The sequence below is a fragment of the Mya arenaria genome, chromosome 8 (assembly GCF_026914265.1).
Source record: "Mya arenaria isolate MELC-2E11 chromosome 8, ASM2691426v1".
Taxonomy (NCBI): domain Eukaryota; kingdom Metazoa; phylum Mollusca; class Bivalvia; order Myida; family Myidae; genus Mya; species Mya arenaria.
Window position 1 is genome coordinate 58,653,715 of NC_069129.1, and position 71,551 is coordinate 58,725,265.

The 71,551-nt window shown below is 35.9% G+C and overlaps 2 protein-coding genes across 2 annotated transcripts; both read right to left on the reverse strand.

The window, feature by feature from the left end:
- Positions 1 to 5,763: 5,763 nt before the first annotated feature.
- Positions 5,764 to 28,361, reverse strand: LOC128243665 (uncharacterized). The gene is made up of 16 exons (XM_052961555.1): positions 28,222 to 28,361; positions 27,724 to 27,905; positions 27,189 to 27,408; positions 26,527 to 26,649; positions 25,643 to 25,762; positions 24,465 to 24,653; positions 24,129 to 24,287; positions 18,511 to 18,711; positions 18,107 to 18,285; positions 13,669 to 13,828; positions 13,052 to 13,294; positions 12,521 to 12,644; positions 10,603 to 10,836; positions 9,935 to 10,113; positions 9,059 to 9,382; positions 5,764 to 8,825 (listed from the first exon to the last, which is right to left on the reverse strand). The coding sequence occupies exons 2-16, from the start codon at positions 27,795 to 27,797 to the stop codon at positions 8,817 to 8,819; spliced, it is 2,538 nt and encodes an 845-aa protein (XP_052817515.1). The 5' UTR covers positions 27,798 to 27,905; positions 28,222 to 28,361; the 3' UTR covers positions 5,764 to 8,816.
- Positions 28,362 to 31,517: 3,156 nt separating this feature from the next.
- On the reverse strand, positions 31,518 to 47,720 carry LOC128243666 (uncharacterized). Its single transcript, XM_052961556.1, has 4 exons — positions 47,522 to 47,720; positions 34,455 to 34,758; positions 34,170 to 34,250; positions 31,518 to 31,636 (listed from the first exon to the last, which is right to left on the reverse strand). The coding sequence occupies exons 2-4, from the start codon at positions 34,685 to 34,687 to the stop codon at positions 31,615 to 31,617; spliced, it is 336 nt and encodes a 111-aa protein (XP_052817516.1). The 5' UTR covers positions 34,688 to 34,758; positions 47,522 to 47,720; the 3' UTR covers positions 31,518 to 31,614.
- Between the last annotated feature and the right edge of the window lie 23,831 nt (positions 47,721 to 71,551).

A 71,551-nucleotide genomic window follows, 5' to 3' on the forward strand; every position in this document is an offset into this window, starting at 1 on the left:
AACCCTTTGCAGACTAATTGCGCAAAAAGTAAAATAGCAAGTTGACATATCTCGCCAATGTCTATTTGAATATGCAGGATTTTCCCAATTCAAAACCAGAACATATCTAGTACGAACTTCACAACTCCTCCACTATGATAAGATCTTAGTTTGAACGTTTGGCAATAAATATGTGCTAAATGTATTTAATAGTTCTGTTTTCTAATTTTGAAAAAGCTTTGGGGCAATGTCATTATTATTTCTTAACTTATAAGCATTCAAAATCCAAACCAAGATCATGCTAACCAGTTGTAAACATGTACCTAACAGTCGTTGGTGGCAACTGGGAAGCTGTTGTTTTGATCGCTCGAATCGAGGGGTACGAATATGATAAGTTGTTTATCTTCTACTCAGAGGTGAAAGTGAAAGGTTATGAATTTGTTGAGTGGTTTATCTTTAACTCAGGGTTGAAAGGTTTTTACAAATCTGGACCTAATACTGAACTATGAAATTACCTAAGGATGTTTATGACAAAAACATGTATGAAGTCATTTTGTGTGTCATTAATAAAAGACTTTACGGTAGGCTGACAACAAAAATAAGATTGAGGAATGTAAAGCTGGTTTCGTGGTTACTATTCGACAGTCGATAATGTTTACGTCTTCAAGACTTGGCACAGGAATATATTTCAAGATAGAGATCGTTTTTACTGTTTTATTGTATAAATATAATTCCATAAGGCTTTTGACTCTACTCTTTCACTCACTTCAAAAGATAGGCTTACAAGGCATCAATAAGAGTCCTAGAATAAACGTAGCTAAACAAATTCATCTAGTACGTGAACAACTTAAAGCTGAAAACCTGTTTAATATAATATTTAGTCTAAGAGCCTACAAACTAAACTTGTACACAATTTGATGACACGACTTTTGATTGGAAATTAATGGGTAATAAGAGCAATGCGATCTTCAAGTTCGAACTAGAACAGATGCATGTCGTTGTTTTGAGAATGTTTTTGCTGGTACTTCTTTGTCTAAGCTGCCGTAAGTTGCTTATTTGTTTTTTAATATGTGTTCTCAAACGAACAAATACAGTTCTGTGTTTATAGTATCATGCCTAAAAAAGCACGGCTTCTGTTTTTGAGTAAGAGGGGAAGCAGACACTTATTCAAGCTGCTTTAGGAACACGGAATCATTTTTTGTGTAAGGTGCAAACAGGCTCCCATTTAAACTGCTCTATGATGATGGATTCAGTATTTGTATAAGTGTAAGCAGGCTACTATTTAAGCTGCTCTAGAAACTCGAATTCAGTATTTGTGTAAGGGGGAAGCAATCTCTTATTCAAGCTGCTCCTGGAACAAGGATTCAATATTCGTTTAATCGGGAAACATATTCCTGTTTAAGCTGTTGTAGGACGGGTACAGTATTTGTGTAAGGGGGGGAAGCAGGCTCCTATTTAAGTTACTTCCGGGACACGGATTCAGTTTATGTCTAAGGGGGGAAGCAGGCTTAGTGTAAGGAGGCTCCTATTTAAGCTGCTCTGGAAACACAAATTTAGTATTTGTATAATGGGTAAGCAGTCTCTTATTCAAGCTTTCCAGGAACAAGTATTCAATATCCGTATAATGAAACATATACCTGTTTAAGCTGTTCTAGGACGGGTACAGTATTTGTACGGGGAAAGGAAGCGATCTATTAAAGCTGCTCTAGGAATGTGGAGGATTTAGTATTTGTGTAAGAGGGGGGGGGGGTAGGCTCCTATTTTAACTGTTCCTGATCTCATTTAATCTCCTATTCAAGCTGCTCCGGGGACACGAATTTAGTATTTGTGTAATGGGAAACATACTCTCATTTAAGGAACTCCAGGAACACAGATACCGTAGTGTAATGATTGAAGCAGCCCTCTAAACTGCTGTCTGCGAAAAATGTACAAATAAAACCACAGTAATTTTGAAATAATTTTAGCAGTACTTTGAGAACATGATCATGAATAAAAACTATGCACTTAGATCATCACAACTGTATGGGAGTGGCTGAGCAAGAAAAACGTATCGTCTGTTTAAGAACGACACGGTTCAATGAAATGAATATAGCTGGCCATTTGGCTCGAATTTCAGATATTGGGCAAACCCTTATAACCACGTTCAGCAAAAATCTAAGTCTGCTTTCACATTTTAACTATTGGAGAGTCGAAATCGAAGTCTACTATCAGACTTCAATCAGTTGGCTGTGTGCCGTGAAGCCGGGAGGTTGTGTTCGGTGCTGCAATTATAAATCGTTTCTCTTTAGTGTCTTCAGAAACATTTTTGCCTGTCAAACATGTAGTTTCTAGTAGTCGTGTATGGAAAATAGTTTCCTGTCGTAGTGTCAAAAAAGTTATTTTCATTTGTGCTGAAAGGTGTATATCCCCTGTGATACCTAAACAACGTTTTTTGTACTTGTGCTATAAAGAATATAGTGTAATATCGTAGTGTCATAAATGTTTTATTTAGTTTTGTATTGTATTATTAATGTTATTAGTTATAACGTTTTACTGTTAACAACTGAATTGTAAGGGGTAATTTTAAAACCTCATTTAGATCACCGTGTTGGCATTGCAGTGGCCAGGAAACATTTCAGTCTGTATTTAAATGCCATGAATTGCATAAGTTTGTATTTTTCGTTCAGAAACATTTTAAAGCGATCTCCCCGTCAACGGTTTACCATATACAACGTAAGTATTATAAGAAAGACGTCATGATTGTCGTTGGATCTGCCTGTTTACAGATAAGTTGATGCTTCACGAACTAAAGTAAATGTACGGTATATCTAAGAGATTCTTTTTCAAATACTAACAGACATGTTCCATATAAAATAATACCGTTAAATATAACGTTGGTTCAAATAAGTATTAAAAAGTGATTTAGCTGATCAGTAAGTCTTACTTGAGGTAGAACTTTAAAATTAAATTTAAAACTTTTTGAGAAAATTGCAATAGAAATAAGGATGAGTAATTCTACAAACGATCGGCGAATTGAAACATTAATTGTAATAACTTTGTTCGTCGTTATGCTGAATGAATAACTTTGAAAATGTTTTCCTTAATTTATGACATCTCTATCCTTGTATTAGCTGTTAAGCTGTCAGTAATTTAAAACAGAATCACAATCACACACGTTCGGAAATAGTCTAGCGAATAAAATAGGGTCGAATACGACATTCCGGATCACAACGCAGTACTAATAACCCTTTTATTATATACATTACTGGTTAGATCACTTAAAAGCCAAATGTTTTCATAATAAATGCCATTTTAACGACGCACTATTTCGTTTTATGAGGTCATTTCAACATCGCATTACAATACTTGTTATGACGTGACGTAACAAGAGTGGAATACAGCCGTAAGTTAAAATCATCCCGCTTGTCCTGCTATTTCCCATCTGTAATTTCAAGATGAAGATCTAATAACGAAGCATCTTGATCAGATGTGTTTAATATATGTAATTTTATTTAATAGAGGTATATTTCGTTTGAAAATATTCAAGAGCGAGATCATCAGATTTATTGATATTGAGAAATTACAATATAAAAAAGGTCGGCAAGTAAATGTGTATACTAGTAGTTAGCACAAATAGGTATTCCTACATGACGAAGACATGCGTTTTTATTATTTTTGCTAAGAATCAAATCTTTACTCGCCCAAGTGTATTTTATTTTCAATATGAAGTATTCATTTGATAAGAAAATGTTGAGGCAAGAGATATAAATTGTTGGAAGGTCATAAGTTTTTATTAATGGGGCGACAAACCTTTTACTTTCAATACTACAAGCAACGTCTAAATTATTATTGATGGGCCAGAATAGGTTTATTCCAGTGTTCTCTAAGTATCGGTTACCATAGTTTTAACTCGCTATTAAATCGCAGTGAAAAAAACACAAAAACATAACTTGTTTAATTGAGTAAGAGATTGAATTATCTTCAAACCGCGATTTGTATGGCACATTGTGATTTTGACGGATCCAGGGTATTATTGGGATTTTTTTATGATTTTTATTCAACGGTTCTTGGAATTGAGCATTGGATTCAGTATGGTGTTTAATTACACTAGTTGTCTAGGAATTCAACACTTCTTGGAATTAAGCACTGGATTCAGTATGATGTTTAATTACACTAGTTGGCTAAGAATTCAACACTACTTGGAATTGAGCATTGGATTCAGTATGTTGTCTAATTACACTAGTTGGCCTAGAATTCAACACTACATGTAATTGAGCATTGGATTCAGTATGGTGTTTAATTACACTAGTTGGCTAGGAATTCAAAACTTCTTAGAATTGAGCACTGGATTCATTATGTTGTTTAATTACACTAGTTGGCTAGGAATTCATCACAACTTGGAATTGAGCATTAGATTCAGTAGGCGTTTAATTAAACTAGTTGGCTAGGAATTCAACACTACATTGAATTGAGCATTGGATTCAGTATGGTGTTTAATTACACTAGTTGGCTAGGAATTCACCACTTCTTGGAATTGAGCATTGGATTCAGTATGGTGTCTAATTACTCTAGTTGGCTAAGAATTCAACACTACATGGAATTTAGCATTGGATTCAGTATGGTGCTTAATTACACTAGTTGGCTAGGAATTCAACACTTCTTGGAATTGAGCATTGGATTCAGTATGGTGTCTAATTACACTAGTTGGCTCAGAATTCAACACTACATGGAATTGAGCATTGGATTCAGTATGGTGTTTAATTACACTACTTGGCTAGGAATTCAACACTTCTTGGAATTGAGCATTGGATTCAGTATGGTGTTTAGTTACACTAGTTGGCTCAGAATTCAACACTACATGGAATTGAGCATTGGATTCAGTATGGTGTTTAATTACACTACTTGGCTAGGAATTCAACACAACTTGGAATTGAGCACTGGATTCAGTATAGTGTCTAATTACACTAGTTGGCTCAGAATTCAACACTACATTGAATTGAGCATTGGATTCAGTATGGTGTTTAATTACACTACTTGGCTAGGAATTCAACACTTCTTGAAATTGAGCATTGGATTCAGTATGGTGTTTAATTACACTTGTTGGCTCAGAATTCAACACTACATGGAATTGAGCATTGGATTCAGTATGGTGTCTAATAACACTACTTGGCTAGGAATTCAACACTACATTGAATTGAGCATTGGATTCAGTATGGTGTTTAACTAAACTACTTGGCTAGGAATTCAACACTTCTTGGAATTGAGCATTGGATTCAGTATGGTGTTTAGTTACACTAGTTGGCTCAGAATTCAACACTACATGGAATTGAGCATTGGATTCAGTATGGTGTCTAATTACACTACTTGGCTAGGAATTCAACACTATTTGAAATTGTGCACTGGGTTCAGCATGGTGTTCAATTACACTAGTTGGCTCAGAATTCAACAGTACTTGGAATTGAGCATTTGATTTAGTATTGTGTTTAATTACATTAGTTGGCTAGGATTTCAACACTACTAGGAATAGAGCATTGGATTCAGTATGGTGTTTAATTACACTAGTTGGCTAGGAATTCAGCATTACTTGGAATTGAGCATAGGATTCAGTATGGTGTTTAATTATATTAGTTGGCTGGGAATGTAAATACGAGTACATTGTTAGTCATGAATGGGAGCCTTAACAAAGTATGCTTGAGAGACAATAACAATACTATAAGCAGCGTTGTGTGCTGAAACAAAAACAAACTTCCTGTGTAAATATTTCGTATCTGTAATTAATTAAGGGGTAATTGTGATATAAGTAGGTAAGTTAGTATATATTTATTGACTTGCCATGCGCTATATACAATCATGATCATACACATACATATATACAAATATAACATCACAAAGTATGAATAGTGCTATGAATAAGGCTTCCATAGGCTCTTCCGCCAATGCGTTTGCCTTGTTTGTAAAATCGTCTTTAGATTGAAAGATGACCCAGATATTTGTAAGTGTCAACAACTTCTTTCAGTTTATTACCAATTCGTCTGATGTCGCGGATGTCCGCCCATTTCGGAGGTGGATTCTCTTGGTTTTGTCTGTATTGATCAATACACGCCACTTCCATTAAATATGTTGGAAGAATGATACGTATTTAAAACTCTATATTCTAAGAATGAAGTATCAAAATTGATATCAGATATTTTGTACATACTTAAAATCTCCATAAGTTATATGACCAAGTTTATTGTAGCAGTATTAATCGCTGATTAAGTCGCAGGAGGTCGATGTACTCACATATATGTCGTTCTGTTTAACGACTTTATAATTAAACATTAAACTGCGAATGGGCGTTTTTATATATTTTTGAAATACTGCGGAATGCATTTCCAAACAGTTTTATTAATAAAGATACTATTAATAATATTATCTATTTAATTTTCAACAGATTGATTAGAATTAATAAATTTATACTCAAATTGCCTTACTTTACTAACATGGAACTTGTTATGTTAAGCTACTTGTACAAAATGGAACGCCTTTCGATTTATAGAACAAACAATTTAAAGTGAATAATAATTAATAAGGAGTCTTTCGAAGCGTTCTTGTATTTGGCAGGTACAAGGTTAATGTGCAACACAAAAGTACACAATTATATATGACAAAGCAGCAACAATATATACCAAATTAATACCACATACTAAGTAACGATTAAAGAGCAAAATAAACAACAATTCAATCTTGAAAAGTAACCGAACTTTGGTAAACTACAACTAAAAAAATATTTTCAACAGTTAAAATCACTACTTCTGAAGAATAATAGAACCGATTTTAACTGGAAAAAAAATCACGTGATTTCATTTAATGCTAAAGTTTAAATGGTAAAAACTAAAACTAATCAACATCCTATTAGAAGTATAATAACGATTGTAATAAAACATACTAGTTGAAAAATAACTGCAAAACATCAGTTCACCTGTTTGGCTATAGTATTGTATATAAAATCAATGGAACCATAAAACTAATATAAGAAAGGCATGTCTGCTTTCCAAGTTTTCACATTCATTCAATTGTAAGAAGTGGGTTAAATCACATGTACATTCAATATTGTTTTTTTCAAAGAAAATATAAAAAAGCTTCATTAAAAAACAAAAAATTGTAGTGATACAAATAAAGCACATTTAACATAAAATGTTGCAGAAGCGATATACACAAAAAAAACATCATTTCTTTCTTTTATATACATCATAACATTGTCAGCAAAAATGATAAGATCACTAAAGATATATCAACAATTACTGCAACAAGCAGTTTGTGAAATCAACAGCAAGTAATATTTTCAAGAACTACTTCTGCTGGTCAAGCTTTCAATTGTAATGAATTGTCCAACCACGTGGCGCTTGCAACAGATTTACAAGAACAAGACCACCTTAAGCTCGTACACACAGTGTGAATATACCACGTGATTTGTGACGTCACATTTTGTTATTGCAGGAAGCAAAATACCTCTCGATTCAGATTGTATTATCGCTCTAGGTTCGTTGTTTTCTTATCAATTTTTACAAAACATAGCACAAGCTTATGGAAAGAATGTACACTATACTCGGATACTAAGCAATATCTTGAACAATTTATATATTTTTCAAAAATCGTGGTCAAATGCTCAGAATGTATTAAATATGTTTTGTTAGAGCGAAAAGCATACTACGTGTCTGGTCCAAAAATACATTTTTTCAAATGTTTGCATAGACAGAAGATATAAACATCGGTTATGTTTTACAGCAGTTTAAAGGCATATATATATATGCTCCAACATATATTTAAGGAATGAATTGCGGGATTGGTGTCATTATCGGGGTATGAACGCAATTGGGCCGGTCAAAGTGTGTGGAGTCCGAAGGACTCCACGCGTAGTTAAACCAGCCAAATTGCGTTCATATCCCCGATAATGACATCAAGCCCGAAATTCATTACTTGTATTTACACCGACAGTTCATTATTTCATTCAATAATTGTTGAAAAAATACTTTTAATTTCATTTAAGAAAACCTTTCAGTAACTCTTTCCTACCCATTCTGTAAATAGAACGACCCGACTGTAACCGGAAGCATTTTTTCAAATGACGTCACAATAACGCGGGAAAAGATCAACCACTTGAAATAACTTTTAAACGTAAAATTCAAACACTTAAGGCAAGTATTCATTTAAAAATTAAAAAATAATACTTTCTAAAATGTTGATTTATATTTTACGGGACCTGCTAACACAATAAAAACAATAACAGTATCAATTCTTTTCATGTATATTGTTATGCAATGAATTGCGATCCGAACTTATCCGAAGATGTTGCGTTCATCGATTGATAAACGCAATTGCCGAAAGGCAGTTCATTTAAGGAATGGAAGTTGAGGTGTAAATATGTTACGATAAGAGCCCTTTTAGATGATTTTTTTAAATTGTTGATTTTTACATTTTTGGTCATTTTCAGGGTTTCTTGGTCACACAAAATTACACTGAATTAAAGGAAGCTAAATTTTGTTTTGTTATTTTAAGATATTTATAAAAATCTGATCTCTTAGCTTTCAGCAGGTTACAAACCAAATATAAATTGCTCAACGTATCGTTTAGTAACCGAGTATCGTGAACATTGTTTTCCCTTAGCCTGCACTATACTTTGTAAACAATGATAAGAAAATAACGACCTTACAGCGATAATACTATCCGAATCGAGGGGTATTTTGTTTCCTGCAATAGCCAAATGTGGCATATCACACACAAACTTCAGTAGTTTCAATACATTTAATGACACTTCACGATTCGTATTTCTGTTCTGTGTCATAGTTCTTTTTCTTTTTCCTCATATGTGAAATCTCTCATTCCAACTGAAAGAATGCAAAAGAAAGATTGTAGCGTTTTGGTTTTTTGTTTTCCTTTTCCAAGTTTTAGTATGCAGTTTTAAAAAAAAAAAAATTGCATAAGAAGTGTTTTATTTTGACCTTACTATCACGCATGTCCACCAAAAAACTATGATTTAACATGAATAACTTGTTAAAGATCTGTGAACGTTCAATTATTCAATCTCATATTTATAGCATTATTCACTTACGACACTTACTTGCTCTTTGGGCCTTGCGGAGTATCCCGTGACTGGTGGTTCTGTTTTCACAGTGACAGTTGGTGTAGTTTGTATGGACCTGTCTTGTGGTTCTGTTACCACAGTGGTAGTTGGTGTGGTTTGTATGGGCGTACTCGTCTGGGTGAGTAACAGGCTGCTCATCTTTCCTTTCCCCTTCCCCGGCTCCTTGCCTTTCCCTCCACTTGGGGCAGATCGGCTACAGTTCATCTTTGTAGACATGATTGTCCTGGTCGAACAAGGGCTTGATAGGGCAATGCGACTAGCCTGGTTGTATGTGCTCTGATTTTCCTCCTGTTTTGACTTCTGTAATGAAGGATTGGTACCTTTGTTAAAGTGAACAACGTTGACAACATCATCTTTGTTAATTTTCAAATCTTTACTGTTCTGGAATTAAAACGGATATGGGAGTGATCTATTGTATTTCTAACAAGATGCAAGACAACTGTTTCAGCTGTACTTGTTTTATTTAAATATATAAGCATATAATCAAATATTTTACTTTTAATAATAAACAATGATGTCGTTAATTACGCTATTCAATTTATCACTTTGACACAGGGCAAAATGATCTGTTGTCCATTATGAACCTTGCATTAGAAAGCATACTTCTGTTTACCAGGATTACTACTTTTCTGTTGCTGTATGCTATTACCACCAGACTTAAATTCATTTACAACAGGAATGCTAGACATAGCACCTGGTGCTTTTCCATACACCTGAGTTATTCTATTCACTACGGAGCCTGCATTAATGCCAGGCCCACTTACAATTCTGATTCAATACAGTGGTCTGGTATACATGAAATATGTCCCCTATGTGTACTGGATAACATGACTAAGTAATTATAGGTATTACCTTTGCTTGTGGTTCGGAAAACGTAGGTGTTTCATCGGGTTCTATCTTAGGTAATAGTGACACGAACGCTGGGCTAGATTTAACAATCTCCAAGGGGCTGTCTTCCATAGGATCTTCATAAAAGTCATTCAGAGTATGTTGTCCAAATGCCATAAGGGATGCCTCAGTGCTTGCTATGTCTGGAAAGAAAGATAAAATGCAATATTTATTAGATCTAAAAAATGTTCTAGCGAAACAAAGTGTAAACTGTATAATATCAAAACGAAACAATGCAAACCATTTAAACACTGACAATCCATAACGTTTTAAGTACTCAATGTAGGTAAGTCATACTCCTGAGATAACCATTTTAACTGGCCAATGATATGTGATTAGCAAATGTAATATATTGCTTTGATGACTAATCACCTGTTCTGTGATTTTCCTGTTCAATGTGGAGTGTTATGGACACGGGCGTGGGGTAAAATGGTATTTGAAGTATTAATTATGCCATATGTTCACAGCATCACAATAAAGTCAATGCAGATTGCGGACTTCTCCACTCGGGCCAATATCAACATCAATTTACAAACCTGTTTTAAGTACACCATGATAACAAATGAAAATATGTTTTCCTCAAAATCAACACAAATATCCCATATCTGTTTTTCTTCGATTAATCATTTTACCATACGAAGTGTCTTCCTTCTTGTGAATTGTATCCGTGTATGTCGGCCACTCTGATTGTCTGGCAACTGTGGAAATCCCCTGTACCCTAGCAACAGTGGTAACACTGCCGGACCCCTGGGCAGCACCACCAAGGTGGCCCTGTGTGGGGGCAGCGTTTTTGTTCCCATCTTCTGTGTTCGCAATACCAGCTTCTCGGTAAATGTCTCGCATTTTGACTGTGATCTCATCGAGAACTGAAATAGAACGTTTCAAAACCTAGCTATTTATTTAAAACTAAAATTTCAAGAAAACTATGCAGTGTATACATGTATATGTCATACATCTATTTTGCACTGAATGCACACTTCTTAACTAAAAGTTCAACTAACAAGTAAGGAAGTAAGTAAGTAAAACAAATCCCGTGAAATGTGTTATATACATCAGTTAATGGATTTATAAAGACAAAAGGAGATCACCTATATGTCACCGTTATGCAATGTTAGCTATAAATGTACAATTATGATCACAATCATTATACATAATACAGTTCATACGTTAATATGGCATTGCAATACAGTGAGCATATCAGAAAGGTTGTGTGATTCATTCTTATTTTAAACATGTCCTCATATTCCGCGTCTCTTAATAGCAAACGCTTATACTAAAAATGTTGCGTTTTTTCTAGATTCGAAGCTGTAGTGATTGGAAAACTGAAGGTCAATTATGTTCGATTTTACCGCACTGCACCAATTGTTCGTGTGCGGGTTATCATATTTAGTTCCAAACACCACTTTTATAATTCTACTACTGTCCATAGGTATGAGCCTTTTCCAAAAACGGAACATATTTATCTTTCTACGCGACTGTACAGGGAGCCATCCGATGTCACCGAAAATGGAAGCCGTAGGAGCGAAACGATGTACTCAAGAAGTTACGTATTGCTCTGTGTTCAACATTATCACTGGCTTGGTAATTTTTAAATCCCCCAAATACTTGAGAAGTAACTGTAAAATAACTTTTCATATGATTTAAGGCCGAAGTCTTTAAGGCTATGTATTTTGCATATAAGGCTACCTAGGGATCTTCCTGTTCTGCGGCTAAGCGCTTCAGCGTGAGATACAAAGTTACCTTTGTTTGTCAAGATTTCTCCAACATTTCTTTATTCAGAAACAGTTTCGAGCATGTTCTCACCGATCTGGAAACGAAAGTCTGTTTTATCTCGAACGTGGACGCCGGAAATGCATGCATTTTGTTTTAATGAGGACTCGCCATTCTTGCACCAAACGTTAAGAGTATTGAGCAAGGTCTGTAAGTTTCTGTCTGAGTTGGCAATTAGCACTGTATCATCATTATAGAGTAATATGGTCACAGGATGATCACCAACTTGCACACCAATGCCGAGGTTATTGATTTCATTGACAAGGTTTTAAACAAATGCGGCAATAATTGTCGGCAACAAATTATTTCCTTGAGGTACTCCAGACTTGCAGTCAAACAATTATGTCAACTTGTTGTTAATTTTAATGGTGGACGCCATACGCTTATAAATTGACTTATTGCTGTTATATTTGTTACCGTTGATACCCAGAAGTAATATTATGTAGAGCATCAAGTCCCTGTTCACAAAATCAAAGGCCTTCTTCGGGTCGATAAAGGCGGTGAGCACATTGGCTTTATTATTGATGATTCTGGTAAGGTTGAAAATGTGGTCTGCACACGACCGGTCTTTCCTATATCCATTTTGTTCGTCGGCCAGTATATTGTTTTCTTCAAAGCAACGGGTAAGTCTTTTATAGACCAGTGCGCTGTATACATTGCTAATGCAAGAGATAGGGCTGATCGCGCGGTAATTTCACGGCGTCCGTTTGTCCGAACTAATATTCTATCTCTGCATAACAGTTTTTGTCTGTTCATTTCTAAAATTGAGAATGTTCTCACCTTTTGCAAATTCCTGTCGCGCAACCAATGACGTAGATGGGGCCTCCCACAGAGGTTCGAAGCCCCGCCTCATGTCTGTGATTAGGATGTCTTTCACACCCTTCACATGCTGAAATAGTTCCGCCTGGAACAAAAAAACGCAAAAAACATATTAATGCATTAACACCAAGGCTATTAAAATATTTCGACATTTTTTTTCTTTGCAAAACTGATGAGCTAAATATCATCATCATTGGCCCATACCGCCACCTATGTCAGAGTCAGGAGCCTTGGTGATCATATAACTGTACGAATAGTTAAAGAGTAAACAAATGCCGTTCGAAAGAAAACTTCATTACTCAATATTCATTACAATTAAGTGTTAAAATGCAGTGACTTGTTTATGCTTGTACGTCTTTGCTTTTATGCATGCAAGCTTTTCGTTTATTTGCCGTTTCCCATTCAAGGAATTGATAACCTTTCAAGAGCTTCAATTATTCCACTATTAATTACTTTTCAGACAATTACGAAAGACGGTACTACAAGGTTTACCCGCAGTTTCATCAGTTCGTCCATGATCATCCGTTTTGCCCCGTCAAACATGGAGCTCCGCTTGTTTTCGATACCCTCGGCCATGTACTTCTTCATGCGGCCAAACAGCCCATTGCCGGAGTCAGCTGCACACTGCTTATACTCGTCAAGCATCGTTGTCTGGATGTGTGGCGTCACAATTCGGGAAATGCCCCGCTGTCGAGGCGTGACCACGTCCTTAAGGTGTCTTACCATCTCCGTCAGCTTAAAATACAAGGAAAGTACACGATAAGGTGAAAAATCAGAGCTGCTTGGAACACTTTAAGCTTCTGAACAAGTTCTAAAAAACAAGTAGTGAGTAAACTTCCGAGTTTCAATTACTTCGTCAAAGCTTTAATTGTTAATTTATTCTCTGTTACTTGATTCTTAGTCTGATAACTATTGCTATTCTTTGGTTATTGGGACATGGTAACAAGCAACATAGTTCTTAGGTATGGTACCGTTCTTTCTGGCATTATCACAGTCTCATCACTCACACAAAAATACTGACTGAGATGCCAGACATAAGGCTTTTTAAATATAAACAAATTCTCCTTATCTTAAATAACCTTTGGGAGACAGAAAAAATGCCAGCCTACCTTGTTGTTTGCAGAGCAAATGACCTGCTTAGCGAGGCGGTCAATACGGATGACTGAAATCCCAAGTGACTCGAGCTGCTTCTGTAGTTTGCAAGTGGAGTCCTTTATCCAGGTCCGGATGTCATTCTGCAGAACCTCAAACACCCGCCACAGCGTCTCACTTGAAAATGGCATTAATAAATATGTTACAAAATGTATAACAGGTTATAACCTAGGGTCTGATCTTATCAATATAACGAACATGCAATAATTACAGTTTTTTATTTCATGTTGACATTGTTAACATTTTTCATAAATTCTTTAATACTGAGTTGTAAGAACAAAAACGCTATTGTAAGCAGTTAACTGTTTATTCTGACAAGAGTGCTCCGGACAAAACGCCATTTTTCCCTTAAATAACTCGACAATTATAAAATTCAGTATGATTGCGTGTATATGTGTGTATTGTCTCTTGCAAAACGTCTACCAACACGTGTCGGCTATTACTCAAAAATATTTCAATGAACCTTGATATACATATCGCCTCTCTTGTTTCTTCTCTTATGAATTTTACAGTGTGATGGTATTGGCATTAAAATTCATAACAAAATTTAACATCATTCGACCATGGCGCATATGAGCTTTGTCGGACAAGTAGGCTTTCACCGGGTTCTCCGTTTTTTCCAACAACACAAGACAACACTCTCGCGCAACTTCGTTTCAACGAGAATGACTTACTGGAGTAAAAAATAGGGATGGCAACGAGTACCCGGGTACTCGATCAATCAACCGAGTACCCGAGGACCAAATCACTACTCGAGTACTTTTTTTTATAAAATTCACCAAAACACATGATTTACAGACGTAAGTATCAGATCTCGCGCGTTTCCAAGACGACAATGTACGGTCCCTCTAATCCCCATTGTGTACACAATGGACCCTAATAAATTAATTGACAGTTGTTATGAAAGTTGCAAACTGTCAACAAAGGGCCCTAATTTGCAAATAGCACTGGTGTCAATTAGCGAAGATTTGATAGAGGTACATCGCCTACACAATTGTATTGTTTACCTATTAGAGAATTTTCACCATACGATATATATATATATATATATATATATATATATATATATATATATATATATATATATATATATATATATATGTTTATTGCATGAAAACATTATACAACCTTTTTAGCAAAAACAAACAGTGAATGGAGAAAAGTACATGTACATGTACATTGAAAATTTTCAAGAGTATAAACAAACAGGAAAGATATAACATCCTGCGACAATTGAATAAATGTTAGTAACATTAACAGTAAACATTTGTAGGCATTATCATAAATATAAAAAGACGTTTAATTTAATAAAGAGTGTCTACGCTGAGTAGCAAAGAAAATAAATTTTGACAAATTGTATATTGTTGTTCTATGATTACTATTCATAATATTTTCAAATTTGTTAATAAAAGGCCAGTGACAGTAGTATGGTTTAAAAAAATTAACTCTTAGGTTTCTATATTTTGGGCAGACAAGTAGAAAATGATATTCTGATTCTATCTGATTCATGTTGCATAGTGTACATACTCGGTCATTTAATGGCGTGTTGGTATACCTGCCAATCTCAATACCCAATCTGTGAGAGGAAATTCTAAATCTTGCTAAAGCATGTCGGAATTTGTATTCATGAATTACATCTAAATATTTTTCTCGTATAAAAGTGTGCTTAAAAATAGCATACGTTCTTAGTCTAGGCGAATTATTTATCTCAGAATACCAGCTTTGGCAATACGTATCCATTATTCTCCTCTTAATTACTTCTAGTGTGTAAATATCTATAGACTCATTTATCCAAATATCGGAGAAGCCGTACTCGTTCAAAATAGTTTTAACTTGAGAAGCCCAAGTTTTATTTTTGTATGTCTTATTGTCGAAATCGTCCCTTCGTAGTAGCTTATATGTGCGTTTAACGAGACTGTTGTCCTTAAGTGAAATAACCTTATTCCAATATTTAATTAAATTAACTTTTCTGTAAATAGAAAGAGGAACCCTTCCTAATTCACCGTACAAAGCACTGAGATTCGTCGATTTTTTAGCTCCCAAAATGTAACGCAAAAACCTCACATGAATCATTTCTATATCCGTTGCGGGATTCATTCCCCATATTTCCGAGCAAAAATTCAGAATAGAGCCTACTAAAACATCAAACAATTTTACTTTTTGATGAATAGGTAATTCAACGGTATTAAATATCTGGTATAGCTTAATAAGAGAAAACGATGCGTGCTCTGCAATCATTTTTTGAGACCTGTTGAAATTGTCGTTCTTAAAAAGGTTTATTCCCAAATATTTAAATGAATTAACGACTTCTATAGGTTCATTGTAGATATACAAGTTCACATGCGTGCCCCCCCCCCCCCCCCGTTTTCGAATATCATAGCTTTAGTTTTTGATACATTTCTTTTTAGTCCCCAAGCGTTGCAGTAGGTTTCAACGTCGTGTAACATTTTTCTAAGACTTTCAGGAGATTTAGCAAAGAGCACCATATCGTCGGCATAGAATAGAAGAAAAAGTTTGATATCTTCCAAAGTAATTATTCCGGGTAAATCTGAGTTAATATTGTTAATTAGGTCATTAATGAAAAACATTGCCAAAAGAGGCGAACTGGGATCCCCCTGTTTAACACCAAGTCCGGTCGTTTCAAAGAAGGGAGACAACGACGATTGGTATCTGACGCACGATTTGACACAGTTATACATTGCTTGAAGAGCTTTAACAAAGTGGTCGCTTACATTTTCAGTTAACAACTTCTGCCATAGAAAGGTGTGGTCAATTCGGTCAAAAAATTGCTGATAATCAATAAACATACAATATAATTTTTCCTTCTCACTCAAAGTCTTCATAATGATCGAATGTAGAATAAATATACAGTCTGAGATTGATTTGCCCTTTTGGAAACCAAATTGATTTTCTGTAAGTTTTTCATTTTGTACAGACCACTTGGTTAACCTGTTAAGTAGGATTTGCGAGTAAATCTTAGCTATTATGTTAATAAGGGTGATACCTCTATAGTTTTTAGCCTCGTTTGTATCTCCTTTTTTGAAAACGGGTGCAATTATACCCCTACCCCACGATGCAGGGTATTCATGATTAAGAAATATATGATTATACAATGATTTCATAAATGGAAGAATTATATCTATTGACGCTTTAAAGATTTCGGCTGGTATCTGATCAATGCCTGCATATTTATTATTATTTTGGGACATAATGGCGTTTCTTATTTCCGTTTCATTTATTTCCGTGTCGAGTAATACATCTCGAGCCGTGTTAGAACTGTTAGGGTCTGCGTATCTCGGAGTATTATTTGGATGCGAAACGCCGTCGCCGGCCAAGTTTTTGAAATGAGTATACAGGTCATCCGATGTTAAAGTATTCGCATGTACATTCGTTTTGCGAGATCTCCCTTTTATTTTTTTCCAGAACTGTCTTGGATTTTTTGACGCCAAGTTATTTATCTTTATACCTTCTTCTCTTCGAAATTTCATAAATGCCTTCTTTTTGGTTTTATTATATCTAGAGCTCGCTGCAATAAAGTTTGTTCTATTATCGTCAGTCTTATTTCTATTATATATATTCCTCCGACGCTTAAATTCTCGTTTGTCATCAAAACATTCCTTATTAGACCACTCTTTGTTTGATTGTTTATATGTACTTTTAGATTTTACAATGGAAGTTGACCAGTAAAATAGTAACGACAGTTACGAGCAATGATTCATAAATGGGCGTATTTTTGCAATGCTTATAACAATTGATTGGCGTATATCTTAATTCAGGAATTACTCATATTAATGAGGTGAACAACAATATATCAGTATGAAAAATGGTCAGTTTAGATATTATTTTATCGAGTAAATAACCAAACAAATTTATTAATAATGTTCGTTCATTGTAATTCTGAATATTGTTCACTATTGAGTTATTCCCGATCATTTTAACGCTTAAATATGATCCGAGTTTTACTTTGCATTTATATTGAATGTATAAAATGAATAGAAAAGGACATATTAAAAGCATGAAACAACATTTGTTTTCTTTTTATTTATTTAACTATTAAGGTACATAATGACAGTCTTATTTAAAGATGAAAATGGCAAATATTACGACCAACGCACAAAGTACATAAACTATACATGTATACACAAACTTGTCTTTCCCGAAAACCAATTCAAGTTATCCGAGTAATCGAGTACCCGAGTACTCGATCGAAATATTGTTCGAGTACTCGAGTACCAAATTTACTACTCGATGCCATCCCTAGTAAAAATAAATACAACAATATTCAAAATTGTTGAAAATTAAATACAGTTTAAACTTAGGTAACTGATATAATATTCTTATAAGAGAGTGATGTCGACAAGTAAGATACATTTCAAAGTCTTTGTAAACACCAACCTGAATGCCTCACCCCAGACAATGGCAAAGCTCCAACACATAGGTGCAGCAAGGTCCTCATTGAAATCAACTGGTCCAAATGTGGGTGATTTATACACCCCATCTCGACGGGTGGTGGCTTGGTAGGTTGGACAACTCAGACCTCCTTCACCCCTGTTCCTTGTTTTACCTCGAATATACTGAAAACAAAATTTGTTTGTCACGCTTTTGTTAAAATCAGAAATGTCTTCGTTGTCCAATTTAGTTTAAAATGACCTTTAATGCAGAATGGTTCAATTTAAATATTGTTCATCCATGATCTCATTATTTTCAAAAATTTTCTTTTTATTTCTATCAGAAAGAATCAACTGCTGTTTCAAAAGTTATGAATCTTGAGTATCGCTCGACAAAAAGTTATTACATACTGGCGCACCCCACTTGGCACATGTATTGTTAGCCTCCTCAGAAGCACTGGACGCTCCCTCCTCAATCTTTGGTCTAAGACTGCCTTCAAATATATGGTCTATGTCGGTAGTCAACTTCTGTAACACGGTACCTAGGTTGGTGTCCAGTCTCTCTAGCTCTTTTTTGATGGCAATCCCGGCAGCTTCCACGCCTCTTGCAATCTGGTAAAAGGTATTGTTCAACCAAAAAAAAATACTTTTTAAGTTTTGTCTTTGACAGTGGCAGATATTCAACATTTCAAACTGGATTTTCAATGATATCTTAGTGTTAGACAGACTAAAGCGAAATACAAAACTCTAAGATTTATAGTTATATTTGTTAGATAGTGGTAAAATTGAGACTGTCATTTATCATCGGAACCATTATATGAGCTATTTAATAAAATAACTGAAATTTGCAGTTGAGTGACGTATTTTAAACTTTGAACTCAAGACAATAATAACAGAACCCTGCCTTAACGTATTTCACCTTACTAAGGATTGATGTTCATGTCGGTCATGAGCCCGCCTTGCCGTTTTTACCCTCAAACTTGTAAATGTCATGTCGAACATAAGCCTTACAATTTTAACCGTCGAACGTGAAGACAAACCTGCCGAACAAGAGCCAGCCTTACCGTATTATACCTACGGTAGATGTGAATGTTGAACATGAGCACGTCTTAACGTTTTAACCCTTAAACTTGTTGATGTGCTAATCGAAAATGAGCCTGCCTTGCAGTATTTAATCCTAAGAGATGAAGATGTTTAAGTCGAATATGAGCCCTACTTGCGGTTTGTAAACCTCGGAGATGTAGATGTTCATGTCGCACATAAGCCCGCCTTGCCGTTTACACCCTCGGAGATGAGGCCGCCTTACCGTTACAATCCTCGGATATGTAGATGTGTATGTCGAACATATGCCCGCTTTGCCGTTACAACCCGCAGAGATGTAGATGTGCATGTCGTACATGAGACAATTTACCGTTTTTAACCCTCGGACGTGTAGAAATGTATGTCGAACATTAGCTCGCCTTGCCATATTATCCCGCGCAGGTGTAAATGTGCATGTCGAACATAAGCCCGCCTTACCGTTTTAAACCCTCGGAGATGTAGATTTGCACGTCGAACATAAGCCCGCCTTACCGTTTTTAACCCTCGGAGATGTAGATTTGCATGTCAAACATGAGCAAGCCTAACCGTTTTTCACCGTTCCACGTGTTGGTTTGTATGTCGAACATGAGCCCGCCTTGCCGTTTTAACCCTCGGAAGAGTAGATGTGCCCCTTTCACCCTGCCTTCCCGTTTTTCCCTGCATGATGTGTAAATTAGCTAGCCGAACACGAGGCCGCCTAACCGTGTTTCCATCTCCGATGTGTAGTTGAGCATGCTAAAAACGAGCCCGCCTTACCGTGTTTCCCCATTCGTGATGTAGTTGTGAATGTCAAACACAAGCCCGCTTTACAATGTTCTCCCCTTTGTGGTGTAGTCGTGCATGTTAAACATGTTTTCCCCTTTGTGGTGTAGTTGAGCATATTAATCAAGAGCCCGCCTTACCGTGTTCCCCCTTTGTAGTGAAGTTGTGCATGTCAAAAACAAGCCCGCTTTTCCCTGTTTCCCTTTTGTTGAGCAGATGTGCATGTAAAACACGAGCCCGCCTTACCGTATTTCTTCCTTTGTAGCGTTGTTGTGCATGTTAAACACGAGCACGCCTTACTGAGTTTCCCTCCTCGAAGTGTAAGTGTGCATGTAAAACACGGGCCCGCCTTACAGTGTGTTCCACTTTGTCGTGTAGTTGAGCGTGTTAAACACGAGGCCGCCTTACCGTATTTTCCCGTCGTGGTGCATTTCAAACACAAGTTCGCCTAAGGCCAAAAAAAAAATATGTCTGGTTCAGGAAACGTTGTCCCAAAAAATTAGGAGGGTAGGCATTTTTTCCATTTTTTTTTTTTTTTTTTTTTTTTTTTGGACGTATGTTGTCTATGTGTAGACGATGCACAGAGCAGTCAGATCACTTTGTAACTCCCAGCATGTGGTATTGTAATGTGTGCTTGTTTCAATGCAATGCAGTCATTTAACCACATAATAACAGAGCATTTCAACCCTGTATTATCTGTAAGGACCACAATGGAAATAAGGTTTTATTTTAACTCTTTTTTGTGTTATCCTTGACATAAATGTTATATATGTTTATACATGTTTAAATTTGTATTTGTTATGTTATATGCAATTTTTATGTCGAATAAATCTATCTAATCTATCTAACCATGTATCATCTTTGTTTATTCACATTATTTTCCTTTTCTATGCTTGCTGTTTATGTACCCTATGCCTTTTAGTCACCCTCTGTACAATGCTAACCTGCACAAAGAGTTCACAAAAGAGATTCATGTACAACCTAGTATTTTATAAAAATTCCATTTTTTAAAGATTTCTGTCGACAATTTTGTTTAAAATATCTTGTAAAGATAAGTCACTTTAATACATCTCTTTTGTGAATTCTGTCATTGTAACAAATGCACATTGTGAGTGGTGTTGCACAAAATCATATAAGGCATTAGCTAGTTTAGCAAGAGCAATGTACGTATTTACGGCGATTTGACTTTTGAAGTGATGCAATTTCGGATAAACCAAAATTCGGATATAAAATTTTGTGTCGGACATTCGGACCGGCAGAGTTCATTATTCGTCGGACCAAATCACTTGAAATGGCAATTGTCCGACGGTCATTCGCCATGCCTGCCTTGGTCGGGGTATAATACCCCGATGGAGGATATACCACGATCAGCAAAATTCCCCAGCCTGTAAAATACAGGTATGACAGATCTGACTGGCTGAGTATTTATTTTAAATAAATCTGACCTCCTATGGCTTTATCAACTACCTGAACCTTTCTGGTATTAATTTTAAAAGACATCAAAAATACAAATATTAAATTCGATCTTTTTTTCAAAAGCAAAGGAAGGCACATTTCACCTGCCAAAACGTTCCGCCCGGGCCTAAACTAGTTGCGGCTTCATATTTGGTGGCAAACAGTTTGGGGTTGGTTGGCCCATGGAGCTCCTCGAATACTTCCGAAGCTGTGCAACCATGCTGGACCGCTTTCATGACCTGCCGCTCTGCTCCATGTTCACATTTTTGGAGTTTTATGGCCATCAAAGTGGCTGGTGAACACGCCATGGGCGCCGCCATTGTTGTGCGCTCTATTAACCCAAAGATCGATATAAACGCGCTCTATTAACCCAAAGAGCAATAACTACAGAAAAGAAAATTTTCAATACGCAGTATAGCGGTTTTCGGCCGCGATTTCGAAAAAAAAGTTTAGGGTCGGCGGGTAAAAAATAGGGTCGGTCGGGTTTCCTGAACCAGAAATAATTTTTTTGGCCTAACCGTGTCCCCCTTCGTGGTGTCTGTTAAACACGAGCCCGCCTTACCATGTTCCCCCTTCTTTTTGATGTATGTTAAACAGGAGCCCGCCTTACCGTGTTTCCCCCTTTATAGTGTAATTGTGCATACAGAACACAAGCCCGCCTTACCGTGTTCCCCGTTCGTGATGTAGTTATGCATGCTAAACATATGCCCGCCTCACCATGTTCCCCTTTCATGGTGTAGTTGTGCATGTCAAAATCAAGCGCGGCTTACCATGTTTCCTCCTGCGTGGAAGAGTTGTGCCTTCTAAACATGCTAAATAAGAGCCCGCCTTACCGTATGTCCTCATTCGCGGTGTAGTTGTGCATGTTAAACACTAGCCTACCTTACCTATGTTTCCCTCTTTCTAGGTGTAGTCGTGCATGTAAAACATGAGCCCGCCGTACCGTGTTTATCCCTTCATGGTGTAGTTGTGCATGTAAAACATGAGCTCGCCTGACCGTGTTCCCCCTTCGTGGTGTAGTTGTGCATGTTAAACACGAGCCCGCCTTACCGTGTTCCCCCTTCTTGGTGTAGTTGTGCATGTTGAACACGAGCCCGCCTTACCGTGTACTCACTTCGTGGTGTAGTTCTGCATGCCAAATAAAACGCCGTCTTACGGTGTTTCCCCCCCTGGTGTAGTCGTGAATGCCCAACACAAGCCCCACTTACCGTGTTCTCACTTCGTGGTGTAGTTCTGCATGTCAAATAAAACGACGCTTACCGTTTCCCCCCTTCTTGGTGTAGTCGTGCATGTCAACAAAAAGCCCGCCTTACCTTGTTCTCACTTCGTGGTGTAGTTCTGCATGTCAAATAAAACGCCGCCTTAACGTGTTTCCCCTCTTCGTGGCGTAGTCGTGAATGTCAAACACAAGCCCGCCTTACCGTGTTTCCGCCCTTCTTTGTGTAGTCGTGCATGTGAAACACAAGTCCGCCTAACCGTGCTTCCCCTTCGTTGTGTAGTCATCCATGTCAAAAACAAGCCCGCCTTACTGTTTTTTCCCTCTTTAAGGTGTAGTCGTGAATGTCAAACACGAGCCCGCCTTACCGTCTTTCCCCCCTTCTTAGTGTAGTCGTGCATGTGAAACACAAGTCCGCCTTACCGTGCTCCCCCTTCGTCGTGTAGTCGTGCATGTCAAAAACAAGCCCGCCTAACTGTATTTCCCGCCTTCGTGGTGTAGTCGTGAATGTCAAACACAAGCCCGCCTTCTTACCGTGTTTACCCCTTCGTGTAGTCGTGCATGTTAAATAATTATGAGCCCGCCTTATCGTTTACCTTCCTCCGAGTTGTAGATGTGCATGGCATACACAAGATTGGTTTACCGTATTTCCCCCTTTACAATTTGTATATGTGCATTTCGAACATGAGCCTGTTTTACCCTTATTCTTCTCTCCGAAATAGATATTAAGGTAAAACACGAGCTTGCCTTTCCGTCTTTCCCTCTTACAATGTTTATTTTATTTATGTCAAATACGAGCACGCCTTATCGTATTTCCCTCCTACAAGACGTAGATGATTATGTCAAAGCGAACCTGCCTGACCGTATTTCACCCCTATAAAGTGGAGATATTAATATCAAACATGGGCCCACCTAACCGGATTTCCCTGCTCCAATGTGTAAATATTTATGTAAAACACGACCCTGCTTTACCGTATTTCCCTTTTACGAGATGTATTATTGTTTTCGAACCCAAGCTTGTCTTCACGTTTTTCTCCACTCAGAATTGAAGAAATTAAGGCCAAACATGTGCCTGCTTTACCGTATTTCCCTCCGCCAATGTGTAGATGTTTCTGAAAAAAAACGGGCCTACCTTATCGTATTTCCCTCCTTCACGGTGTAGATCTTTTTGTCTGAAACGGGCCTATCTTACCGTATTTCCTCCCTTTTGGTGTGGAGATTTGCATGTCAAACACGAATCTGCCTCACCGTACCCACCCCTTCCGACGTGTAGATATCCTTGTCAAACAATAGTCTGCTTTACCCCACCACCTCGGAGGCGTAGATGTTCATGTAAAACACGAGCCTACCTAACCGTATTTTTCCATCCGTGGTGTAGATATGCACATCAAACATGAGTCTGCTTTACCGCATTTAACCTTTCCGAGGTGCAGATGTGCAGGTCTAGAATGAGCCTGCCTTACTGTTTTCCCCCGCCGGGGTGTAGACATGCATGTCAAACATTTGTCTTCCTTACCGTGTTCAACCCCTCGGAGATGTAGGTGTGCATGTCAAACACGAGCCTGCCCAGGTTGTGTATGAGCCTCTCCAAGGATTGACGCTGTTGGATGTTCGTCATCTCGTGAACGTAGTCCCGCAGGGCAGGAATCTGGGTGTCCTTCAAGTCACTGAAAACCTGGAATTTAAGATGAAAGTATACAATTCCAATTGGTTGTGTATTTTGGTTCGTTTGCTCCTTCACTACGATTCGCTTAATCAAATTGTCTGCTTACGTTATCTTTATTTCAAAAGAATCCGTACAGCTTTCCCCAAATTTATCAAGAAACATTGCATATTCAGCATGTTTCCCCACCTGCGGAGGTCCATCATCGGCGAGCAGGTTTGTCATCTTCTGATACTCAGTGGAGCTGCAGCAGAATACCCGTAGGTTGTCAGTAGTGCTGCTAATGTCCCGATCATCGTCGGCGCTGTCATCATCATATATGTCATCTCCCTCCTCGGGGTCTTCAGATTTCAAAATCCCCGCAAGACCCTTCATCTCCTGGATAGGGTAGATAGAAGAGTTGATAATGTTAAATAGATTAACTTAAACTTAAACTTTTATCCATTTTGCCACCCACTCTCAAGAGCATCACTCTCTGTGCTTTCTTGCATACAGGACGTGTGTTTCCGGTCATGTGACCAGTGCTGGAAAAACCCATCTTACATACCCCATGTAAGATGAGTCACGCGCAAGAACGCGCCACTTCTTATTTCATTTATTGTATGGTTTATGAAAAATATATTATGCCATTTCAATAAAGCGCAGTCAAATATATATGTCTGCAAGACTTTAAATTAAAATTGAAAAAAATAATCGTAAAAAAACACGCTAATTTTAGTTATAAAAAACAACTGCGCTCTATGACGTCAGTAATCAACGTCGCACGCGCTTTTTGGTGTAATAGTACAAAAGTTCGTTTTTAACGTCATTTTTTTCACAAATTAAGGCTTATCATTTCCCATCTACCTAATAGAAAACACTTTTGATAAAAATGAAAGCTTTCAGGTAAGTATGTCAGGGTTTTCCATGGGAAATCGTCAGCTGTGACCTCATGCGTTATAGATTTAGGTTCCTAAGAATGTCCAAATAACCATGAACAAAACCAATAAATGGTCAAAATGTTGACAACTTTCGATCCAATGCTGACAAGTTATGTCACAATAATAGATATAATTTTTCTAATTTCATGTCACAACATACAAATGTATCACCTTTTTATCATTAGCAGACATTTGTATCAAAATTGTTGTCCACAGGTTACCGTTAAGCTAATTTTGACATTTAAACGATTTGATTGGTAAAAAGAAGATTTTATTATAAACATTGACCAATTTATACGCATTTTGGCATATAGTTCTGAATACTGTAACTATTTTCTTATAAATTGCGTTTGATATCCATTTCTAACATAATGTCACATATTGTTTATTTTTCTAGCCTAATTACGTAACATTAAACAATCAGAAAAACAGCAACATTTAACCTACTCTTAAACCATCCTTGAAGCCTCGTTTGATATGTGAGCTAGAGCTTTTGTTCCTAGCCAGGGTGCAGATGGTGGCTATCTTTTTCCTCTCTTGGGAAATTGTTTTCTCCAGGGACGTTCTCTGGAGATAAAAGGTCCGTAATTATGCAAACAAATATCAACTGTTCTTGTAATTACTATGACATTTATATTGTACTTGTATTTAGTATTGCTTTAGAGATACATTTTCCGGTTGCTTCAATCTGTTTTAATACGAAAAAGCTGACGAAGAACTTACATTTTTTAAAACAATACTGTCTTGCTATATATACTACTCTTATTGTAGGATCAATATGTTCAAACGAGACCCAGTTCATTGATGTTCTTGCATTGTTAAGAGCTATACATAGATAATATTATGTTAGTCGGTTGATCCATGGTGTTGTATCACTATAAACTAGCGTTAGCCCCCAGTAGACCCGTGTGCGAATACACTCGGGTTTCAAAGACCCTTTCAAGGAAGTATTCTCAACATTTATTGGTAAGCTCTTCAGATGCATGTGTAGTATTTGTATTGTGTTTGTGCGCGTGTATGTGGTGTTTGTTCGTTAGTGTATCTCGTTCAATTTCGTTTGGACCCAAAGCGTGTGCCCCTTAACAAAGTTTATGTTTAAATGTTTGGCTTGTCCCTGTTATATTCATTGTACTATTTATATTCAAAAGGTTTTTGCAAAAGAAAAGTTTATCTTTACTCCATTAAACTATTAAGTCGGCAATATTAGGCACAGTCGGGCGCTGACTTTTTTAAAGACCCAACATAATGTTATCCGCCTTAGTTTTGGGCGCTATATACTAGCTATTTGTTTAATGTTTAATGTTTAAATGACACCTCTACATTTATAATACCTTCTCATAGGCTTCCTGATTCTGGCGAAGCAGTTCGTTATTCTGGTCCTCTTTTTCCCTGATCAGGGCATCCTTGGTCTTCAACTCTTCCTTACGCTCCTGAATAAGTTCCAGATCCTCACTCTGAAAAATAAAAGTCAACCATATGTAGCTTGATTATGTATTGATCTTCCAACTGTTCCCTTTGGTCGTTAACGCCCCTTATCCTCCTAAAGGGCCTGCTGTTCTTCTCTCTCTGAATCATAAATGTCACCTACATGCATTTTTAACATGTGTATGTTCCCTTATCAGTGCGTGCCTTCTAAGTCATCAACTCTTCATACTCCTGCTCCGCACTTTGAAAGCAACATATGATGTACATAATAGTTATAATTTTAAATGTTCACTATCAAGAGCCTCTTTGTTCTACCTTTTTCCATATACTTCAGCAGGTACAATTGCGCTAGCCTATTAAAAAATACCTGTAATGTAATTTTCAAAGTACATGCGCACATCTTCCCCATGTAAGAGCAATATTCGTCTCATCCCAAAGGAATTAAACAGAGGAAAGAATCTAAAAATAAACAACTCTTAAAATTCAGAATACAGAATCTTCAAATAGTATGCAACCTGGATCAGCTTAAGTTCATAATAATATACATTTACACATACGTGATACATACCTGTACCTGTTCCGCTTCTGCTGCTTTGAGCGGGGAGTCAATCTTAGCCAGATTGTCCTTCAGTTCCTGGACTTCATCTTTCTGCTCATCTATACTCTTTCTGAGTCCATGCAGAACATTGTTGACGTTAGCGATCTCACTGTCAAGAGCGGCCTTCTTATGTTCCATGTTTTTCACGTTTTCTTCATGTTTTTTGGTTTTCTCTTTAAGATTAAGTGACCTTGAAAAATTGATTAAAGAACAATAAAACCTGCAAATGAAAACTCCCATGCATGCTCAATTTTTGTTTATTCAAACCCTCGTGTATTTTCAGGCAAGTCTTACTTTGATCCCTGTTGATAAAAAATGTTTTTTTTGTTATGATAAAAAATGTTGTTGTTTTGTTATTGATAATACATGAACAATCTACTTAAATGCACATGCAGCCACAAGTTTGTGATTTGAATTATAAAATTCTTAGATGTACAAGGTGCTAGTATACAGTCATGCAACCTGTTATTACAACTGATTGTACTTTTAATTTCGTATGTTCTACCTGATGATTTCTGAGGGCATGAAGTCATCAGTCATGGTGCAGATGAAGGCGATACTGCCGTACAGTCCATCCATGAGCAACTGGCGCCGGAAATTCGCCTCTAGCAAGTCTTTGGCCGTCTTGTCATCGATCGCTCAGTGGATACGGGACACAACCCATACTGCCGTGCAGTTCTTCAGGAACTGTAAGAGACCTCACTTTAGTTTTTGTTTGTAGATCATTCAAACTTACGAAAGGCCTTTCAATTGTTGAATGTCGTGACTGGAAGTGATCATGACACTTAGCAATGAATAAGAAAGAATATAAATACTCAGGAATATGGAAAGTATGATATGCAAGGGTTTAATTTTCGTATGGATTTATATGTCAAAATATATAGTTTAACTTGCATTGTTTTGAAATACTTGCTATCATGTTAGAAGCAAAAGCTCGCATAGCATGTCTTGTGATTAAACATTAACAATATCTTATTATAATTCTGATTATGGATTCCCTTACATTTTTTGCTATCTTATCCCTGGCAGCATTCGAGTCCTTCATCCCCGGCAGATCGACCAGTGTGGTTCCACTACTGCACACATCACAATGGGGCATTCGTAGTATTACGTGCTTCACTATCGGCCAGTATTGACCTCCGGTACCTGAGTCCAGATTCGCAATGTACTTTTCTATTTGGAGGCGGAATTCCTCGGGCTGAAATATGTGATGGCATGTACGAGAATATACAGTGAATGTCGATGAACAAGTTACTAGTTTTAACATATTAAGAGGTTTGATAAGTGCACGCAACTGCACGCAACTGCACGCAACTTCAAATCACTGAAGGTATACTGGACATTTTAGGTTTGCATTTTCATCATCTTCATTATTTTACTCACGTCATTTTCCTGGATGTGAATAGTGCTGCCGAGCATGTTGGTAACGGTGGTTATTTCGGACAGGATATTGAATGAGCCAATCCGACCATACACGGCCTTCACCTTGCAGCTGGAGGCGTACGTATCATTATTCTTGTTTGTGTCGTCGTGTAACTCTTTCAGCAGTAACTTTAGCTCGTCAAACCATTCCTAGAACACATTTTACCGTTAGAATTAGTTCATTTATAAGGAAACAGACAAACACATGTTATGGCATATATCTTCATCAAATAAAGTCGTTCGTGTTTTTTCCCTTAAATCAGGGATGACAATAGATCAAAAATACCAATCGTGAAAATCCTGTAAATTACGTCGATTATGAGGGGCTCAGAGAAGATTATAGTGGCTTTGGCTCTTGTTTCCAACGTCATTTATACCAGCTTCAAGGAATTTCGCACCATTTTAAATGTAAATATCAAGCAAAAAACAACACCATTTACAACCGTATGGTGGTTTGAAGTTGAAAGCTCCTATCCCTGAACGTCATCATTACTTTTTGCTCTTATTGCCCTGCATTAAAAGTTTGAATATACATGCATAACTAAATAAGAAGATAATTGACCAGTTGCCAGTTCTCAATCAAATAATAAGTTGATCAATAATAGGATTATATTTGGTAAATAAATATAAACACATGGTTGCATTAATTTAATAGATTGCATGGTAAACCTCCACCAAATGATTTCGACATATTGCAATTATTACTTTGGTGACAGTCTATTTGAGTTACAAACAATCCAAAATTTATCAAAATAAATACTTTAAATACCTTGCTCTTTAGGAACTCGATATCGGCCTCGAAACTGTTGCTAGTTGTGTTCTGAACAACCTCTACCACGACAGCTGTACACGCCCGCATGCCGGAAGTAGGCAGGACATTGCCATGGTCGAGCACTGCATTCATCAGGCTGGACTTTCCTACTCCTGTGTTCCCTATCACAGCTATCACCGTCTTCGGGAACGTCAGTCCCTTCTCAACGTCAGCTAGCTCTTGCCTGTATACATTTGAGGTGATCACAAGACTAATTTTGAGGCAAAGAATCAAAGACGTCGCAAATGTTTTTGAAACATGACTAAAAAGTAGCAGATGACCTTTGACCAACTTACATAACAATAGTTAAGGTACTGGTCATGTTTTAGTGATCTCTACCAAGTTCAAGGTCTCTAGGCCTGACCGTTTTTCATATATCGATCGAAAACCGATTTTCAGCTGAAGATAATATTAAGGTTTTCACGACATTGACCTTGAAGGTCCATAAGTCGACCATATCTCTTTTCCGGCAGTTGTCCCAGACCATATTGATATGAAAAATTCGATTCGATTTTTTTTTTTGATTATTTTTTGTGGAGGGAGGAGGCGGTGAGCGACCCGCCATTGGATCGCAATAAATATATATGTGTATTTATAACAAGAAACGCCGCAATGCGACGAAACCAGGTTTTCAGTAAATGACAGAAGAACTTAAGCCTGTGTCTGTTTTTGCCTAGATCCTAAGGACCCCAAACACAATCCCATGAAAGGTATCCATAAACTCTTCCGTTAGACCAAGTTGAGTCAAGATATGTCAACCCTAAATAAAGTTATTCAGTTTCAACCAATTTTCAATTGTTAATTACAGTGACCTTGGCCGTGACTCTAGGAACCCAAAACGCAATGCCATGAAAGGTTTCCATAAATTCTTCCTATAGACCAAGTTTGGTCAAAGTATGTGAACCCTGACTAAAGTAATTCAGTTTCAACCATTCTTCTTTTTTAGTAACAGTGACCTCGATCCCAGGAACCCCAAACACAATCTCATCAAAGGTATCCATAAACTCTTCCTTTAGACCAAGTTTGGTCAAGATTTGTGAACCCTGACTAAAGTTATTCAGTTTCAACCTTTTTTTCTATTTTTTATTACAGTGACCTTGACTTTGGGACCCCGAACGCAATCCCATGAAAGTATCCATAAGGCCACAACAAATTGATCATTTGTTCTACGGATTTTGCCAAAAAAAAGTAGGAGCGAGCGAGCGAAAAAAAAACAAAACTTTTTTTAAATTTAAGGCAAATCAGAGGCGAGCGAAGAGCGAAATATTAGAAGAAAAAAAAGTTTATTTCTTACCAAATTTATCGTAAAATTATGTCAAGAAATGCTTTTTAATTACAAACAAAGGTTCTAAGTTATAAATGAAAAGGTTTTGATTGTATCACATGAAAATCTGTCTCAATATTTAACAAATGGCAATGAAATCCAGTGCTTTACTATTAACTTAAATTTAAACGTGGATATATTGTAAAGACAACGTTCCTCATAGTAACGTGCAATTATTCGAGGACCAAAAAGAGAACTATTGTATTCATTCCGTAACTTACTATCACAAAAAAACATTTCAGACTAGTAAGAGTAATTCATCATTTGAGCATTTCCAAATATTGGGTCAGGTCTAAATTTGAACCTCTTGAAGCACATGATAAAATTGTAGTGACATTGACATTGCAGAAGATTGAAAAAGTAATTAACACAGAGAACATTTCTAAAAAAAGAAACACTGTGGATTGAATTGCGGGACAACATACTTGAAGCAGTACCAAACAATTCTGCAAATGTGGCACCGGTTATTATTTTAAAGCAGGTGCTGTTTCCCTTTCAAGACCTCGGCTTGACCACGAACCTATGGTGTAAAGGTCCGTGTCTTAAAAAGGATAACATGATGGCCCCATAGCTTCAATGAACGTAAGAAATAGTCCACTTTAATAACAGGCCACTTTACTACAACTCGGTCAAAGAAAAAATTGGATAAGCACAAAGAATTAAGAGAATTAAAACAGTAATTTTACTTAAAAAAGGTTTTATTTTCTGATTTAACTGATGTTATTTTCAAACTGTATGTGTTATGCACTAGTCAATTGTAACCACCGTCCCCCCTTCCAGGTCTGGGGACTAGCGGGGACTTTCGGTCCAGCCAACCCCGCCAGGTAAATCCACCGCATTCACCCGGCACTGCGGGGCCACCTGGAAGGTTAAAACACGGTTCATTTACCCGGCTATCCTCGGACCTGAGGGGAGGGGGTTGGGGGGGGGGCGTGGTTACAATTGACTGGTTGATAAATACAGAATGTTTCTAAAACATTTACAAGTCCTACTATTTTTATCTTTTTTAAACAATTATGATTATATGAAAACTGAGAAATGCATTTAAGAATTTAAAAGAAAAACTCGCGAAAACAATGGTTGTACCGTAAGTCGTGTCTAAAAGAATTTCAGAAAATAGAGGAAATTTAAAAGTCAACAAAAAATAAAAATATGCGCGGCCAAATAGTATGTGCGGGCGCAAAAAAAAGTTTGTTTTTTTAGTTTTTTTTCGTTTTTCGAATTTGAGGTGCGGCAAATCCGACGAACAAATGATCAATTTGTTGTGGCCTAAACTCTTTCTATAGTCTGGTCAAGATATGTCAACCCTAACTAAAGTTATTCAGTTTCAACCGTTTTTCTCTTATTTAGTAACAGTGACCTTGACCTTGACCCTATGAAAGGTATCAATACACTCTTCCTAAAGACCAAGTTTGGTCAAGATATGTCAGCCATTACTGAAATTATTTGGTTACATAGGTGAGTTTGACGCGGCCCGGGCACCAGCCCACACGCACGCCCGCCCAAACAACGACGTTCGTAATTCTAATAACCAGGTTTCAATTTGTGAAAACCTGGTTAATATAAGGTTAAACTATATTTGTTGTTGATATCCTTACTCCAATGTGAGAAAAAAATCTAAGAATTAAATCATTGATAATGTCATTGACCTTTACTAAACTAAGATTTACACACATGCATGTATACATATCTATTCACATTTTTTTTTTAGTTAATATTACTTCAAATCAATGAGACTAACCTTCAATCTTATCACAAATATACAATATACAATAAGTAAAATTTAAGGTCGGTTATATGATAGCAAGAAAACATTAGCTCAATGAGCTATTTTCCGACATGAATAACAAACATACAATACATATCAATGAGCTTGTGAAGTAAAAGCATATAGTTTAAAGTATAAATATGTACACATATTTGAACCAGTATTCACAAAAGCTGTTCCTTATGACATTCATATATAGAATTGCAAAAATTAAGAAGGATTTGAGCACTGAACATAGTGATTACACCAACTAGTTTTCCAGGCTGAACGGGCAATCCTCACGCGCACTGTTCCGCTAGTTGACATACCACTGCTAAATGGTTTGTTCTTTCAAGAGTGTAAATTACAAGATAATCGTAAACATTTTAATAGCAAAATTGTATGTAGCATCATATACATGGGAAATTACAGCATGGTACATTGATGTGTAGTTGGTAAAAATGTTATTTTAAATCTAGCTTGATAGGAAAAATCTTTGGAATGTTACTAAGAGGAGGTAATTTATTTATTATGTAATTTAAAAACAACTATATTTCGCTGATATAATCAGAAACAGTACTTAGCGTACAAAAGCATGGGTTCTCCCATAATTAGGTCAATCCCTACCCACAGGTAACCACCCAAACCTCTGCCCGGCAACTGTTCTGACAATATCAGCATTTACCACTGTGTAAGAATGTAAAAATGTTGGTATATGTTATACGACCCTTTAACACACTATAGTATGAACCCAAGCCGTACCAACCCCCTATGCATACTCTATTGTATATAATTATGAACATTAAAGTGTTTTCTGGTTTTCTGGAAATTCCACCGACCCCTTTCACCACAAGTTGTTTTGAGTGGGTAATCCCAAACCGGAAGTGTCTTAACTAAATTCCAGCGATTTGATTGGCTGATTAACGTACAATTCATACATGATATTATTGAATGTTAAATATAATAAATGATCATTGACTTTTCAAGTTTACCCATTTATTCAAAATCAGATTATGTTAAATAAGAAAAACATCATCCAAAACGTTTTTTTTTTCTGAGTTTTAATGAATCGGGACCTGAGGTTCCTAAACCAAGATATAAAACATCCGTAGCCTAAGACATTGAGGACAAGTTATTAAATATCAATTATATGTACACAATTGTTGTAATAACAGTATAAGACAACGGTATCTTGATGTTTCTTTTTTCTTTAATAAGTTTATACATTTGGTTGTTTATAAAGGTTATCAAACATATTTCATAGTTTTATGTTACTATAATAATGTTAGCTGGTCCATTTTGATCACGTGATCCTCCATGGTACAACATTTATACCTATCCCAAACGACGTCAATAACAGCAAAACATGTAAGGATGTAAATCTGACATGTATCAGGGTAATATTACCGGTATATTCAAATATTGTTTGATGACGTTAATATGATATATATTGTTTCAACCATCTTGGCATGTGAGGAAAACAATATCATTAATATTTTAAAATCTTTAATATTGTTATTTCCAGTTTTCTGAAGAATGAACACGAAATAACTATTATTGTTGCTTTTAGAGACAATGACAAACATCTCACAAAGGTGAAATTAAGATATGTTTTAAGGATTACAAGGACAAGGTTTCTATACAAACCTCCATGCCGGCGCTATGGGCTGGGACTGAGCTGACTGTCCATCAAGCAGACCCTTCAAATTAGAGATTATCGTTCTGCAACTGAAAAAGGTGTTGGTCTTGTCAATATGCATTAAAAATGAATAAACACTTTTAATTCGTAAAAATACTGTTCACATCAGAATAAATAAAATACAAAAGCTCAAATAACTTAACTGAAGATAAAATTCGTAATCAACAATTCTACACATCTTATGAAATAGTATATAGATATTCAACAAACACAGACAAAAATCAAACCTTTACCTGTTTAAATGTTTCTCAACATAAGCCAGATCCCTCTGAGCTATCGTATTGCGCCCGTTGTATATATTCGTCTCAGTACTCGGTACAGGGTTGGGACTCAAACTCGTGTAGTCAACGTCCCGTCCCTCCTCTTCTGGCTGTTCTTTGGCTTTCAACTTCTCCAGCAAGTCCTTGAACTGCGGTGCCTTAACTTGTGGCTGCTCGGTGAATTTTGTCATCGACGGGTCTTCCATATTTATGGTCTGCGTGCTGTCAAACAGTTCCGTGCATCAACTACTCGGGGAGTTTGACGATACGTGATGGTCTGTGGTGGAAATAATAAAATTAGACTGTGGAGTTTAAAATTCTGGAATTAAGTTTATCTTTTTATTTGAGTACTGTGGTTCTCCATTGAATGTAGATACAGTTTGTTGGGGTTTCATCAGTCTCAAAATCCGAAAATTGACAAGTAAGAACGCTTACAGTATCTTCCAGACAAACTTTCTTCACTAATTTAAGTGGCGTTTTTGAGCTAATTCTATCAATGACTAGAGACGGTGTTTGCTTTGACATTTGGCGCTCTGCGCCCGAACAAAAATAAATATAAATAAATATAAAACATTAATAGCAAAAATGTATTATACTAGAAAAATGCTTAAATTGTTTGTTTTCGCAGCTGTCGAAATACTGAAACACGGGCAAAAATGGTCGGTCTGCAGTTAGTCGGGTTAATTTGGAAAATAATGCTATTCCTATAAAGAAGGAAGTACCGTCTGTTCGTTTTCCAGTTGTTAGACTTAAGGAGCACATATCAATGTGGCGGTTGGCATCCGCGGGCCCATACATAATTAGTATTGTAAAATGGTAATCAATTGCCTTTTATCAGATGAAATTGGTTGTTTGTTGTCAAAAGGAGTTATTAAGCAAGTCAATTAAGTTCCAACAGTGGTTAGTCACACACCGTGGCGTTTGGAGAGAGAAATATTCCAAGATTAGTTTTGGAATGTAGACACATAAACCCACATTGGTGTCTTTTCAAGGGAATCATTGAAGATATAAAGGTTGCAGAATGTTTGTTTAAGCCATGTTTATATATATTTACAGACGATCTTAAAAGTGCATAGCATCATATTGATAGTTGTAATCCCAATATATATGAGCTATTCATGGGTTCTCGAAGTAGTAGTTTGTGTTTGCTTCTCTTCAATTCGAAATCAAAACGCTAGGGCATATGTTACGAAGACACGTCGTGTTGTAGTTAAATATCTCCGTACAGCAGGACATAATTTTGCGATGTTTCAAGATGGCGATATTGGAGGTAATATCAATTAAACTGAAGCTCTAAAATCAAGTCAAGAGGTAAAAAAGAAATAATTAAGTTTTGGATGTATCTTAGAGTCTGAGAGAAAGTACTGTAAAGTACTTGCAAGGTCACAGAACGGCTAGAGTAGGTGTAAACTTATGATAGAAACTGTTTTTTACCTACAGGATTTGCAGACTTGAGAGGGTTCTTGAACGTGCTTTGAGCCAGGAAAGGTTTGATAGATTCAATCTTTTTCCAGTTGGATATTTGAGCTTAGAAGAAAAACAACAGCTCAATCATAAATAAAATGGTAAATCATCGTTCAAATATATCTTTGAATTGTTTGTCGTTGTAAAAGATAATATGAACTACCCAGAATATTCACAACACAATTTACAGATTAACTGATGATTTTGTTACCAACTACTCAAACTTTGTTTACAACCTAGCGTGGACTCATTCATTACCAACGACATCTCTTCAAGCGAATCAGATTGGTCTCTGTTGGATGACTGAATACCCGTGTATCTTGAAACAACTTCTAGAACTAAGAAAAATGATTTTAACCAATGAATATCTACAATTGTTTTGCTGACACGTTCAACCTTTCAATTTTTCATGCAATAAATGGTGGCGTTGTAATCTGGTCATGTTTTCATGCCCTGTTTAAGAGCTTTCGGGAATCAACTGTTATTATTTTGAACATAGATGCATTAATAAAAAATCATTGATTTATGTTCATAGAATAAAACTAAAAAATAATAATAATACTAATAAAAAATACTAAAAAACTAGTGAATACTAAACCATACAAAATATCGGAACATTTTTCTCCACGAGAAATCAGCTATAATTTTGCGTGAGGGGCGTCCCACGGGTTGCGTCGTAGAAAACACTCTTTTCAAAAAGGAAGTATTTAGAAAAAAAGTACAAATTAAACTCCAAAAACAAGAATAAAAGAACCAAGCATTTGTTGATTTCAATATGCCTCCGATTAAACACTTCTCCCCAGTCATTTCTTTGCTAGCTATGCAACTGCACTTGAATCTTTATTCCGCCCCGATGACGACGACGATTCATTCATAAATGCTATGGTACAGTGGTTTATGATAGTACAACAGGGTTATCCTTTACAAACACTTAAAGAACGGTTTCCATACCGACTATTGAAAATTGTTTCTGGTTCTCATGATGTGACGCATTCGCGTACATTCCTAGATACGTATAGAACAATAGACGATTTATTCATATGGGTCTTATAATAATATTCTTCCCATTTATGTATAGAGCTGTGGTAATTACTGTGTCATTGTTTCCATTTCAAAGATATGTGTTCAAATGCTAAAGGATATATGCTACAATACCTAGGTTATTGTTTCCTGGCAATTTGGAGGATTTTGGGTTCGATGCCCTCCACGAGCTTCTTCGATGTTTAGTGTCGTTTTCCCTCACTTGAAAGATTTGAAGTAGTAAAATAAGTCTTTGTTTTAAAGGTGAATACTATCTTTCTTTCAAACAATTCCACGAGGCTGTTACCCCCCCCCCCCCCCGTTTTGGCATTGCATATTTCGGGCCAGTTTGGGAGGTTTTAGGATGCCGAGGTTAGGTACGCTGGACTCCATGGAAAGAGAAAACTGGATTCGGGTTCCATGAGAGAACAGGTAAACATAAATTAGGATCCTAAAATGACTTTCATTTACAAACTATTCGTCAATATGGAAACATTTTTAAAGAATAGATAATATATTTTTAGGGAGAGAGGTCTCAAACCCATGTAGCAAGTTTAATTATACATAATTTGTTTCATGGGAAGAGACATCTACAAGTTTCATAGCCTTAGACACCCAACGTCAAATCTACTTCACGAATATGAGCTCTTATATTATAGAAAAGGCAAATATGGCGAAATAAATATAATAACATATACAAAAACGAAGCAATACTGTCACGTCTTATGCGTAATTTGTGTTGAATGGAATGTGAACACGAGTGGGCGTTTATTGCCCGATCAAATGGCATGCTCGTTGATACATTGAATTTAACTAGCTGACTCAAGGATTATAAATCTACTCCTTGTGCATAAAATTCACAATGGGGACACGATATTTATTTGTTGAATACAGTCATTTAAGATTAAAATGCATCCTAAACATAAAGGCTGGAAAGTACAACGAAGGTGGAATAAAATATAATGATATTTGTGAAGACTTAATATTATGAAATAGGAACTTTCGCTGATTAGTCAGTCATAAAAAGCACATACTGTGATAATGTTATAGTTATATTGATGAAACCATACATTTATGATAAAAAACAACAGAACGAACTCCAACAACAATAATTTAAAAATGATATAAAACCGTTTATGGAAATGCTATCAGAAGGGAGTTGGGGGTTCTATCGACGAAAATTCATTTGCAATAAAATAATAGAAAATGCTGAAATTCTTTGTTTTCGCAGCTGTCGATATACTGGACACATGCAAAAACTGGTCGATCTGCAGTTAGTCAGGTTAGTTTGGAAAATAAGGAGCACATTATCAATGTGGCGGTTGGCATCTGCGGGTCCATACATTAGTTAGTATTGTTAAAATGGTTATCAATTGCATTTTATATGATAAAATTGGTTAGTTGTTGTGAAAAGGAGTTATTAAGCAAGTAAATAAAGTAGCAATAGTAATAAACCCACTCACAGTGGCGTTTGGAAAGGGAAATACTCAAGTTTTGGAATGTAGGCACATAAATCCACATTTGCGTCATTCAAGGGAAATTGGAAAATAAAAAGATTGCAGAATGTTTGTTTAAGCCATGTTCATATGTTTTTACAGACGATTTCAAAATTGCATATCATCATATAGATATTTTTAAACCCAATGTAAATTTTTTTGGGGTATTCATGGGTTCTCGGAAGGCAGAAAAAGTAGTTTGCGTATGATTCACTTCCATTCGAAATCAAAACGACAGGGCATATGTTAGCGTAGACACTTCGGTTTGTAGTTAAAGATCTCCGTACAGACGGACATAATTTTGTGATGTATCAAGATGGCGATATTGGAGGTTATATCAATTGAACTGACGTTCTAAATTCAAGTCAAGAGGTAAGAAAGACATTATTCAGTTTTGAATTTCTCTTAGCGTCTACGAAATGCAAGTGGTACTGGAAGTAAAATGCAAGGTGACAGAACGGCTAGGGTACGTGTAGAAAGATTATTATAGAAACTGTTTTTTACATAAAGGAAAACAGAATTTGCAGACTTGTGAGGGTACTATGCTTTGAGCCAGGAAAGTTTGGATAAATTCAATATATTTCCAGTTGGACATTTGGCGTCAATAGTAAGCCAACGTTTATAGCTGGAGTTTGTGACTGGCAACACAGGTTTTTATTTACGATAAGTTTTATGCCATAATTTCATTTTTCTTATAGCCATATCCGAAACAATGACTTGAGAATTCCAAGTATGAAAACCTGCGTTGCCAGTCACAAACTGCAGCTATTAACGTTGCCTTTCAATATGATAGTTCTAAAATAAACATTTTGACTAAGTAATTAATTATTCGTTGTAAACAGATCCTGGCCTCATATTGACAATTCAATGTCGTTTCATTGGAGCAGGGTTTGATCCATTAGAGACTCAGAGCGAAACAAACAACATGGCGGCATATGAATTAAAATCCCGTGCGGATTTTACGGCAGAAAAGTGCACTGTGAGTTTTTCTGTTTTTCTGTATCTTGAAAAGTGCTAAACTGGCAAATTTGATCGTAGTGTCTTTATATATCACACATTTGTTAAAAGAAGAAAAGTCTTACACTGTTATTTCATCTGCAATATATGCCATAAAGTGGGTGCATTCAAAACACGGATATGATGATCCAACAAAAATTCAGTTTGGAAGCATTTGTCTGATGCTGCGAAAAGACTTGCATACAAGCCCTAAAGAAGATTGGACGTCATTGACCCTAATGATATCTCAAACCTTTATGTGAAATGTTTTCAAAAGATATGCGCATTACTAATGTCAGACTTAGCTATAATTATATTTGCTATGATGGATATTTTGCGTTTTATGACATGAATTATTTACATTGCTCATATATATCTTTTTAAAACGTTCATTTTATTGTTATATATCATCAAGTAAGACTGATGTTTACAGAGATGGTCGATACGTATCGATAGCGAAGGGCAGTACCATCACGGGTCCTTACAATATGTTGAAACGTTATATGGAAACGGCTATAAACGATTCTCATAAGCAGAGTGAGTTCGCGAATGTTTTGTAAAGGGTGTTTTCTGACATAAAGTTGTCCACGTTACATCGTATAGGGAAGAACCTTTGCATCAAGGTTGATATTTAAAAACTGGTTTGGGAAAGTTTTTGTAAAGCAATTGTGATAAAGGCGGGTAACAATAATTAAGTGTTTCGCGCATTATACCGAATACAGGTTTCCTCGTTCATTGAAAAAAGAAAAGAATCGGAAAAGACAAACAGGCATGCATGCAGGCAGGCAGACAGGCAGAAACAGGCATGCAAGCATATATATTCGTGCGGCGAATATTTTGAAAAGGCGTAACGTTTAACGTGACGTCGCGTTATTTTTGCTGTGCAAAGTGCTCCGTGTTGTTTATGGTTATTTGTAATAGGTTGATGCTATTTTATTGTACGTTGTTTCCTGTAAAATTTGCAGCACAACTTCCAAATACATTCGTCTAAAGTACTGTTGTATAATATTGGTTTTAAAGTAAACAATTTCGATATCATGAGCAGAGTCCAGGAACTTTACGACTGACCCTCGTATATATATCTACCAAAAGATGGTGAATAACATGGTTTTGGAAATAATTATATAATTATATTAATTATATTCGCGAGGTGCTATGGGACAGTGATATATGACAGAAGACCGGGGTTACCCTTTTACAAACGCTTAAAGAGCGGGTTCCATACTGGCTATTGAAAATTGTATTTAGTTTCCATGACGTGATGCATTCTCATACTTTCCTTTAAACGTTTATAACAATATACGATTTATTTATATGGGTCTTATAACATAATATACGTCTACACATGCGCAACTTCCGGTGATCATGACGGAGATAACTTTTTTGATTCTTGATAAATAGTTAAATATTAATTAAAATAGGATCTTACATAGGATTTTATTGGGTTTTAGTGATGATAATAAAATGCAGAATATATAAATGTCAGAAACAAGAGAATTAAATGTAAATGAGATTACTAAAGGGTCTTCGTCTAGTGAACAAGATGATCAACATGAGAACAAAAACAAGATGGCGACCAGCACCGATGTAAACAATTCAAAGAGTAACAAAACGAGCAAAAAGGGAAAATGTAACAACAAAACATTTACCCCAGCAGCTGCTTAAAGATTTGCAAGTACACCACAAACTAAGCAAACTAGTGTGGGGTTTAGTGGGTTTGCTCAGACATCGCCATTCGTTTTTTTTTCTGGTAAACACTGTGAATGCACATTTAAATCCATTCCAAATCCCTAGACCAATGGAACACCAGACAGTACAAAGAATTCCAAATAATTTGATGTCTAAAATTGACATTATTCTGAGTAAAATTAGCAAATTAGATGTCATTGAATCCCAGCAGGTAGAAATTGTGAATAGACTAAACACTATTGAATCCAAAATATCCACAAATAAACATTTCATTGATGAAGCTAATTCTAAAATCCTTAGCATTGAGCTGAGCCACAACTTCCTGAGTGATAAATATGACACTGTTTACACTGCTACAAACAAGCACGAGGAAACGTTGAAAAAGCTACAGGGCGAGGTAAAATCTATCTCACAGACTAATAAACAACTAAATGACCAAAATACAAAACGTAAAGATGACGTAACAGATTTTAAATGTCGGTCTATGAGGGACAATTTAGTGTTCTTGAACATTTCTGAGACCTCTGCACTACGCCCAGACCTCCAGGTTAACCCCGTTGACCAACTAGCATCCGCTGACTCCACACCGATGAAAACTGCAAGCGGCGATGCGCAAACGACCCAGGCGGCGAGGTCGGCCCATGGGAGGTCGGGCCCGGTACATGGTTCGTATGCAAGTGCTGTGAGTACCGAAAAATGTAGCCAGAAGATTCTCGATTATTGTAAATCCGTACTGAAAATAGCGGAAGCCCGTAGTGTGGAACATATTGATATGGCTCATAGGGCTCCTGGGCACCCAATTTCCGGGAAAATTTGGCCCATAATTGTTAAATTCAAAGACACTGGTAAAGAGAGCAGCCCGTGCATTTAACCAAGGCAGAAACGTGTTTGATCAACAGCCGAAGGAGGTACTGGATAGAAGGCGTGAGATGATCCCCATCATGGAACAGGCCAAGCGCGAGAACAAACATGCCTATATCGCCCGCGATAAGTTGTACATCAAGTATAAACTTTATACCCCAACCTCGAATAATTAAGACGGGCGAGGAGAGTATGAACTTTCCATCATCGCGTTGAATGTTGAAAACGTGTTTATCTGACAATGAATTTGTAAATTTTGTCTGTAATTTTGTTACTGTATTTTGTTCCGAAACATGGCAAACGAAAGATGATAAATATACACTTGATGGCTATGATTGTATTTTTGTACCAAGAAAAGAAAGTGTTTCAGTTAATAGAAAGTCTAATAGGGGCCATGGTGGGATATATAGTTTTATTCGTTCGATATTTAAAAATGGTATTACTGTTTTAGAATGTGATGAAAATGGATTTATTTGATTAAAGATAGATCAAAAATATTTTCGGTTAGAAAACGATATTTGTATGTGCTTTGCTTATATTGCTTATGGATATTATGAAAAAATAGAAAAAATATACGACTATATGATGGATTTGGTTAAGTTTGTATTATTGGCGATCTAAATGCCCGAACAGCAAATTTTAATGATTATGCTGATTCTGTACAATTACTTGACAAATATCTAAAAACTTTAGATGGTGATGACGAATAAATTAACATTGTTGATAAACATAGTGAAGTATTGTAAATTCAGGTATAAAATTACTTGATATATGTAAAAGTACAGACATAAGAATTGCCAATGGCAGAATTGGTGATGATAAAAATATTGGTCAATATACATTTATGTCAACGGTAAAAGTGTTATTGATTGTGCGGTTATATCTGCTTTGTTGTTTAACATTATTATTAGTTTTATTGTTCATGATCTTTACACTTTTTCTAGCCATGTACCTATACAAATTAATATTCGTTGTGTATATGAAAATACAAAGAATGAAGACTCCACTGCTACTGAAAAATTAGCTTGGAAAAATAGTAGAATCAATATATACAAACAAGCTGTTGCAAGTGAGTTAAATAATCTAAACAATATTGTTAACAATGTATTGTGCTCTAATGATACTATTGATAATGGTATAATTACTTTTGGAAACATCCTGTATAAATGTGCTTATATGGTGTTTGGTGTACATAAACAAATGTAATCATGATAATCGGAGAAAATTTAAAAACCCGTTGTTTAATAATGATTGCGATACAGCACGGCGTGAATTCAATAAAGCTAATAAAATATATAGGTTAAATAGGTCACCTCAGTTGTCAGCTGTTGTTATAGGCGGGTTAAACGAATATCGAAACAGAATTATAATTTAAGAAAAACATCACAATTACATGATTTGTCTATGGAAAATCAAAAGCAGTTTTTGAAGGAAATTAAGAAAATCAAAAAGAAAACTGTTAATAAGTATTCTGTGTCTGCTGAAGGTTTTTGTTTGCATTTTAACCATCTAGTTTCAAGCGATGAAGTGTATAAGGACGATAAGGTCGTATATGACAACGTTGTTAATATGTTGGATTGTGATCAATCTCATTAAAATCATATCGTGACGTTCACTTCATTTCATTACGTTATGTACATAGCGTAACGTCGTGAAGGGTATATTGGGGATCTGATTTTAATGAGATTGGATTGTGATTTAAGTGAAAGTTAGTTATAAAAGCTATAAATAGATTGAAACATCAAAAGAGTCCTGGGGAAGATATGCTAATTCCTGATTTATTTATAGATAGTAAAGATTCTTTAGCTACATTGTTGTGTAAACTGTTTAATTATATTTACACTAAAGGGGTATACCCTATATCCTGGACTAAAGGAAATATTATTCCTGTGCCCAAAAAGGGGGACTTTTATAATGTTGATAACTATAGAGGAATTATGTTGACAAGAATGTTTTCTAAAATATTTTCATTGTTGTTGGACAGTAGTGCTCGGTCATTTGTTGAAAATAATAATTCTTTGTCCGATTTTCAATTTGGGTTTAGGAATAAACGTAGTACTGTAGACTGTTTATTTGTATTAAAAAATATAATTAATAAGATAAAAGGACGTGACAAGGATAAGCTTTATTGTGCATTTGTTGACTTTAAAAAACCTTTTGCTATGGTGAATAGAAATGGTATTTTGTTCAAGTTTTATTTGATATAAAAACAAGATTTTGTTATGAAAAATATCTCGATAGTGTCACTAATGATAACCATCGAGTATCTGCGATGTTCAGCACACAAGTTAGCTTTAGAAGAAGGCAGATGAAGAAATATACCTAGACAAGATAGAAAATGTATATATTACAATATGAATATGATTGAAGATGAATATCATTTTATTCTTGTATGTCCATTTTATAAAGATATTAGACAAATGTGCTTACCACGATATTATTGTCATAGGCCAAGAAAAAACTATGTACTTTGTTAGTTCTGAAAATGCAGCATTGTTAAGGAAACTTGCTAAATTTGTTTATATTGCTACTGAATAGCGCAAAAGTGATTTTATTTAATTTAAGTATTGCCTATTATTATTTGAATAGCTATAGTTATAGTTGTTCTTAAATTTATGCTCTTCTCATACAACATTTATGTCAATACTGTTTTATATTGCCGCCGTGAATGTGTGTATATATATATATATATATATATATATATATATATATATATATATATATATATATATATATATATATATATATGCATTTGTCTACGAACATGTTAATGTTTATGCCTCATAAAAGTTCTGTTCTGTTTTGTTCTGATATATTGAGCTGTGATAATTATTGCGTCTTTGTTACATTTCAAGCGTTTGTTCAAACTGGATTCGGAGTCCGTTAGAAAACAAGTTAATATAAGTAAGAATACTAAATTGACTTCTATTTACAAATAAATCGTCAATATGGCGAAAAAAATATTTTGTTTCTAGGAAGAGAGGTCCAAAACCCATGTAGCAAATTTAGTCATATATTGTTTGGCTCATGGGAAGGGGTATTTTGCAAGTTTTCATACCCTTAGACACCTAACGTCAAAGAAACAAACCGCCGCTATTCACGAATATAAAATCTTATAACATAGAAAAGGCGAATATGACGAAATGTATATACTGGTATGTGAGAATGACAAGCTCGTTGTTATATTGTATTTTACTAGCTGACTCGAGGATTATAAATCTGCTTGAAAATCACAATGGGGCACGGTATTGTTGAATACAGTCATTTACGATTAACGGATAACGGAAAATATACACAAATCAAACAATAACAAAGCACAAAAGAAGTACAAGCAAACAACAAATTGCGAAATGATCTTAACAAAACGGCCACCGACAATTTAGATGGAATACATATTATATTATTAACATCCGTGAAGCAAAGCGGGAGTCAACTGAATGAACTCTGAAAAAGCATGAAAAAACTAGATAGTATTAGATGTGCACAAAAACTACTCACTATTCTGACAGATTGAGAAAATATCAAAATATCCAGACATGATACTAAAAAACAATACTAAAACACCTATATGTAATTCCACTTATTCCAAAAAACAAATCACATGTTAACCCAAACATTCATGTAAAACCATGATATGCATAAACCTACCTTAATGTTTACTCAAAATAATTTACTATTTACAAAGGTTGACAATTGAAGTAAACAAGACATTACTTCCTAGTTTATTCGGATACCTTCAGCTTTTAAGGTTGCATGCCTTATGAGTCATCAGATTGTTCTAGTTTTTGGCCACTTTTAAAAAACGATGTGTTTATAAAAAGCCCGTGAGGAAAAAGCGATAGATTACTGATTCAACTGGATGGTATCACTGTGAAGATACATACTTGAATTTTTAGGAATTCGATCATACATTGGTGTTCTCTTTCGATTTGGACTAGCTAAAGAACTTCAGCCAACACGTTATATATTTCCTTTTGGGACGTGTTCGCTGAAAAAGAACGCGGTATCCAAACGCAACCAGATTTCGTGACATTTTTATGTCACGCTGTTATTTCACTTGTATGCATTGTGCAAACAAAATAACTATATTATCAGATAAATGAAGTAAAATGTAGTTCACCAACACATTTTCAAAACCAAAAACGTTTTATAGATGTGTGTTTGCCTTTATAATAAATAACAAACATTCCAAACGATGATAAAACACGACAGTACGATGATAAAAACACGACAGTACGATGATGAAAACGCGATAGTACAATGGTAAAAACGCGATAGTACGATGGTGAAAACACGAAAGTACGATGATTAAAACGCTAAATCACGAAACTACGATGGTGAAAACGCGACAGTACGATGGTGAAAACACGATATTTTGTCGCATTATCATCATTGTACTGTCGTATTTTAGCGTTTTCATCATTGTACTATCGCGTTTTCATCATCGTACTGCCGCGTTTGCACCATCGAGTATCGCGTATCAGATCAACACACTCACAAGCGATGGTCCTAACGGCATTCCGTAGTTTGGACATGTAAATCAGCATGTTTTTATTACCTCATATTAAAAAATCATAATACTATACATTTAAAGTATACAAAAAATACTTCCTGGTTAATTCGGATACGTTTGGCTTTTAAGGTTGCATGCCTTATGAGTCATCAAATTGTTCTAGTGTTTGGCCACTTTCAAAAACCATGTGTTTATAAATAGGCCTTGCTGAAAAAAACGATAGATTACTGAATCAAAAAGATGGTATCACTGTGTAGTTAATTGATTGAATGCTTAGAAATTCGATGGTGCATTGGTATTCTCTTTTGATTTAGACATGTAAATCAGCAAGTTTATCCCCTGTATTAGTATTTGTAAAATTACATGCAGAAAAACTTCATAATAGTACATAAAAGTTATACCCACCGATGCATGAGACGTCAATGTTTCATTGAATAGTCACTGACAATCATAACAATTCTTAAAATAGCCGAAAACAGAAGTATAAAATGTCAGTCAAAACGTTCCAAGACCGTCAGAAGAACGGCAGATTACAAAAATGCTTGTGAACCTTTTTGCTCGTTTTATTTTGTTTCACATAATTATATAAAGCCCGTACCATATCTACTGTGAGGGGTGGTATAATAATAAACATACAACATACAAAGATCTAATTGCTGATATACTTAAGAAATTACATTGAATTATAATGATACAGTTCTTAACATTGTGATAAACGTATTTATAAATTTAATAAATATGCTCCGCCATATATATATAAGCCATTGTATTACATAAATTTGATCAAGGGTCGTATTGGCCTAATTCAAATAAGTAGTGTGTTGTATATTTCTTTTGAATAAACTTTCTGCTTCCTCTTCTATGCAGGTAACTAATTACATCCGACTGCCAATTTTTTTTTATATGACACAGGTAAACCTGATTTGTGATATTTAGGTAATATTCATTTGCCAAATATATCTGGCTACTTAATAAGATATGCTCAGAAATAGAAAACATACCTTCAATATTGTGATTTCTAGGAAGAGTTACTCGTATTTGCTTTTCAACTTTTGTAAATCCATCAAAAAAACTTTTTACAAAGTAGTCTTCTGGTTCATTGTTTTAATTACACTTTGTGACCGTGGAAATGCTGCGGCGGCCCTATAACTGCGATTGGCAAACTTAAAATTAGTGTAAACAAGTTCAAGTTTGTATTCGTCAAGGCATATGATATGCATGTGACATAACAAAACAATAAAACACATATTAATTAACATAACGAATGTGCTCATGTTATTTATATCAGGGTCATACCATTTTCAGAAAATCTTCCGGTTCACGACATTCTGAAATTCAGGGGATCCTGATGTAAATAACATGTGCGCATTCGTTAACACTCAACTTGAAGTCGAACTTTTTTCAAGTTTAATACAATAGATTATTAAGTATAAATTGTAACTTAAGATTTCATATGCTTTACACAAACCTTATCCTCGACAAGCATCACAGTACAACTGAATACATAAATCAACCTATAGTCTATTTCACATTACTACCTCCTTCCCTCCCTTATTGAAGAGTTCATTTATGAATCCATTGATTAAGTTGTCCCTGAACTTGCATGAAATAAAACAGTCTTGTTTTGATAACCTATGAAAACATTTGTAATTTGAATCCTGGGTTTGGCAATTATACTTCAATAACTCAAGTCAATGCGGCTGTTGACTGATTTAAATGTCAACGACTCCGTATCTGTACATGAAAACAATAACCCAATGTCCTAGATTGGCTATTTTGTGAAAAATAGTGTTCCAACTTTCCGAATTAATTTTAGTGGATATACAAAGAAATGATGATTCCTTCAAGCAAGCATTCACATAACATAAAAAAACATATACACATGAATGCATTGTAATTATAATAGCTTATACTAGTATACAAATCAGCTATGACACTTGACATTTATATGGATGGTAAGGGATTATTACTGTGGTTGTTCCGCTGCTATTGAAGTATCGGTGATTGTTGACGGATCCTGCACTTCTGGCAAACTCTCGAATGTATCCTGCGGTTGCATGAGCGTAGCTGGATTTGGAATTCGGAGTATAACATCCTCCAATTCAGACTCGTCTGAGGTAACAACACAGTGTCGATCACGCAAAAACATAAAACCGGGCCTGTTTGATTAATGACTGTCCCCTGTGTCCATGATTTTTTAACATTTTCCCACCAAAAACCTTTTCTCCGTTTGAAACAGTTTCTCCACTTTTCGAGCACGACTGTTTGATGAATGGGGGTTATAGACAGGCAACTTACGGTCCTCCCTTGCGCCCCCACCCCATCCCGCACCCGGTCCGCTGGTGGGACCTGGTTTTTCCCCTGAACGTTCTAGTTTTAGGTCATTTAGTGACATGGGTCAAAAATAACGTCGCCGGTCGGACCTACCGGAAATAAGTACTTGAGAGTTTCCATAAACGGAGCTTGCACACGGTACCTACATTTTGGCACCGGAAATAAGTACTTGAAAATGTTCACACGTGTTTCGACCTGTTACGGAAACTGGTTCAAACCAGTTTTTTAAAATAACGATTTTGGTAAGTATAAAAAGACTTTATTTGAACGTGTTTACAACCAAGTTTGCATTCTATAATAAACACTTCTACGAAAGTAAGATTTTTATTTTCTTATTTTTTTTTTAATGTTAAAAATAATATTTCAGTAAATTACTCTAATACGAGAGGTTAATTTTATTTTACTTTGTCAGGATTCGTTCAATTGTAAATACTTCACAATTTAAAAAGGAATAGATGTACACTTGAAACAACACACGTAACGAAATTTGTTATTTTCTGTACAGATGCTTTAATTGAAGAATGAGGTTGCTAATTTTGGTATTATGTTTACGGTATGACAGAAATGGATTGTGAGCCATCGCCCCTTATTCTTCAGGATGAAATGTATTATGACGCTAGACTAGCAACGTTTGAATTATGGTCAAATCAAATAAAGTCCGATAAATAATCATTAGCCAAATCGGCTTTTGTTTACACTAACTATTTGGATAAAGTCCGGTGCGTAGTGTGTAATGTTGAGCTTCCAACAGATACTGCCATGAAAGAACACTTTAAATGGTCTCCAGACTGCGCATTTTTAAAAATGATTGGGTATGAACCTGTTGAAAGTACCGCCTATTCCTTGTTACAGCCGAGCGACAAGAATAGTAACCTGTTATTAAGTGGTCACTCATCAGGGGGCGGATACAGCTTCGGATCTAAGACAGGGGCTAACTTGTTTGTCAGACCCATATCAAATTAAACAAGGTACGTGGCCCCCGTTTTTTGTTTACATAAGATATAAGACGAATTAAACGATTTATCGAAGGATAAAAGCGATATTAAATATCGACATTAGTATTATTAATATAATATATAACAAATTAAGTTTGTTATGTTACTAAAACATATATTTTTTCAGCATGCCAAAAAGGAAACTTCAACTGGATATTGATGAAAGTGTAAATAATATTACGGCTTAAGAGAAGGCAGTGACCGATCTGCAAATACGGAACAGACCCGAACATTCAAGAAAGACATCCTTTGGATTTAAATATAACTTAATAATATGTTGACTTTGTTAAGAATAAATCTGACTTTGCTAGGCTTTGCTAGACCTTGCTCAATGTAGCTTGAATTTGATATCGTAGCATGCAACTTTGCCAAATTTTCCCATAACGTCAATTTTTCAACACAGACATCTTTTTTTAAATTTAAATCTTACTTATGAGTGTTAATTCATTGACTTTGTTCATAATATATCTGACTTTGCTAGAATTTGCTTGCCTTTGATAGACGTAGCTTGAATTAGAAATTGTATCCTGCAAGTATGCCTAATTCTCGTTCTCATAAAGTCATTTATTCGACAAAGACATCCTTTTGTATTTGAATATTACTTATAAGAGATTATATATTCACTTTGTTCAGAATAAATCTGGCTTTGCTAGGCTTTGCTAGGCTTCGCTTGACCTTGCTCGACGTAGCTTGAATTTGATACATGTATTGTCTATAGCATGCAAATATGCTTAATTTTCGTTCTCATAAAGTCATTTATTCAACAAAGCCATCTTTTGGTATTTGAATATTACTTATGCGTATTAATTCATTGACTTTGTTCAAAATAAAACTGACTTTGCTTCAATTTACTTGACTTTGCTTGACTGAGATATTGTATCATGCAAATATCATGCAAATATGCCTTATTCTCGTTCCCAATAAGACATTTATACGACAAAGTCATCTTTTCGAGATTTTATATCGATTATAAGTGCTTCTACACTGACTTTGTTCAAAATAAAACTGACTTTGCTTGACTTTTCTAGGCTTTGCTAGCCTTTGCTTGACTTTGCTAGGCTTTGCTAGGCTTTGCAGTGTTTAGTAGCACCCACTTTTCATGTCAGTATTTATCTTAGTTCCGCCCCTTTCATTGGACTTGACATTGCCCCTTTCACTAAATTTGACATCTGATTGGCTGAATGAATGTACCTTTTAAAGGTTTCCTTATGAATGACAGTCGTATACAGGGAAAGCCTGGTAAATTGTGAAAATCACAATCATAATTCTGAAAAGGGGGCTATACATTTGATTATGAATTGGCTTATAATTGATTTAAGATAATAAACATACTCTGTAGTTAGGCACTTTAATTGATCAATACATGTTCCTTATGCTAAAAATATAAATCCTTAAAACATCGGAAGAAATACATGACTGTCAGTTTAGAATTTAACATAAATTTCATGCAACAAGTTAATATCCTTAAATGGTATGAAATGTTTAAGGCAAAATGTAGCATTTCACAGATTAATTATAATAATTGCTTATGGTTATGTTGATTTAAACAACTATCATTCTTAAGTTAATAGTTAATAAGGAAATAAAATAAAAATGTATATGTGGTTAGGAAAATTTGAGGTGAAATTTTTTGTGAATATATCATATGTATAATTCTTCATTTTGCTAAAACTGCGAATTGAGTTAATTCAGTTGTTGGTGTTTTTTGTATAAAAGGACATTTTGATATTGTTTCAAGAATATTCTGGATTTGCAGTTTTAATGTTTTTTGTTTGATTATGAAATTAGTTTCTTTTGGAGTGTGATTTGCCATACAATACTATTGTAGTTATTCGCAATTGTTTAAACATGATTTGGCTTAGTGTTTAATCAATATTTTTTATCAGCTTTCTTTGAATGGTGCAGTAAGCCATGTTACACCTAGACCTTAAAGCTGCACTCTCACAGATATACCATTTTTACAACTTTTTTTTTGTCTTGGAAAGAGCAAATTTTTGCGTAAATATCTGCAAACTAATGATAAAAGATTGCTGATAACAGATCAGTTCACAGATTTTCATATTTCCGTTCAAATATTAATGTTTTATGGCTAAAACCGTTACTAACGGTTCAAGAAAAATGCATAAAACATCAATTTGGTTGGCTCGTTTCAAGACAAACAAGAGGCCCATAAGGGCCTATGCTCTACTAACATGGCTCTTGATGTCATTTTCAATCCAGAGCATGTATGTATGGGTAATAGGCAACAAACATATTTCTCACGTTTTGTGTTTGGGTTACCTGAAAACGTTGCACGTTCAACATCTGAGGACATAAAGTGTTGTAAGCAGATTAGTTGCATGAACTATATTAATATGTGCCAAGTAAAGGTCATCTGACAAAAAACAATTGCTTTCAAAACTGTACTCATGGTCAAAATTTTTATTTCTGTAGCTTTAAAAATAAAAAAGTTGGTCAAAAGATCAAAGTCAAGGTCATCCGAGAACAACATTGATGCTTATTTGCAAAACTGTACACATGGTCCAAATAGCATTGCTGTAGCTTTAAAAATAAAAAAGACGGTCAAAAGGGGTGGAACCAGCTTTGGCCGAGGGGCATAATTTTAATTGTTTTGCTTGACACTCATCATATGATGCTCCACAACAGATATCAAAGGTATCAGCCGTGTGGTTTGAAACAAGAATATTTTGAAAATATTTCTTAAATAGGTCTCTAGAAAAAATGTGACCCCCGGGGCAGTGCCAGTTTTGACCCCAGGGGCATAATTTGAACAACCATGGAAGCAGACCACTAAATTGTGCCTTATTCAAAATAGAAAATGTCTGCATAGCTGGTTCAGACCAAACTATTTTCAAACATTCCCAATTTAAATATACCAAACCTGTGAACCCCGGGGATGGCCAGTTATGACCCCAGGGGCATAATTTGAACATTCACCAGCAATTGTGCTTAGATAGATGCGCGAACACACACAAAGATTTTCAAACATTTCCCAATTTAAGTATACCAAACCTGTGGGGCGTGGCCAGTTATGACCCCAGGGCCATTATTTTAACAAACATTCACAGCCAATTTTGTTTAGATGAATGCGCAAACTACAAACACTTTGGCCAATAGAGCTAAAAAATGGCCTTTGGCCTTTCAACAAGAACAAGGCAGAGTAATTCACAAATCTAGACTTGACTTTACATGTAAACTTGGCTACAAATAGACAAATTCGCTCATGCAGACTTGACTAAAAATAGGTTAGCTAAAAATAGCATTTTTTAAAAACTTTCAAGGCCCATAATCTAGGCATGCATGGGCGGATCTGGCTGGTTTTCGAAAGGAACCGAGCTCTAATGGATATCTAAATACTGAACAAGTTTTATCGAGATACAATTAAAACTGAAGACTGTATCGTGTTCACAAGCAATTGTGCAATTTACAGACGCACGGACGCACGACCGCACGGACGCACATACTACGTACACATTACCATCGCATAAGCTCTTCTGGCCTTTGGCCAGTATAGCTAAAAATGGTCCAATTCCTAACACTAGTTCTAAGTTTCATTTTCTTCGTTTTGACTTAAAGGCCTAAAAAGGTGTTTGTTTTGAGTAAAATCCCCATAATTACTAGGTAGGGTTGGGAGGGATTTTTTTTTTCAAATATACTTCAGGTCAAGATCATTTTCTTGCAAATAGCGCTATTTCTTGCAAATGTCACTCATATATTGCGGTGCTGTTCTGTTCTCATATAGAGCTTTATTTTGTCAAAAATCAATGACAGTTTATGTTTAAAAAATGTGTTAATGGTAGGAAGATCGTTTTTGTTTTTTTTAAATTACTAGGGTCGGCAGCTTTTATAAGGTAGGGTCGGGTAACCCAATTTAAAAAAAAAATATTATGGGAGTTAAAATTTCATTCATAAAACTTTCTCTTCATTTGTTCTTGAAACTTGCCTTCCATCTCTTATAATAGACAGACATAAATAACCACAACACACTTTACATTAAAGCATCTGCTTAAGTGAGGTGTCTTTACAAAGCTAGGGATGGTGCCGCAGTAGGCATGTCTACTTCAGGAATCTCCGTTTGTAAGTCGAAGACATGTCTGCTTCAGTTATTTTAATTACAGTAAGTCACCTTTACTCAGTGAAGGTTAGCATTATTGGCTTGCGACAGGGAAGAAACAGTACACTCAATCCTACACATTTTAATGAACCCTTCAAAATTCAAAACCAAAACAACTTTTTATTTGACTGTTTGCAACCTAACTTAGCAAAACGTGCTTGTCATTTTCTTTTAAACAAAGCACATTCATGTCGCAATTTTTCAATGATGACAAGGTCATTTATAAGAAGAGTCAAACTCAACATATTAGCACAAGTGACAACAGTTGCAAAGAGCTGCAGGGAGAACGCTTGTGTTTATTTTAATTTTTAAGTCCAAAGGGACTTTTCACAATTATTTTAGTCAGAGTCATGGACCTTTCTGTTCAGTCTTGCAACACATGTACAAAGTTCCATTTCACTATCAAAGGGTTTTTGAGTTATGGCCAATGTTCGGGTCGATGATGATGCTTCCCCCGTTGACAACGAAAACAACATCAACGATTTGACAACAATATCTCAACTTTTTCTCTTTGCCAACATTGATTCAACAGGCCAAACGCTTCAGAGAGATTCCAGGAACTATATTTATTAACATCTTGAGTCTAAGTTTCAGACTCAGGCTCAAAAAAGTGAATTTTAAAATGTAAAAAAATAGCATCAATACTGATATTTAAAACAAAATCAGTGTAGATTTTTTTAAATAACATGTCATCTGTAACATTTGCAGCAGTTTATACATTATATTGTCTCCAAATAACAATTTTACAATGAAATTAAGATTTGCAGCTTTTGAGTCCCGAGTCTCAAGACGTAAGTGAACAGATGGACACTGATCAGACAAAAATGTATTACACAGTAGTTCTTGAATACTGCTCCCCTTTTTATTTTTCTGAAGAAATATGTGGTAGTTAAAGGTAGTTAAAGCCCTTTCTGGACAGTCCGGCAACATGCATACAAATATTTTTGCATTATGGCCAAGGTTCAAGTTTTTGTACGACAACACCTCATGATGACGATAACACCAAGGCTATGACATACATAATCTCAACTTCTTTTCTCTTAGCAAAATAGACGAGCTGAAACCGCTGTCATTTTATTTGATTTAAAAGGCCCGATGCTTCAGACGCTTCAGACATTAAACTTGATTTAACAGGCCTGATGCTTCAGACAGAGTCCTGAACAAACAAAAAAGCATTACATTGTAGAACTTGTACTTCAAAAGGCTTAAGACACTTTCCTTAGAACCACTTTTCTTTAAATGCTTCCGTCTGAAAAACATTAACATGGATTTTCCTAAAAATTGAAGCCATTTCTGTACATGTTAGTCATCTTCAATCCCTTTTAAAAAAATATGTGGACTTAACACAGCATGAAATGCTTTCTGTGATACTTCATACAAAGCATTAATGTTTCATACATTGAAGTTCAATCAATATTAAAAAGCCCCATTGTGTGGACTTGCAGATCTCGCAATCAATAAAATTATGACGACAAAGAGATGTCAGTACACCCTGGAAACGGTAAATGACCCAACAACGCAGACGCAGCATCCTCAAATGAATATTTCATGTCGGTCTGTCAGCTGATCGATATGCATGCTTGCTTATTACAAGTTATTGATCCGCGAAAGGCTTTTGAGTCAATTCAGGGTGATCCCAGCCAGCATCATTACAAACCTGGATCGCGCTCAATAAATTCCGATACCCTACAGGAGACGCATAAGAAATGTCTGAATACCATCTGTAAGGACTGGAGCGCCTCTTTTTCAGAAACTTAATTGTAACATATCCCATTTATGTTCCCTGGTTAGGAAAACTTGTATCTGTCAATAAGCATCTAGATTCAATAATGTCTGGTACAAGACACGATGTTGATTCAGATCAGGATACTTGTAACAGATGTTCTAGTGTATTGCTATGGAAACAATTGAGGCAATCGTAATTTTGATTTCTGAAAATGCAAATAATTGCTCACAATATGCCTTCTAAAAGATACATAAAACATGCAAAAGAATTTCACAATTAGATGAGCAATTATTGATCGTGCAAGCAGCCTTTCCTAATCAATAAAAAATTCTAGTAAAAACTATCGATTGCACATGAAGTGACATCTCAGAGAGAGACATAAAAAACACTTAAAGGTATGATTGATTATTCAATGATTCAAAGCTATAAACGAAGGCCGATTCTCTTTACGAACAGGCTGGAAACCAATTAATCTTTAAGTCTTTGACACAGATTCTGTCTCCTGAAATTGTTCCCTGAGGAAAGGGTTTCCCCAATAGATTTATCACTGGACTTAAGGAAATATAAAGCAAGATGATATTTTGAGTGATTCTTCTTTTCATAAAAAGTAACAAGGCCTAAAAATAAAATGTTTGGTAAGGGTTACGTCCCTTTCAAAAACAGGTAGGGTAGGCATGCTTTTTTTTCTCCTTTTTTATAAGGCTTTATTTAAGAACGTTCTTGTCATCATTGGAGTATGGTGTAAAAGTAGTCATCTGAATAAAGCTTTAAAGGTTTCAGCCCACATAATAAAACCTTTTATTAACAACTGACTATAACAAAGTCAGGTCGGCGCCTATTTAGTAGGTAGGGTGGGGTAACCCAAACCAAATGTATTTTTTTAGGCCCATTAAAAAAAACCACAACCTAGTCGGCATACATTAACACAAAGTTAAGATATATTACAGATCAAACCACTTGAGGTTTATCAATTATGAGGAGTTTCCAAAAAGACAAAACATTGTTTGTTTTAAATTTCACTGCCAAAACAAACATAGGGTAGGTAGGTCGGGATATTTTTTAGGTAAAGCTGTGTCTGAATGTCATTGTAACACTTAAAACCAATGCCATTTTGTCTGGGTCAAGGTTAACTAAACAAAATTAGGGTCGGATATAATAAATTTAGGCAGTTTGGGAAACTAGAGACAATTCTTTTTTTGTTAAGTCTAACTAATTCCATAGTGAAATATTGGCCATTCTAAGAAAATCCACACTCTCATCCAAGGTGTAAAGGCCATCATCCACCATGTTAAACTCAAGGTAGGAGAAATTGGTCACATGGTACTGTGTCTTCCCCTCTCCCAAGATGTTGTGGGTTCGAAGCACATTAGGGGCACATGCTATAGGGCTCTCAAAAAGGGCACCAGTGATTACATACTTGACATCAAGAATCCTAAGCACTATTTCCTAGGGAATTTCAAAAGAAAGAGTTTCAACAATCCAATACTATTGTTAAAAAACTCTTGTAGGTTGATTAAAAAGCCCCAAGGTTTCTATCCATGTAACCGACACTCCTAACAAGATTGGTTCGTATCAGCTTATAACTGTCTTTCTAATCGAGCTTAAATAAATTGGTACAAACTTAAAATAAACCCACCCTTTGGACAGCAGACGTATTCCATGCCCCTAAAGCTGTCAAAGTCACACAACACAAGCATGCCTGAGCTCTCGAGCACCATGTCGCTTGACAAACACTCCTTCTCCGCACGGCTCGTCCACATGGAGGGACGTGCGCACAGGTTGGAGTCGTGCTCATGGTCAAATATGCAGTGCTGTGGTACGAGCAGGGCCTCACTCTAAAAACCTTCAACTGGAAAATAAAATGAATTTTTCTTTCAATGCATTATTGTATAAATGAGTTAAATACTGTTGATCGTGGTGAAGCCGAGGTTGACAGCATTTTCCACTATTTTCGGCACGAAAACAAAACCACCGCATTCACTCGGCACTGCGGGTCCACATGGAAGGTAAAAACACAGCCCATTTTCCCCGCTATCTCCCTGGACCTGGGGGTTACAATTGATTGGTGCATCACTGGGTAACAGTGTGACAGAGGGTGATAGTGCGGGTTGAATGTCGAAAATATTGCCCTGGCGTGTTTACTATATGTTCTATAGATGTGAGGTATAATAATAAGGCAATTATACACATCAATTTCTAGTCCATTATTATGTTTTAACATAAAGTAGTAGAAGATTTAATACATGGTTTAAAGCTATTTAAATGAGTGTGGGGTCTGTTTGTAGTGATAGTTTTTGTGAATGAGGTGTTTATACGTTTGTGTCTGTAGTTCATTATCGTTTTAGCAGTTACCTTGTGCCCCTAAACAGGTTTGTTTGTGTGTGTTTTTTTACTTCTGGGCTCGTCACAATGCTGTGAAAACTTCTTTAAAATATTATGAATTTGAATGAAATTGTAACAAATGTTTCCATCAGGACCGAAGCTGTTTCTATCAAAAAAGGATAGGGTGCAGTACCCTTCTGACAGTACGAAATTGTGTTAAAACAATTCATTTAAATTCAGAACTTTTTGAAAATACGGTAAATTAAACAATTTTTTTTTAGATACACGACTTTGATATTCCTAACTTTCAAGCCGAGGGAACACCCTCGAATATAATTTTTCCCCAAATTATGAAAGATTTTGAACTTCCAAAGACTAAATTTGGGAAATGTTAAGTTGATTTCCTGTGGTAATATATTTATTGTTCCACTCGTGCATATTACAAAATATCTTATCACAATTTTTTCCAACTCGACGGAACTAAAATGATATGAAAACGAATTTGTAACACTTCGAGATGCATCGTGTTTTACGCCGCAGACTGATAATTAAAAAAAGATATAATTGTGCTACTTGAATATTCCGATATGACGGCGAATAATATTCAGATATTCAGACTTATACTGGGGCAACTGGATCCCGCTTCTCCCTTAAACAAATACTGAACCCGTTTTGGAACATCTTAAATAGGAGTATGTGTTCCCACAATACGAATATTGAATCCTTGTTCAAGGCGCAGCTTGAATTGGAGAGTACTTAAACAAATACTTGATTCGTGTTTCAGGAGCAGCTTAAATACAAGCCTGCTAACGCTAACCCCTTATACAAATAATGTATCCATGTATATTGAGCAGCTTAAATAGGAGTGTGCTTCCCCCTTACACATATTGAATCAGTGTTCAAGGATTAGCTTAAATATGAGCCTGTTTCCCACTTGGCAAATACTGGAACCGTGTTCCTGTAGCAGCTTAAAAAAGGAGCCTGTTTCCACCTATCACAATTAATGCATCAGAGTTTTTGGAGTAGCTTAAATAGGAGTCTGGTTCCCCTGTTACTCAAAAACAGGGACCGTGCTTTTTAAGTCATAATACTATGAGCAAAGAACTGTATTTGTTCGTACAATTGACAACAAAAAATAACAAATAAGCAACTTACGGCAGCTTCGAAAAAGAAGTACCAGCAAACACATTGTCAAAACAAGACATGCATCTGTTCTAGTTTGAACTTGAAGAACGAATTGTCCTTATTCACCATCAATCTCTTATCACAAGTCGTGTCTGTAAGTTGTGTATAAGTTCAGTTTGTAAGCTCTCATACTGAATATACTATTAAACATATTTTAAGCTTTATGTCTTACACCTACATGATTTGTTAAGCAACATAATGATGTATGCAGGGGCGAAACTAGTGCAAAGTTGATTTTAACACGAACGTAAATAATTCGTAAAAAACGTAAGAATAGTTCTGATCACAGATAGTGTTAGCAGTTTTAATTCCTATTCAACTATTTAAGTTATATTCTCCAACCGTACGGGTATCATGAAATATATAAAAACATTTGGAACACCTCGGCTATCTCCGCCATACGACGCGCCTCGGATGTGCATGAGAAAAAGTAGTTCGTAAAATTAAAATGGTGGCTACGCCTTTGAAGTTGGTGTCTGCCTGTACCTTATAATTAGTGTCACACAGGCGACTTTATTACCGGAAAAAAACAAAGCAGCTTAGTGTCAGTTGTATTCTGTAAATGAATTACTACTTTCGCTATCTACTTGTGTTGTAGTTACGTTTTAAGAATTTTAACATTTTAAACTGTCCAGATACACCCGAGGTTGTTTTGAGGGACAATGATAGAGGTACTCCGATTGATACAAAAGTGCCCACGATTTACAAGATCTCTCTTTTGCACAATTGGTCGCCGAGTCCCCGGCTTGTGGAATTTCATTTATTTCTATAACCGTAAAAATACATACACGTATTCAAATCTGCTTTTCAATTTTGCATACATATTTTATTTTTATTACTCATTTATTTTACGAGTATACCTTTATTAATTTTGAAGAATATCACTACATTGATATCATGGAATAATGGTATATGATCATAGGACATTTCAAAATATTGTTACTTTCACATTTACCAAATTAAAGGGTTACTTACAAAAACTGTTGGAGACTAATAAAGTATTTAAAAATAGAAAGTAGAAAGGGGAGGAAAAGCCAAAGTTCTCAGAAGATGGATAAAAGGATAGAAACAGATTCGTTTGGGCCGGTAATGGTTAAGTTTGATTACAGTTAAAAATAATGTAAATCCCTTTTTTCTCATTTTCATTATTTGTCACTGTAATTTCTTTTTTAAATTAGTTCTCCATCATAAATAACGTAAAGTAGATGGAAGATTATGCATATATTTCTGTGCTTTAAAACCAAAACGTAGAATCTCTTCAATGAAAATAAACAATATGTTATCGTATTTTTTTTGACTTTTCCGAAGTTTAAAATGGTATTGATTAAACTTTTTTGATATAATCGTATTTTAGGAAATGGTTTAGTTTATTCCATAATGGTCAAATCATAGAATTACTTAAAGTACGTATATAGTACATAACTCTAGTTACAAAAGTTAGCTTTACTTTCTAAGTGTTTAACAGATACATATAACTTTTGAACGTATACTGAGTGGAATCATCTTTGTATGAAAACGGAGAAATCTTAATTCTTAAACATTGATGATTATATTTTCCCTCTGCGATAAATTTATATTATTTATATTCATTGTAAACGGAAACTAAAAATGGTATCTTATACTTTGTACGTTCGAATTTAAAATAGCTATTGTATTTAATTACATAATACAATATATTTATAACATGTTATGCATCTTACTTTTAAAATTGACTGCAAATTTTTCGACATGTAAATTAATTTTTTTACCCAAATAAACAAATTCATCGGCGTAGCTCCAATATGCACGGTAGATCGGGGCCTTCACGAACAAAATACACCATGCTCAAATCTGCCATACAAAACTGAAAGGTAAGGGTGTTGACAGCTTAAAACAATTAAAGTGTGGGGGTGAAAAGATAAAAAAAACTAGAATGTACGGCTTAACACAGTCCGTCCTTCCATGCATTTGATTAAACTATTAATCCACATATCTGTTTATCCATCAAATTGCCATTCCAAACCCATCTCTCTGTTCAAGTCGTGATTTTTTCCGCTTTACACTCCCTCTTCCATCCACCCGAACGCCAACCCTTCTATCAAACAATCCGTTTTTACCCCGTCCATTGACCCTCCGTCCATACATGTCCGTCAATAGACAATTAAAAGTAACATTTATTTTGTCTATATTCTACTATGCAAATTAGGATGTATATTAATGCTTCGTGTTATTTTAGAATTATTAGCGGAAGGGGAGAGGAAGTTAAACTCAAGCTGTTTGTCCGAGCAAACATGATTACATAACTCCTTGAAGAAGGATGCTGTGTTCCGTGCTTGTTGGCTTTTGTTTTCAAAAAGTGTGAATTAAAAGACGTTCATCAGGACTCTTCTAAACGACTGGAAGAACTTTTCACAGCTTTTCAAAACTCATGCTTCGTCAAAGGCTGTTCAGTTCTAGCTGAAAAGTGTGTTGATGTATCTACAGTCGATGCTCTCTCTATTAATCATCACTTGTCATCGTTTATCAAACGTACAATGGAGCAAGACAGGCATGTGCTCTATGAAATCATTGCAACCCCTAGGAAAGCAGGACATCGCTGTTAGAGGACATACTGAGGACAACAGTAAGCGTATGTGAATTTTGCAGATCAAGGCAAGAAATGACGAAATTCTGGCAGATCACCTTGCAAATGCGCAATTAAACGCAAACTACACATCGCCGGATATTCAAAACGAAGTTTTGGGTATCTGCACTGACCAAGTAAAGTACACACAACAAGAAAATAAATAAATAAACTTCAGGAATTTGAAAATCTATCTTAGCACACAACATGTTGCATACTATTTATGTATGATAATTTATTATCAAAGATATTCATCTGCCTTTTATTTTATTTTGCATTTATGCATAAACATAATGTATACATATATCGAATTCATCTAGGTTTACATGGATACTTTTGAAGAATTTAGCTGACGTATTTCAGGTTTATTACATACTACCTATATTTGTTGTATTTTATAAGTTGATTTCCTGTGGTAATATATTTATTGTTCCACTCGTGCATATTACAAAATATCTTATCGCAATAATTTCCAACTCTACGGAACTAAAATGATATGAAAACGAATTTGTAACACTTGGAGATGCATCGTGTTTTACGCCGCAGACTGATGATTAAAAAAAAGATATAATTGTGCTACTTGAATATGCCGATATGACGGCGATTAATATTCAGATATACGCGGAAAACCTTATTAGGTATCTCGCATTCTTCTACAGAATGCACTTAACGGTTTATTCGATTCGGCAATTGACAATGTCGTTTCAATAGTTTTGTTTCACATAGATTGACCCAGCAGTGCCACGACAGAGTAACAGGGCGAACTATGAAGTACCTGATCCGAGCCGGAATTTGAAAGTTGCCGTCTTGTACGTTTTTGTTGACCACCTGCTTCAAGAAATTGATACTCGAATGCTAAAGAAAGAACAAGGCTTTCAGGCTCAGTGGATAGCTCCGACCAAATTTGAAGGTCTCCAGCCGGCCAATGTGCACAGGATCTACGAGGCCTATGAACCAGTCCTGTCAAAGACTCGATAAGTGTTAAGTGACGAAGAAAGTAGATGAAATCTGCGATGGCAGCTTCAGGATTCAATGTCGTCGAAACTGCTGGCGGCTCTCAACAAGACATCGGAGGCAGAATATCCGCGCATATACATTATACTGCAGATACTGCTAACCATGCCTGCGACATCCGCCTTATGTGAGCGCTTGTCCAGTTCCATAAGAAGGCGTATCAAGACATATATTAACTACACAGTGACAGGCGAGGGGCTGCCTTTACTTGGTGTCCTTCATATTTGTTGAGATGTCGAGCTAGACATAAAAAAATCTTAAACACGTTTGCTTAAGTCAGATGCAGGAACTTGGATTTCATCTGAAGACCCTAGATATACCACCAGAAACAAATCCAAATAGACAAGCTTATTTAACTATTACATAAGTTCTTTCTATGTTGCCGTATTTTTACAAGTTCGTTTCAAACCTGTGTATTGCAGTTCTGTTACTGTACATTGTAAGACAACAATATATTTGAGTGAAGGTCATTCTTACACTAATGTCTAAATGTTCTAAAAATGCTTCATATATACGCCAAAATGCACCATTAGGGATTTAGAGAAAAAAACGGGGGTACCAACCTACCTGGTGGGCCTATACTTCTAAATAGGCATAGCTTCGCCCCTGATATGCATTTGTCAAATAAACACGGCTCATTAATAATATATGATCAGAAACATAGAATAAACTTTCAGTAGTGTTATTTTCAGGGAAGAGTAAATCGTATTGCTTTTAAACGTTGTGTAAATCAAAATACTTTCAACAACTTGAAATCTTCTGGTTCGTGATATTTTGAAAATCGGATGACCATGATATAAATAACATATGCGCATTCGTTCACACTTAACTTAACTATTAAGCTCTGGAGAGGTTAAACACTTTTAAACGTGTTTAATATTGACCGTTGGAACATAAAGTTAAATTTATACAGTGGTAAAGCTGTTGTTTACACTGCGAACATGGCAATTAAGAATCATTTATTTTTACCAATCCTGTGTGGTAATAAGTAACGTACGAAGACCGAAAGTCGTCAGTTTCCCGTTAGGTGCATATACTTTATCAGGGCATGGTGCCTGGTCTCTTGTTGGACGCCCTTTGCCACAGTGTGCGAAAACTGTGCAGCCAGATCGGGGCTCAAAACCGGGACACTCGCCTACAGTGTGAGTGCTATGCAGACTGAGCTACAAGACCGCATTCACACCTTCTTAACACCTGTATAGATAAGGGTACCGTGACATACTCCCCTGCCAAGTTTGAATTCCCTAACGTCCTCACGGAAATGGGCAATGCGAACGTTAACCAAGCGCTTCGGAAGATGTTTGACGCACCGCAAATGAAAGAAAAGCAAACTGAAATAACGTTGTTCCAACCCTATTTCAGGCCTACAACACAGTTGTATACGAGTTCACTGGTTATTCACCATATCAGATAACGTTTGGTCATCGTCCAAGATGGGCGATTGACGCAGACCTTGGGATGAAACGCCATCATATAACAAGTCCCGTCTGAGTACCTATGGAAACTTCAAAAAACCTGGTGCCGTATTCAATTACCAACTTAGATTTAGGCACCGTCAAGTTTGATCGACACCCCCGTAAACAAGATGGTCACCCCTCGAACGATAAGAAGACATTTTAAACCGTCCTGACAGAAATTGGGCGATATCCTCAAGAAATGAACTGATAGTATTGAATTCGTACTGATTGAGTCATCTTCGTGCACATAAGTAAGAACTGAATTAGTTGAGCCTTGTATATAGTTATGTGCAAGATATATGTTGTTGATTGTGTACATTCTAACAGTTTATTGTATACATTCTAACAGTTTTGGCTATATCATATACACAGTCACACTGAATATTTGGGTTAACATGTGATTTATTTTATCGTATCAGTTTTAAAGTACATATGGGTGTATTTGCATTGTAATTTTAACAGCCTGAGGAAGGACATTGAGGATTATGTCTGGATAGCTTGAAATGTTTTCACTCAGTCAGATTGGGGGTATATTATGTGCACATAGATCATAAGGTTGTTTTTACGTGTGTGTTTTATAGTTAAATTAATTTGCATATGCTTAGTAAATAAAACAGCTAGATAGTGCAAACGATAAAAAGTACATTTGAAGTACATCACAAAGTAGCTTTGTGTGTGTGTGTGTCAATATTGAGATATAGCTGTTTAAAAGCATTATCTAGTTTGTCACAAGTTATTCTCGATTTTGTCCTTCTCTACTTGAAACTTTGTTTCTTTGAAATGTACATGTTGTTTCATTTATGAGGAAATCTTTTTTTAGAAAATAATATTGGTATATCGTATAATTAATGCACACACCTTTAACTTTTGCTGATCCTCTACTTAGGCGTCAGCGACTGACGTCATTTACCGTTTTTCTTCTTTTTTCCTCTACTTTCGTAATTTTCAAGGCTCTCTGTCGTCAATGAAACGCTAGTGCCATTCAAAATCCACATTGCGGCTGACACTGTTCAGAGCACACTGACACCTTTTAGCGTTCGCGAGCAAATTCCATGAAGAGCGCGAGCGCTTGTCGCTTGCCCTTCTGCATATATACAGCATAAACGACAGAAACAATGATATCAATTGTATTTACATTTTAATAATTATTTATTACGACTAAAATTAGCAGTATCTTCTGCAATTGATATTGTGTTCTTCAACGGATTGACTCACAGATTGGCACCAAAAAACGTTTTTTTGTAACGAATCTCAGGACAATTATATAATAGAATGTGTTACGCTTTGATGTCAAAATTGTAAAAAAAAATACCAAAATGCCCGGGTTCTAACCCGCGTCGCCAAAATTGATGTTTGGCGTCTTGCCTACTGAGCTATAAAGACTTACACATTATGGGAGCCATAATTAAGCTATAAACCTACCTCGGTAATATCACGTGATAACGCCGACTAGCTAATCACGGATAAGGATTGAATTCTACCCACTATCTTTTTTTAATGGACAAATACGAAATAACTGCTAAACTTTAATAAATTGTAAACTATGTGGTACTTCAATAATTAAGTTTCAATGCATTGAACTCATCGATGCCAAGTTTATGTCATTTTTCGACAATTTTTTTTTTTCGCTATTTTCTCATCTGTGAGACAGTCCCTTTAAAGAAGTGAAGCCGACAAAATAGGTTTGTATAAGATAAACTAATATTAGTTTCGTCGTACATCGCTGGTTAAATGACTGCACGCAAATCCATTCGAAGCGCAAATTTGATATAAACAATGGCGTTATAACTCTTTTGTGTTGTATAATACGAACGTCAAGTTTTGTCTCTTCAAAGGACTAGGTGTGGTATTCTATTCTGGTCTCAATTTGATCTAAGAACGATATAGCGAATTGGATTGCTCGACATAATTAACGGACCTATACAGTGAATGGAGTCATTGAAGTTGACCATAAGATTGTCTGAAGTTGCATATTGAATACCACCCTAGGTGAACGTAAATATTTTGAATTGGGTTTAAATACCTGTACCGTGTGCATGTAAATCACAAGACGGAGACGGTATTTTGTTTTACTGATCTAGTCATTTGCTTAGACGTCGCCTTAACAAAAGGCTGGCACGTACAATCATTGTGGAATGCAATAATTAAATTCTTAAAAATATAATAACATAGATATAAAATATCAACTTTGGATTAGTCAGTCACAAAAAATATATAGTTGTAAGAAAGAAGACACCAATGCAAAATTCAATAGCATGTTTATATGCATGATATAGATAATAAAAAAGAAATCTCTAGCAGATTTGTCTTGCTGATCATTATAAAGGAAATCTTATGTTCTCTTTAGGATCAATGAATTGAATATGTGCTCTCGTCATAAAAGTTCACAAATATCTGAAAAACAAATTCAAATCATTCCTTACACTTCCACCTATAATTAGAAGATAAACAACCCGAGTAGCAAGTTTAAATCTTAATACAAGCCAACTAAAATTGTTCAAGGGTTATTTACTGGTTGAATAATAATTAAAAATGCAACCCGATCAGTTTGATCTTTGAGCTACCTATGATTTAACTGGATATCAATATCATTTTGCAAGCGGACAAAAGTTAAAATACAGTCGAAACCCGTTGCCTCGATTTCCAAGGGACCGGCAAAAATACTTCGAGCCTCGCGAATATCGAGCCAAGCAGAAATGTTTACAAATAGTAAAACAAATCGGCCCTTAACATTCAGTTCGAAATAACGAGGAGATGGAGCCAAGCGATATCGAGCGAACGGGTTTTGACTGTATATGCCTTCATACACAGTGGAGCACACGTACCGCACACCAAACAAAGACTAATGTTAATTCAAACTAATGAAAGACGGTTGGTTTTGTACAATTATCTGACAAGTGAAATCTTGCTGTAATTATCAAGGTGTCATATTTTACATCATTTCCGAGTCGCATTTTTAGTATGCTTCGTAAAGGGAGTCTATTAAATTATATCTTGTTAAATTGAATACATCGAAACTGTTTTGTATTTAATCTTTGTGTAATAAAATGTCGGAATTTTGACAACGCATATGATGAAACGTATAAAAAATAATGGATCAACTACGAACGCATACCTCCAATTCCCTCCAAGGGTATCACCGTCTGTGTCGGAGGTGTGCGTTGAGCATGCATTGTATATATATATAATGTATGCGCAAAAAAATATGCCTCTTCAACCGATCGTTAAATGTTACGGGATGGGTTTTAGGGGTTCTACCGACAAAGATATAACTGCAATGTATGCAAATAATATTAATATGCCTGAGGCAAAAAGTTATTCAACTAAATAACTGAAATAAAAGACAGCTTGTATATGTCAACGGATAAATACATAATTCAGGCAATTACAAAGCACATAAAAACTGCAGACAAATTGCAAAGCAAGTGAGATCTTAACAAAACAGCATACCTGCAATATATATCTGCAATAAATATGCAATATATATTATATATATTATAGCTAACAGTTGACAGCCAGCTGGAAATTGGCAGCCAGTTAACAGTTGGCAGCCACTTTATACTTAGCCATGAAGAGCCTAGCTCGCCCTTTGGCAGCCGCCTTGTGTACGGCTGCCAGCTGGCAAATGGCAGCCAGCTAACAGTTGGCAGTCAGCTGGCAGCCTGTTAACAGCTAACAGTTGGCAGCCAGCTGGCAATTGACAGCCAGCTAACAGTTGGCAGCCACTTTATACTTAGCCATGAAGAGCCTAGCTCGACCTTTGGCAGCCGCCTTGTGTACGGCTGCCAGCTGTCAATTGGCAGCCAGCTAACAGTTGGCAGCCAGCTGGCTGCCTGTTAACAGCTAACAGTTGGCAGCCAGCTGGCAATTGACAGCCAGCTAACAGTTGGCAGACACTTTATACTTAGCCATGAAAAGCCTAGCTCGCCCTTTGGCAGCCGTACACATTACCAACTCGCTATTTCGACAGATTGAGACAATGTCAAAATATCTAGACATCCTGCTCAATGTACTACCTGTTAACATTACTATGCTTATACACCCATCTGTATATCCGCAAATACCATCAAACAAATCACATGTTAAACCAAACATTCAATGAATATGATATAGTTCAAAAATGAAACTGTAAGAAGGTACACAATCAACAAAACATATCTTGTACATAAAGTAATACATTGCTATTTCTGTGCACAAATAACAACATGACGCAACCAGTACGAATTCAGAACTATCAGTTCTTAAGGTAGTCGCCTTCTCTCTGCCAGGACGGTTAAGTCTGTATTCAACCCTTTCGTGGCGAAAAAAAGACCATCTGGTTCAAAACGGTGTTAGGGTCGATTAAAACTGACGGTGCCTTAATCTGAATTGGTTATTAAATACGGCACCAGGTTTGTTGGAAGTTTCCATTGATATTCAGACGGGGATGGGTCTGCGATATATTGGTGTTTCAACCCTAGGTCTGCGTCAATCTTGGACGACGACCAAACGTTAACTGATATGGTGAATAACCAGTGGACTCGTGTACAATTGCTTTGAATGCATTGACTAGGGTTAAAACAACCTCCTTCTAGTTTGTTTTTCTTCCGTTAGCGGTGTGCCAAGCATTTTCAGAAGCGTTTGGTTAAACCGTTAGTATTGCACATTTGCCTGAGGATGGTTTGGAATTAGAACTTGACAGGGGAGTATGTCACGGTACCATTACCTATACAGGTGGTGAAAAGGTGTGAAAGTGGACTTGTAGCTCAGTCGGCAGAGTATTCGCCCCGTCATCCTGGGGTCCCGGGCTCGAGCCCCGATCTTGCCGCACAGTATTAGCGATCTGTGATAAAGGGCACCCAATGTGGGACCTGATACCATGCCCAGAAAATGAATAATATGACCTGTACCGGAAACTGAAGAATTTCGGTTTTCGTACGTTACAAATTATCACACATGAGTGGTTAAAGTAAATGATTCTTAATCGCCATGTGCGCAAGGTAAATAGAATATTTAAAACATGTATATATTTAATGTAATACACACGTTTATAAAAGCTTTAACCATCAACAAAGTTATAATCATGGTACACTATGGGACTTTTATCCAAATTATGAAATAAACGCAATAGTTTCTGGTAAAATAAACTTCAGTTAACAGAAAACTAATGTTCAAACGAACACAATATTGATACAAATGGGAAAATAATCATTTTGATTGATCTTGTGACTCTGCTGAACAGAGCAGTTTTTCGATGCTTGAAAATATATAAAATTCATAAAAAAATAATTAAATATCAGGCAAGCTGGTGAAATCATTTTAGATATAATCTATGACGTCTATTGAACAACTTAAAAGACAAATCCTGATAGTTTACCGTCCAGTTTTGAAGCAAATATACATAATGTCATGTAACCATACATTTTTACAGCTAATAAAATGCTTTAAAATCTACCTGTTTTCTTGTAAATATTTATAAATCTTAATTGGACTTATTCATAAAATGTACTCTTTCAAATAAATGCATTTTCCTTATGATATTAACACGGAAAACATAGTTTAAAAAAAATAAGTGTACTTTTCATATAAAAAATGCGAAGAAACAAGAACACTAAGCGGGCGGAAATGCCTCTCCAAAAATGGCAAAGTGAAAGTTCTCAACTAATTTTATGTTAATATTGTAACATGTAAACAACCTCTGTGGGTAATTTGATATCTATATGACCATCTGTTTTATTATGCTATTGGTATTCTAACATTTAGATTTTTTTCACAATATTCTTAACTCTTTAACATTTGAAGTTTGGTCTGTTCCCATGCGTTTGTACTTGTAGAGTGTGCACAGATGATAACTACTCAATGCTGAGTCAATGCTGATTTCATGCCACTTCAGGTACTTTACCCATCAAGAATGTTTAGTGCTGTAAACAAAAAAAATTGTACTTTAAAGCCTTTCGAACTAATTATTAAAGATAATTATACAGGCATACATATCAAAATAAAATAGAAACAGTTTATTAATTCTCGATTTTATTTGGAAAACAAGCTGATACATATATATATATATATATATATATATATATATATATAATGAAAATTATGAAATTTATCAATACAATTCATCACCACAACCACCACCACTTGAATATTTAAAAACCGAGTCAAATAAGTGTTATATAAATTCCTCACATCATCTCTACCAGAAGCGAATGCCTTGTGCATAGACGTGGCTGTCAAATCCGCTCTAAAGGATCAAACCTAGTCTTTAATGCAGGCTGAAATTCTTCATAGCCCAGTGTTGACTTTGTTATATTCAGTCATTTTCCTGCCTGAAAGGAATTAGACTTCTGATTATCAAGCAGCAGAAACTACCACCGTAAAATCCAAATGCACAAGTATTATATAATCTGAACTAATCTGTTTTAGCCAGAGATAAGGGGTGGTAGGCACAAATATGTAGTTGTTGTGCATATGGTTGATATTAACAACAGTCTTGGGTTTTGGCGAAACCTACACCAAGCAAAATGGGTTTCGCTAGTGTCCAAGCAGATGTGGGTTCGAGCCTCAAACCACGCACAACTTTTCCTCACAGGTTAACTTTGAACATATGCATTTTGTAAACAAATAACGGGTATGTTCATGTATTATGCACCAGTCAATTGTAACCACGCCCCCCACCCCAGGTCCTGGGGATAGCGGAGACTTTGACTTTAGTCCAGCCAAGCTCAGGTAAAGTCCCCACACTGCGGAGACGGCTTGCTGGTAAAATGCCCGGCAAATGCCCCCGCACTCCAGAAACCCTGGATAAGGCCCATTCTCCGCTATTTTTGGCACGAAGACACAACCACCTTGAAGGTAAAAACGCGGCCCATTTCCCCGGCTATCCCAAGTATACCCCCGGACTTGGAGGGGGGGGGGGATGGTAACAATTGACTGGTGCACTGTTGTGTTAGAAATAGGTCACATACCAAAACACTTAAAATGATATTAAATAAAATTTTAAGTCTAATATTTTTCTAACATAAATTAATCAAATTAAAGATTACATACTCATATTCATAAGTATGTAAATGAGTACATGTAAAAATATGTAACATGTACATAAGGACATGTAAAATATGTTACATGTACATACAAAGTACATGAAAAAATATGAACATGTTGTTTAAACATTTAGCTAATAAAATGATTTAAGAATTTCAAAGATAAATTAAAACGCAAATGTTTTTGAACACATAAACGTAAAAAACTGCTCAAGGTATACTTACATTTATTACCCTTCCATATATTCCAGTTCCATGAT

What these genes read in the sequence shown, in the direction of transcription:
- LOC128243665 (XM_052961555.1), bottom strand. Translation starts at nt 27,797, where the DNA reads ATGGATGGACTGTACGGCAGTATCGCCTTCATCTGCACCATGACTGAT. An exon ending in GTGCCAAGTGGGGTGCGCCA is followed by an intron (nt 18,286 to 18,510) that starts GTATGTAATAAC and finishes TTTTGTTTTCAG; the next exon opens with TATATTCGAGGTAAAACAAG. An exon ending in GAAGGAAGACACTTCGTATG is followed by an intron (nt 10,114 to 10,602) that starts GTAAAATGATTA and finishes CTTTCTTTCCAG; the next exon opens with ACATAGCAAGCACTGAGGCA.
- LOC128243666 (XM_052961556.1), bottom strand. Translation starts at nt 34,687, where the DNA reads ATGGAAGACCCGTCGATGACAAAATTCACCGAGCAGCCACAAGTTAAG. An exon ending in GTTGAGAAACATTTAAACAG is followed by an intron (nt 34,251 to 34,454) that starts GTAAAGGTTTGA and finishes CACCTTTTTCAG; the next exon opens with TTGCAGAACGATAATCTCTA. An exon ending in CCCATAGCGCCGGCATGGAG is followed by an intron (nt 31,637 to 34,169) that starts GTTTGTATAGAA and finishes TTAACCTTCCAG; the next exon opens with GTGGCCCCGCAGTGCCGGGT.